A 72089-nucleotide genomic window follows, 5' to 3' on the forward strand; every position below is an offset into this window, starting at 1 on the left:
TGTAGTATTATCATAATGAAACCACTCCCACGTCTTCTGAATTTGATGTGCATAGCGTTGGAGAGTATGTTTGCAGAGATAGCAAAAATTTACCCGTGAGCTTAAATCACACAGTAATGCCATTGGGGAATGTCATTTGTTGATATTTTAAAGAGGCCTCAAATGGAATATCACAGAGTTCTACTGCAGTTTTTAACAGCCATTGACTACCTTTGTGTGTTCTGATAAAGATGGATTTGGTTCTTGTTTGGCTGCTGATAATCATAAGTGTGAACAGGATTCATTTGGCTAAAATATGTTTTGTATTGATGAAAAAAGGTTTCTCAGTTATCAGTGGTGACAGTTAAGTCTTTTCTACTACGTTTCAAATCAGCATTGATTGGCCTACGGTTATATAAAAGAGTTTATCCTCTTTTAACATCAAGAGGAGGTCTGGCCTCAAATATGGACAGGAAAACTCCCAAGACTACCAGAAACACTACAACATCATGTATGGCCTATTATATTTTAAATTAATTTAACAAAAGAGCTGCCAAAATCAAATGAAATCAGTGTATGGGGGTTTCGAACTGGAAGTCTGTCGGTATGGTAAAACGTAAAACAAAACCTATGCTGTTCATAAACCAGTTTTGAATAACCAAGGTACTTCAGAATGCCATCTTTGCTCACTCATTTATTATGCTGGTACACACTTCCAAACGGCAGAGAACGATGACACTGCAAAAATTTACAACGGAAGAATCCATTTCAAATGACAACATGGCACAATTGGTAGGGCTCTTTATTTTCTCTCCTCCTCCTGGAAGCAAATGCAGCGGGGAAATGATTAACGTTGTTTAAGGCTTTTCTTCCTGGCCAGCCATCATTTTCCCCTGCGTGGAGGGTAGATTCTGATACGCCTTTAAAAAGAACCTTACAGACTCATTCTAGAACGTGTCATAGTCGGCCATCATAAAATTGATAATATTGTTAGAAACCGATGATCACAAACAGCAGCAAATTTATACCTTTACTACAAGACAAAGCATGCCTCTCTGTTGTGTATGTTATCATGGACTTCAATATAAATATTATTACGTTTGTATCTTAACGTTTTGAACTGGACTATTGAATAACTGTTAGGTACATCTCGGCTGGCTTTCTTCTACATGATAGATCTGTCTGTCTGTCTGTCCGTCCGTCCATCAAAATTGCAGTAAGGTATACAAAGTTCCAGAGAAACAGGATGTTTCCAACATTTGTTTGGAATAGGGAAAATCCTGTTGCTTATCTTTTTTTTCCTTTTTCTTTTTTAAAGAATGCACCTGTGAGGGGAAATAGGACTGTATTGAAATTGAATCAATTCCGTGGAGTAGCAGCTGATTTCTCTGAGACCATTGTTTTTAAGAAAAATTGCATGAATAAACAGCCATTTATTTGCACATGCAGACTCTAGCGCTCGTAGGCCTTAGCATTTGGCAAAATGGGAATAAACATCTGATTAATATTCCACATTCTTTGATGCCCCCCTGACTCATTTGCTTTCAAATGAAATGAAAGCACCAGTGACACCTCATATGTCCCAAATATTGAGGTGTGGCATGCAGCATCCTTAGCAGCGAGCAGCCTGCTGATTTCCTGGTATTGATAATACTTTTGAACTCTCTCTGTGTGCAGCGGGGGGCTGACTGCACTTGGCTTTCTGTGTAGATGTTCACACATCAGCACCAGTGGTCCGAGAGAGGCAGCATTGGAACCAAATGAAAGTGGCAAAATGGTTTCTGTGAAGGAAATTGCTGTTTGACTACAGATGGTGCCAAGGGTTTCTGCCCGTCACCTTCATTCTGAAAGCTTTTGAAGGGCACACACTCTAGATATTGTCAGCGACCAGGTGGTTCATGCTGGTGACCAAACAAGACACTGCCAATTTAACCTTTACTGATGTGTGTAATTAGAGACAGGTGTATGTGCAATACAGCTTGTCTGACTGGGCATGTATACAGTTTCTAATGTATACGGATTACAAGTTACTTTCATTGCAACAGAATTTATACATCTAAAGTACGGTTATCAGTTCAGTATAAGTGCAAGCTTTTCTGATCTGATATTGAAGATAGGCTTTTAGCATTTACGTACAATTATGCTTATTGGTAATTTCAGCTGATTTAACACAATCTCAGATTGTTAAATGGTGCACAACTAAAACTCATGAGAGTCTCTGGTCTCACACATGCTACAAGCCTGAACTCGTATTCAGACTCTATGATTGCCTAATTATTCTTACCACTGCCCCTGCCTTAAGCACACCATAAGGTGTGAATACTTAAAGAAAATTTGCAATAATGAAACTATGTTCGAAGTGTACTTACTGATGTCAACATGTTATGATAATCATAATTTACATTATGTCCAAACAGAGACCATTTTTTCCAGCTTCCACAGTGTACAAGTTTGTACCCTAACACTGATTAGTATCTCTCTTCCCATATCTCCTGGAAATTATGTAAATGGAGTAATTAATCCTGGGAGGCAGGTCCCATTAACCCATTGCTGTATGTGAGACACTGCAGACTTGGAAACATGCTCCACAAGCCCCTGCCCCCAGAGTATTTGAAGTCCACTACTGAACTGATAAGTGAGCTTTAGCAATTGACTGTAGCACAACAAACAGGTCACAGCCTTTCAAGCCTTTAATAAGTTTGCTTCTGCTGTGTAGCAGCAGAGCTGCACTGTTATTTGTTAACCTGCTCAGATGGTTTTTGCTTAAGCAACTGAACTAGCACAAAAAAGAAAAAAGAAAAAAAAAGAATTACGCAGTCAAGTATTTTTAGGTATTGTATATGTTATCATGTAGTTAAAAATTACAATGCAAATTAGCTATTGGTCATCATCAGTAATGTTGTCTAATTTTCCACATTCCACATCATGTTCAAACATGCACCGCTTGGCATGGAAAAAGTGAAATGATTTATTATGGGTGGACAGGATTCAGGGCTCAGTTTCGCTATGCCTTTCCCAACAGGTGTGTTTTGTCCCCAACAGGTGGTTGCAGCTACATTGAAAGCTCAGCTCTCAGTGCTGGTGCAAGAAATCTATTCATGAGGGGGTGCATGAATAATTTATTTCACTGAAGCTGAGGCTGCTTTTGTCAGTAACTTTAAAAGTTTAAAGAAGGAAACATTGACCATGACTCACCTATAGCCAGCGGCCATGCTTTACAGTGCATCTTCCCAATTCATTTCTTAAGCTTTGTTGGCTCTCTGTAATGAGACAATATCACTGGTGCACATTTCCTGGGCTTGAAGATGTTTTTGTCACATGGCAAAGACAATTTTTTTTACAAGTGTGAGTTTTTAGTGGCTGTTTGGCAGTTTTTGAAGGCTCACATACCATAAGAGATGGGTCAGAAGCAGATGTTAAATGAAAAAAAGTGCTGCTTCTGTGTCCAGTAGAATACCTTGACATTTTCAATAAAACATGTCAACAGCCATAAAAGCCTTATTATATGACACAGCATTTGCACCGGAGTGGATGCAAGGATGTCACAGATAAAGTATTCCTATAAGCTTAGAGATATCAGTGATTCATCATGACACTCAACATATATCTAAATGCCAGGAGCAGGTGGCAGTGTCTTGCTGCCACAGAAAATACGTGCGTTGTTGTTTGTACGGAGATTAATGACATGTAGTGTGTGATTTCCTGCTCAGTCTGTGCGCTCGTATGCTGCGGAGACACGCGCAAGTGACAAATGCCGCCACTGCAGACCTCCATTACTCATGGCCCATATCACATATCCATTTCTCCCATCATGGACTCTCACCCAGAGAAATGCCAGCGTGACGACGGCCCCATTGTATTGGTGTCCGACCCTTCCCTTTGAACCAAGCCGGAGTGCTGAGGCGGATCGGTCCAGCATGCCTCGGGTTCAAATTGGATTTCTCCCCCACCTTTTGTCCCATTTCAGGCTGTCAGGTGTTAGGACTGCCATTGTTAAAATTGCCGTAATAATGTCGCTGCCAATGTGGGTCTTTCTCCTTGCCATCTGTGTGGTGAATTTATTGTGAAATGGACACTGTTTTGGTGCATGTTACTGGAGCCGACCTCTTGCATATCATGATGCTCAGGACTTCAAAGGCTGTATGATAAATCACAGAGTAGAGGCATATTTGATGTGGCACATTATTTTAGCCCCTTAATTGCAAGGCTCTCACACAAAATGCATTTTTAAGTAATGAATACATAAATGAGTGACAATAAATGAAAACAAATTACCATGGCAAACTATTACAATTCTCACTCAGTTTTTTGTAGGAACTGATTAAAATTCAAAGGAAGATTATTACCTTGTTGTGGCAATTATTGAGCTTTGAAAATGTTAACGGTGTGTATTGTTCAAAAGATGACTTCATAATTACCTGCTAGTGTTCTCTACACACTAAAAGTACAATAATCCAATCATGATTAAATCAGTCTAATATACATTTTTTTTTTAAAGTAATGTCCATTGGATTTAATTAAAGGTGCTGGATATATAACTATGGTACACATCCATTCTGAAATCAGGATAGGGTATTTAACAGATTCTGACATGAATAGTTTCTCGTATTTTAGCCAGTCTAACTTTAGTTATAATACGTATAGGGTAAATAAATGTATAAAACATTTATAGTATATATCTTAATATAACAAAATCTAGGTTGGATGCTACATTTAAAAACCACATCTATAGTCTATAGAAAATACCTGTTAAATACTTATAAGCTTTCATTTATATAAAAAGCAATATGTATATATGTAACCATTTAAAAATGCCTTGATTGAAAGGAATTTGATAGTGATAACTAATACTTAACACTGTCAGACATCAACATTTGCTTTTAATTACAGTTGTGGAATAAGAAACAGAATATAAATTTTTCTACCTTTTATATTTCATACTTATACAATATAGGAATTTATTTCTATGTTTCATAATGTGACTTGTGAGGGAACGCTTAACTGAGCTATGAATGTACAAGTGGCCTTGGGCACGAGGTGTGTGCTGAGCTGTGCCCTTTGCTATCAGGGAGAAGTAAGGTAAACATATTCCAGGATGCAAGACAGACCCAATGAAAAGTACTAGTAGATCCCGCTCATACCAAACTCACAATACATATCTAAGAGCAATATGTGTTAATGCTGACAAGGGAGGAAAGCTTAAGCATTGCTCAGGTCAGTCTGACCCAGTACACGAGTCCTGTCTGCCATAGCCATGTCAGCCAGCTGACCTGCTGGCAGCCAACTGTGAGCAAGAGAGTTCTAATAAGCCAATCAGACATAGTAAGAAGGTTCCCCCTCTGCAGAACATTTTGGGTATTTAAGATTAACAAAAATAATTAAATGTTAGGTTTTCCTCTCGAGATTAAACTGCTCCTTGTTGCAGAGAATGGATTTTTTAAAATAAAGTTTATTGTTGATTTTTAGAAAATACTTCATACGCTGTGTTCTTCCCTTGTCCTGAACCTGAATAATCTCTTCACAACAAATTGGCCAGGCAGCCAGGAGGAGGCATGACCTGAGTATGGGTTGATGGGTGCTTACAGTAGTAGAATGAGAGAAATCCACAGGCCAACATAGAAATGGGTGAGCAGAGTCTTTTTAATAAAATTCTGCATTAGTTGAGTTCCCTGTCACTGCAGTCTGCTGGTACACTCTACATATTGAAGCTTTAAAACATGGTGATGCCCTCCTGACCTGAGGACAGGTGAAGTACATGATGCAGTCAAGGTGAGAACCTTTATCGGTTTGGTGACCAGTCTCTGAATAGTGTGCTGGCATCAGGGGTCTATGGTCGCTAATCTGGAGTTAACTGCAGTAAAGACATGTGGATTTGTTCAGTGGGTTAAATTTTGTTTCATCCCAAACCTAAACTGAAGGAGAGAAAAATCTCTTTATGGCACAACACAATGCTTTTTTTCCTGCTTCTTGAGTGTGAATACTGTCATAGAAGGCAATTTCAATGTTCACACTTTAAACACTTATTTTAACCTCCTGTACTATAATTTAAATTTTAGTAAATAGCTTACTCATTGTGTTATTGGAACAGAAAATTGTACATGCAGCACAACCCACTATTAAATGCAGGTGGGTACAACTCCGATAAGGTTTCACCATAATTTCCCTAACAAAGAAGACAAGGCAATCAAGAAGGAAAATGCGAACTTAAATTATGCTGTATTTATACCTGACATTTATAAATGGGTATAATGCAAAAGTTCCTCTATAATGCAAAGAGCACAGCAGGTGTTTCCACCTTCACAGATAGCAACCATCAAACTGTTTCTCTTTTCTAGCCAAAAAAAAGAAGGAATTTGGAGAATAACAATTTAGGTGACAGCGCATCATCAAGGGCCCAAAATGATTTCTAAATGTGCGCCATCAGCTCTGAGGAGCATCCTTGCATCACTCTGGCTTGTCCTGCAGCCACAGACTGCTCATTTCAGCTAGCAATCCTGGAGAGCCAAAATGATGGTGAAGCAAAATTATATGCATCAATCCTACCCAGCTGCCACATATATCCCATCCATCCACAGAAAGATTTACATGTGCAAACCAAACCGAGGCTTTATGCTGATGTTTGCCATCTGTGACAGAGAAAAAGTAATTAAAATGTGATTAGAGTAGCAGAATGATGACAAACAAGGACACAAAGTTCCATGCAGAACGCACAGCTGGAAAATGGCAAAACGGCCTGAGGAAACATTGGCAGAGAGAGAGAGAGAGAGAGAGAGAGAGAGAGAGAGAGAGAGAGAGAGAGAGAGAGAGAGACACGACAGTCATGAGGTATCTTAGAGCACATACTGAAGCCCTCTGTCAGCTTCTGGGAAAGCAGCTATGGCTGTATGCAGCACCAGGATGCTTAGTTCAAATTGAGTGATCCTGTTTGCTAGGAGATGAGATTCAAAGGGAGGGAGCTTTGTGAGCATGGCTAAGTGAGAATCGCACAGTGGATCTGCATGAACACATCTAATAAAAACAACCAAGCTCTAGCCAAGCATGGGGAGCTTGGCTGTCTGTTGTTGTCTTGTGACAGTAGACAACCACTGGCAGCTGTTTTTAAACTCAAAACTTATCACAGGAAACAGGAATGTGGATGTTTCACAGTATTTTGTAAAAATAAACAGAATATGTTAGCTGTTGGATGATTTGAATGGCTTTGAGATTGCTTGAATGTCCCCATATTTTTAGTCCTGATTTTTCCATATGCATCCCTCAGGATTCCGGTGAAGTAGCATAACATAGCAAGGTCGACCCCGGGAGGTTATTCAGCTATGAAGGTCTGAATGATATTATATAAATAGGTCTAGCCCTATCAGTGCTAATGCTGCACCATTCCAGGTCCTGACACAGTAGGTCCCCAAATAGACAAGTAGCTAAATATATGTTATACATGCTGAGAGAAGGGAGGTCTAGGGTGACTTTCCCAAAAGCCTGACAACCTCAAGATAATCTCAACATTTAGAGATAGTGTCCAAGTGATGCAGTCTCTACTACCTTAAGGTTATGTTAGGGCTATGTTGCTCTTCTGCTAAGCATACATAATACATAATACATCTGCTAAGCATACATAATACTTGATATCACTCTTCATTCATATGAAAATAGGATTTATAAGCAGTTTGGTTTGCATTGAAACTACTGAACTTGAAAGGAAAAATCTTTAAATAAATATTTGGTAGATGATTTTTAGTAAGCATTCTTGAAAATGTTACAGCATCAAAACTGAACTAAATGCTCCCATTTTACTTTTCAGATGTCGGTGTGAAGAATGCTAATTGCTTTGAACACCCCCTTGGAGTAATGGGACTTGTAATTACAGTTTAGCAGCAGACAGACTCCTCATGCTAGCTGTTAATTACTCTTTGCCGAAGATGAAGAGACTTAAGATATGCATTACAATCACGGCTGCTGTTTGAAGAAGGATGTTATGACTGCAGAGTGCAAGAAACATCAGTTAGCCAAGATGGCTGCCCCCTGGGTTGAAGAGCAATCTCTGTGGGTGTTTCAGGGTGACCCCTGCCTTCAAACCACAAACACCCAACAAGACACGCTCAGCAAGGGACCCGCACAAATGATCCATATCAAATTGCTGCTGCAATTTGCCAGTCCCATACTTAAAGGCATGCTAAACAGGGCTTTGATTTAGCTGAACTGCATCACTGAAAGCTGTTTTTGTCTTGTAGTTGAAATCTATTTTTATTTCTTGCTAAATAACAAAATATGTAGCTAACATGAACAATGTAAACATTTAAAACTGCACTAAAGTGAAATAGCAGGCCAGATTGTGTAGAAATAAAGTAGTTCTATATTAATAGTTTGGATTATTTTAAAAGATAATTACAGCATATGGATAGACTCACAGATATATGCAAATTATTAGAGAATAAGTAGAGAGAATATATAAATATTTAGCCCAACTTTGTGATACCCAGTTATTTTCCATTGGTAATCAACAGTATGGCTGCAGTTGGCAAGCTCCTCCTCCCTGATTGGCTCCACCTCTGACAGTCTAGAAGGAGGAAGAATAAAAGATTGGTGTGACACCTAAATGCTTCAGCTGAGAGTGGAAAATGTGGATTTTCTGGCAGAGGTAATTTCCTCTCTTCCTTATTCACAATTATAACTGGACGTTAATTGCAAAATAACTACATATAACTGACACATCCATTTCAAGCATTTTTACTGGGATTAATCATCTTTCAAATAATACGCTTTTCTAACTGATCCCTTTCATATTCAGTCATTTATGTGACAGGAGATAGCGCTACCTGTGCAGGTGACTAATGTTCGTGACAACTTATGCGAATCACTGAGCAGGAGCAGGTTCAATATTACTAGTGTGTGTGAGTACAGAGATAGGCAAGCAGTCTGATGGCGTAAGTGTACAGGGCTCTTTCTCTCTCTCTCTCTCTCTCTCTCTCTCTCTCTCTCTCTCTCTCTCTCTCTCTCTCTCTGTCTGTCTGTCTCTCTCTCTCTCTCTGCATGGTGTGGCTAATGGCATTGTCCAGGCAAAATTAATTAACTGATGTACTTCCGTCTGTCAGGGCCCCAACACAATTAATCACACAGGGAATGAGACAATGCAGGGTGCCTATAAATTCTATTCACAAGTGTCTGGTTCCGCAGAAACTTCAGCTTACACCCCATGGATTAGTTGTCAAGCAGCTCATAACTCAACAGAAGGTGCTGTAAAATCAAGTCTATCTTTAACTGAGATGTGCCTGCTCATATGTGGAGGTCGGTTGGCTCTCAGGTGACATCAGTCAAGTTGGGTGTCCAAACGTTGGGTGTCCAAAATGAACAATAGGACTGTACGTATGCCAAGAGCATTTTCCTCCCATACACATGAAATAAAGATAAGAAGATAACTTCTTTTGTTATTTTGAGAGAAACAAACTCATGGGGCTGACAATGAAGTTGAAGCCCCAAACATGCACATCCACACCAAATCTTTATTACATACATGAAGCTGTTCTGCCCTATATTTTCAGTGGTATATTTGCATCGATTCTTTACCAAGCAGATGTGTTAGCTGTATATAATAATAGCTGTGCACATATACTGGATTTATAAGGAGCTGATGCACTGTGATGCCCTTCCTAAGCCCATTTTAGACTTGTCAAGGTCTCCTGGGGGTTTTATTCTCTCTAGCTGCCATTCTTCGAGACAAGCAGCCTAAAACAAGCTAATGCAAACACTCAGGGAACAGATGCTGAATGGCTCACACCCTTGGGGTTAATTGCTTCCCAGAATTACATTTGAATCACATAAAGAATCATGATTCATGTTCCTACTCAGTTCATAAAGCAGATTATAATGTGTGTCTCTTCTTAAACTGTCTCATACTCTAATTACATGTTAACTGGTTCAATTGAATCATAGTCATGAATCAGAAATTAGGTATCATACCTGACATTAACCAATTAATTTTCCCCCCGATTTTTTTTTCTAAGAGTAATTTTATGTAAGGTACTAGACTCTTAACAGGTCAGATCTGAAATGCAATATGTCTGAAATATATAATATACACAATGAATCTGCCATACTTCCTACTCCTCAGTAATCGACCACTGAGCGTGAGAATGAAATGTACACATTTTACATAAAATATTGCATTAGTTTTACATAAAATATTGCATGGAGAAGCTCATTAATGGAAGTAAAATATTGTTTAAGATGGTGTCAGGTTAGTAGCCAGCAATCCTGAGATGTAAAAATATTGCACAGTTATTGCTACAGCTATAGTCCAATGTTACTTCAAAGCTGCACTGTGTGTGGGTGCAAGTGTGTACAGTATATGAAAGCGAGACAAACTTTATTTTAAATGGTATAAAATGTCAGACATAATTTAATGAACATTTTCTCTGGACATTGACACAAATACTTAAGATTTCATCAGAATCCTAAGATTATTAATCAACGACCCAACCATTTAGAAAAAAACAACATTTTATTTACATTTATAGCATGTATTGTATGAACTACAACCTCTGGTATTAATAAATCTTTTTTTTTTCTTTTTTTTGTAAATGGTCAATCTTCAAATAAGCACATCTCAGTATTTTTATCAATTGAACAGCATCTGAGATACTGCACTTAGAGATGTTATTGTTAATGCTTAAACAGTTTTTAGAAATCTTTCTAGAGAAGCATATGTTCTCTGTCTTTCTCTCTCTGTCAAAAAAGGGAAAATACCAGAATTCATCACTTCAGTTCATTACAGAAATCTAAAATGAGTTACCAATAACAAACAAATCACAACAATAAAAGAAAACAAAATGCTTCTGATTGATGGTGTAGATACATGGTGGAGTTTTGTGTGCATTGGTGGTCTAGCCGCAATAACTGTAGAAAATACTGTAGGATGTGGGAACACTCATAGCAGATTGAGAAATGACCAGTTCATCACTCTTTCATTACTGTTTATCTATAGTTCTAATTTACCTCACTCATTCTGTACAATACCAAGTAGAAGATCGGCCTGAATGACTTCACATTCATGTTTATCAGACAAAAAACAAAAACAAGCAAACTAAATAACAAACAAAAAATGCCACATAGGTTTACCTTACTTTTAGGGAAGCAATGGTTTACCTTTAGTGCAACAAATGAATCATTATGAAGCCTCCAAAACCATTTAGTCTCCAATGGAATTGTGAGTGAAAAGTCAGAAAAAATGCCACCATAAACATAGCACTGAATATGCAGCAGTCTTTCATCTGCATCTGAAATTCATCTGCACATTTGTACAATGTGCAAGGTTTTTCACAATTCAACACTCAATACAGCAGTGACAATAAATGGTAAATTAATCAAGCGCAAATATCAGATGTATTTAAAATCATGAAATGAAGATCAAAGCAAAGGGGATATAACATATACCTCATCTTTTTTGGACTGTTTAGATAACTCATGATGGACTCCCGGTAGACTATAAATGGTTGGTGCGAAATAATTGTCAGCATGTTTATTGCTCATCCTGGGGTTCCTCTCTGTTTTCTCTATGGAATTTTTGCTTTATTGATGCATTTAGGACATTGACAGTGATCAGTTTATCTATAGTTTTCTAGGCAGGGATATTATTTCAAAATGTTTGCTGACCAAGATAAGGTCTTCTAATCACTACACCACACTGAACTTACCAAACATCACTGTTCAGAGTCTAATAGGTTAGAGCAGCAGCACTTTTGTAAATCAGCAATCACAGTCTCATTCTTTATGGGTTAGTTATTGTAGTTACTTAATTGTTTTACTATTGAGACATATATCTCATTTTGAGACCAATACAGTATTACATCTCATTTTCACAATTGAATAATAATAAAAAACAACAAACAAACAACCCCCCCCCCCCAACCCTACACCTTAATAATCAACAATGATATGTTGAGGAAGAATATCTCAAAATGGTGTTAAATCTAGTGAGATTCAAAAGAGTACTGTTAATTTAATGATAATTAACTTATATTTTTCAAATGCTAAAAAATTACATTGCACTCCCCCCTCTCACAAACACATCTAACAAGCAACATTTGACATTTGTGTGTGTGTGTGCACGTATATGTCCTTTGCAGTCTTTGTTAACAGCCCAATAGTATATATGCAAGGATTTTCCATACAAATGTTAAGGAGCTACCGGTAAGATTAAACAAGTAGTTGTGCTTTTGATTGAAAAGTATGCCAATGCTGTTTTTACAGCAGCTAAACTCTCTAAAAAGTCAGTGTTTAAACAAGGTTGATCATCCTTTTATCTGATCAGTGCCCTCAGTATAAACACAACCAAAAGCAAATCTGCAAAACAGTCAGATCTGATGTGTTGCTTCATGACTTTTGTTTGATCCAATTTCTGAAATTCTTAAGTCTTATGAATGATAGTATGTGAAGATCTAACCTGTAGCTCATCTGTAGAGCTTTGTAATTATTACACATATGTTCCTATTGCATCAGATCAAAAAACAACTAAAAACTAATAAAAATTCTTATTCACAGTATTGTGTGTCCTCAGATAACTAAACAAAAAAGAAAACATTGAATTAATGTTTGAATAGACATCTCTTCCATATGAATAATGTTGAAGGATAATTTTTAGATTTTAGTGTGCAACACCTCCCAGTTTTGACTTGATAATTAAAACATAGCCATCTTTGTGTTGCTGTCTTCAAAAATGAACATTTGCACCATTCGCTGCCACAGCAAGAAAATCTAGAATATGGCACTAGAGCATATAGGGAATTCCCTTTTATAGGGAATTGTAACTATTGATTCTCATCTCTGCACCTTCTGCATCGAACCGATTGGTTTATCACGTCCACTTGCACTGTGCTATTTACAGTCTTAAATCCTCTGTGGCCAGATTTTTCTTGCATTCCACCAGATTGTGAAAACATGTAGAAGTGAAATTTTGCAGCATGCCCACAGATGCAACAATTATGTCTGTATCATGAATGTAACACTTTATTCACATGAGGCTGTCAAAAGCATGTGGTTTCACCTTAAATTCACAAATAAGCGCATTGTTTTGTAAACCATTCATTCCCCAAATTCAAAGAAAAATAGGTACAAGTGGAAAAAGGATATTAACTTCTTTTTTTTTTTTTTAAATTCAGCCACTACATGTATCTTTAAATAAATAATCACTCGTAAAGACACTTGTTCAAATAATACATACATCCCAGTTCTCAGTAACACATCTTCCACACTGTCTTGGTCGCCACTACACGTGTGCCACCAAAACCTACAACATTGTTAGTACAGATCAACTTGTGTTGTTCAAAGCAAAGGATTCAGATTTGTGTCTCTTGCACATTGTCTTTTGAGCTGGCTTGGATTAGTAAAGGTTCGTGCGCAGAACCGTGGAGTGAGCTGAAGGTGGAGGCATGGTTGTATGCACTCTTGTATGAGTTGTAATGGTTGTAATGGTCATGCTCCAGCGGGGGAAGAGTCAGGTGGCTCTCCATTGCTGGGACGCCTGTCAGCTCCTCGTCTACATTGATGATCTCGATTGTGCGCGTTGGCCCATCATGGTCCTGCTGGTGATGCTGCTTACGCATCTTGTAGAAGATAATGAGCATGACGGCGGCCATAAGCGTGATGGCCACGAAGCAGCCAATAATGATCTTGGTGGTCTTCATCACTTCCTCCAGACCATTTAGAGGCCCCTCCACATCTATGTCTGTCACAGGGATGGTGTAGGCTTTCTCTGTGGAAATGGGGGTTCCCCTTGTAGTTGAGGATGACACCCAGGCAAAGGAAGGCTGAACTGGGGTCCTGCTCTCCCCATCAACTGGGGATTCTATAGTCTCAACAGTGACTGTGGTGAAGTAGGTGACACCACTGTTGTCTATGGAGGTCACATTGAGGACAGCGGATGCTGAAATGTTCCCCAGCATGTTGCTGGCCACGCAGGTGTAGGTACCAGTGTCATGCATTGAGACACTGGTGAAGTTTAATGTTCCATCATTTTGCACTGAGATGTGTGCCTTGGATGCCCCATGAGTCATAATAGAACCATTTGGTGTTAACCAGCTAACTGAGGTTAGTGAATTTGTCCGACATTTGAGCTCTGCTGATGTTCCCTCAGTCACATTGAGGTCAGTGGGGGGCTCAACTATGACAGGTGCATAACACTGAAAATAGCTCTGGTCCAGCTCACCAATGTAGCGCCCCTTGAGGCTTGGAGGAGAGTTACAACGGGCACAGCAGCTGGTGTTAGTGGGCACAGTCTCCCTGAGCCACCAGCTTAACCACAGGATGTCACAGTTGCAATTCCATGGATTGTGGTGCAGATGAACTCTTTGCAGATGACGCAAAGGAGAGAAAAGGTCATGGGGCACATAGGTGAGGTTGTTGTGAGCCAGGTTGAGCTCACCTAATGAGTGCAGGTCATCAAAAGAGTTCCTCTCTATAGTTTGGATCTGGGCATGCATCATCCATAGCTTTTGGAGGTGACTGAGACCCTTAAAGGAACCAGGCTGGATCACGGTCAGTTGGTTCCCTGACATCTCCAGCTCATCCAGTCGAACCAAGGGCTTAATGTTTGGGACCTCCTTGAGGTTACACATTCCCAGGTTCAGATAGCGGAGGTTGCTCAAGCCCTCAAAGGCTCCATCTGAGATGTAGGTGAGGCGCTTAAGTTCACCCAAATCCAGCCTTCGCAAGGAAGGCAAGCGGTTGAAAGCATAGGCAGGTATGCTCTCAATCGGGTTGTTCCTAAGCCACAGCTCCTTGAGTTTAGAGAGATATTCAAAAGCTCCATTTGGGATGGTGGTGAGGCGATTGTCAAAGAGCTCCAGGGTGTTGAGGCTGGTTAACCCATTAAAGGCGCCTATCTCAATGTTGCGGATGTGGTTTTTGCTGAGCTGTAGGATTTCCAAATGGCGTAGGTGCTTGAAGCTGTCCACCTTGATGACCTGGATAAGATTGTCCTGAAGGTTCAGATAGCGTGTGTTGGTGGAGATTCCGTCAGGGACTTCTCGGAGTCCTCTGCGCGTGCAGATTACCTTGCTAAATTGGTTGCTACAGGAGCACACAGAGGGACAGGTTTGGGCCCGTACCAGTCCTGCCACTGCAAGCAGCTGCAGAGCCAATAGCAGGATGAATAAGGGGTCAAACCAAGCCCCTTTCCATCTAGGACCTCTCATCATCTGGCGCTGATGGTAAGAGGTCATCTTGTTCAACATTCATAATTTACTGTCTGCTGGTTCTCTCTCTGCAAAATGTTGTAATGAAGCAGCCTGCAGAAGAGGAAAGCATATGTTAACAAAGCAATATCATGTTGCAGAGTCTCTAAATGTGCTGGCTACTATCATTGAAAGACAGTCATTTAGATTACGTAGATTAAACATAAAATCAAAAGCTTAGATATTATTCCCTCTGTACTAAAATAATTTCCTAAGGTTTATCACACATAAGAAGGAATGACATTTTACAGTCTCACCATCTTAAATCTGTGCATGTGCAATTCTTCAATATGTACACAATCAAATGTCTATATGACAATCCCAAAATTGACTTTAATGTAGTAATTATGCCTTTACTAAACATGCCATGTAAACAGATAGATATTTAAAGGCATGAAATGAGTAAATGAGTTCTTCAAACTTAAAAAAATAAGCAAATATCCTTTAGCAAAGACAATATGTAATAAGGTGTCAAATGCAAAAATAGCTGCAAGTCAAGAGCTACCATCCTAAATCACTGAATCCTGACTCAACTGCACAAAAATGAGACATATGGAAATCTAGACACAACATGCTGCCAGAGACGTGGATGAGGTAGCAGACAGGTCCCTGAAGGGCTGTGCTGGATAAGCGACATCTTTTTCCATTGGATTTCAGTGTGTGTACTATACAGGATGCTATAGACATAAAGCAACATTCACTAGAAATGTGCCAATACCAAAGTATATGTTTAAGAACACTTCTTCAGCTAAGTCCCCATTCTCAGAGGGTTCTTATGAATGATCAGATTATTATCTTTCACGTAAGTATGTGCTAATATCAGTATTCCACTCTAAAAATATAGTGCACTAGTGTGTGTCTGAAAGAAAAAGAGAGAGATTGGGTGAGAAAGAGAAAGAAAGAAAGAAAGTGCAGAAAAGATAAGATAATGCTTCTGAAAATATTTGGATAACTGGCACACAGGTGACTGACCTAAACACACTCAGTGAAGCTAAACAAAACAAAACCTAATGTTAATTACTGGTTTGAACAAAATGCTGAAAACAATAGCATAATTTGCACTGCATTCCCAATGCACAGTTCACTTCGTTTATGCATATGAGATCAATTGAATGACTGCCCCATTATGGAGAAAACCTGAGGACCCCAGGACATATACAAAGAACAGAGACTATGCTAGTGATTTTTCCCCAACAATCTTCTCATCAGTGTAACATCAGTAACACTGGTGCCTAGAATAGTGCCAATGGCACTAGCTTCAGCATTCTGCCTGGACCCAAGTGCACTGCACATTTGATGTGTGTCACTGCGTTGGACCTATAGTGAAATAAAGGCTTTGGGTAAGTTTCCCCAATACACTTTGTTCTTATGATCATATTTAAAGAGTTCAAAGTGCTTACTATAATACTTTTAAGAAATATGTCTAAAGTCATGATTTTTTTCAAAAGCTTCTCAGTAAGCATTCTGACACTCGTATTTACAAAATGTTGGGTGTCGAGGTTTTGATGCAGCTGACCAGAAAGTTCATTTGAAGTTGAATCTTTGAGAAATTGCATCTGAAAAAGCACTGGCTTCAGATTTGCATATTATCTCCCAATCTAGGAAAATGCTAAAATGTGATTGAATTAGTCACAGGGAGACTTAGATGATTAATCTCTGCATTCAGCAGGAAATGCTACTTAGCAACAGCATAACTGACTCTGCTATGAGATGCTGAGGGGTTTTCCGTGGGACACACTTTTAATGAGGCGCACGACATAATCAGGCCATGTCCTAGTAGAAGCCTGTTTATTTAAACCAAAAATAACCAGTGAATTTATGAAGAAGATAAAGAAATTTTTAGGGGCAATGATTGGTTGCTAAACTAGAGGCTATATCAAAATGAACAATAAGTGCAGTAAATGTTAATTTACTGTAAGGTTTATTTTCCTTGCATACATTCTTGTAAACAGTAAATATATACACACATCTGAGGGGTATTGTGGCATTGAAACCAAAACCAAAACATAAGTACAGAGTGGTGCTTTTCAAAGCATTCAAGTACACCCACGGCACCTTAATATAGAGTGTGAGACATCTCTTGCTGCTTACCCTTGTAGGTATCTGAAGGAGCTACGGCAAATCAGCATCCACAAAGCACCATGCGCATACTATAGTATTGTTTAGGCCATGTAATAGATGAACTAGTTTTATAGAATCTAAATAATTCTTTTTGATGCCATTTCAATACCAATACAAGACAAAAGGATTTGTGTAGAACTGTAATTTTATATTGTCTTCCAATCTAAAGCAGAAAAACTATTCACATAAGTTGACCAACAGTGTTTATTGAATTATGTAGTGATGCAAACATTAAATAGCTCAGAAAGTAATTTGAGTTATACCATAAGTGAGCTCATTTGTATTCCTTAGTTGGCTCATGTTACAGGTAATAAATATCAGTGTATCCAATCTGCCTGATCAGCATTTACACATTTAATTAAAGGTGGAGAGATGAATGTCACTTTGAGCTTGTAGAATTTTTGAAAATTTTTATTCAAAATTCTGAAATGAAATAAGGCTTGGAGTGTTTTTAATAAAGCAAGCTTCTATAAAAAACACACACACATCACCCGTATGATTAGAAATAACCACTTATTGTATTTATAGGTGCATTTAAGCCCATCGGGTGCCATGCAGTGTAGTCAGTCCAACACCTATACCCCATTCATTGTTAGTAATTCTTTGGGTGGCAGATCATTCTCGACACAGCCCTAGCGAGGACATGGTAGTGGGCGTTGCATGTGTAAGCATATGAGAATATAAGCATGTCAGGGACAGCCACGCACACACACACACACACACACACACACACACACACACACACACACACACACACACACACACACACACACACACACACACGCTGTTGCTGCCTACTACCAAAGCCAAAGTCTGACTGGTTCATTCATCCAATTACCTAAGAATATCTGACAGTAAAAAGCCCTATTGATCGGCCATAGGAGTGGATGTGGAAGACAGAATCTCTGATAGAATGGCCGTACCTCCATATCAATCATCCACCACATTTAACTTCTCAATCGATGGCCAACAGGTTTTTTCCAATGAGCTCCCAGACATCAGAAAATGTGTCATTTTTTTATGGGAAGGCAATGCACAATGTTCTCTTAACATCCACTTTCCCCATTATAGCACAAAAAAGAACAGTGGAGAGGTAGTAGCCCTTCCTGGACAAACTGCGTTATGCAGGCTGACCTTCTTCTCTTTACCCAATAAAAGGTGAGAAAGTTTTTTTCTAGGTTTGATGCTGGGATTGCTAATATAATTTGGAAGGAGTTGCATTTAGGCATTGTATAATTAGTTCATAAAACTATTCAAGCAAAAACAAGTTCAAAAAATGATTCTCATGATTAACTGAGACTCCTTCCCTCTGGGAAGATAAAATATTCAATGGTAAATCCTGCATTTAATATCCACAATAGCAGATCATTTATCTCTGAAAGTAATTTTATGCTACACTGTGTGCCCCCCAGTTAAGTTTGTAATCTGACAGGTGATTTTATTCTTTGGTTTCTGTGGAGGACATGAAGACAACTTTGCAAGGACAACAGACTATCTAACTACAACTGGATAGGTCATGACTATTTTACTAAATCTTAGGCTTTGTGACACATTAAATATCTACTGAATCTCTGGCTACCCAAATTTAGATCAAAGTTAATTTGACTGAAAACATCTGAAAACTTAGAAAAAAATGAATTAGATAAGAAATCAGACATTCTGTGCACAGGTACAATTTATTAGAATGAATACATCACAGACTCCAGCATGAATTAAACTCCTGAAAGCTTGTATCACATGTATGCAATAAAAGGCAACATGTTAAAAACCTGCACTAAACTGGCTTTAGCAGGTCAACATTAACTTTTTTATATGAAGTCTATAACTGCCAATATATAGAAATTTGTTGATAATCTATGTGTTTCCTGCTTGCATAGCAAAAGTCTATGCAATGCTAAGAAGTTTAGAGGAACAACATTTCATAAGTACCTTGACTAAATTGCTCACAACATACAAAGCTATGGAGTGTACTCGCCTTTTTTTTTTAAATGCCCTAGATCTACAAAAGGACAAACAACATACAACAGTGAGTTCTCAGGAGACATTCCTTTGGCTCCTCAGGGCCTGGAAACAATGGCTTAGAGAGGTTTGGCTCATAGGCTGTGTGCCAAGGTCTTTACTTAAATGGGGAGAGTGTGCAGCAGCCAAAGACGAGGCTTTACAAATGCAAGAGCTCATTAGAATTTACAAAGGCTGAAATGCTGTAAAGGTCCATGGTATGTTCACCTTGAGTAGACAATAATATTAAACAAAGGGCTTAAATGACCATTTCACAGTGGAAATGTCTTTTCACAGTGGAAATGTTTGTAGGCAGTAGTATATCAGTGTCAAACACAATGATTGGTTGCACAAAGTGACAATTCTAAGTGAATGTATTCTATTCTGATTCCAGAAAATCTGAATATAACCAAAAATGAGGATTTTTTTAATCCAAAGAAAGCTAGTGATCCTTGATTATTAACAAATGTGCCATTAAATTCATTCTAAATCCAGTTTATGAAGAGGGCAAAGGTGAAATGATTGACTTGCAGTTTTCTTTAAAACAAATGAGGTAGCCCATATTTCCCTTAGTCAGCATCGGGACTACAAAGAATGACTGTGTCATTTTTTTATTTTGAAACATTGAACAGAAACAATTCTCAACACGAATAGGCTACCACTCAATATCATGTAAAAGTCAATAATTCGCTTGTCTTTTAGAAATACTCTTCAGGCTGTTTAGTTACGGGAAATGGGTACATATCACTGGGGGATTCCAAATTCCCAAAACTGCAGAGAACTGTTCCATAAACTAGTTGAGTGTGAAGCTCAAACTAATCAGCATAGTCATCAGATTGTGCTAAACTAACTTATGCTGCCTACATTATCATAATGACACTGATAAATAACTTAATTAAGTTGGCACAGTCATGCTGCTCCACTCCCTCTTGATTTGGCTGTGTCTGGTGGCGTGGGTGGATTAGATTTCAGGGAGAGCCAGTTGCACTGTCCTAATGTTTCTGCTGAAGACCAAGTAATGCCTGTGCTTATCAATATGCAGTAATTGTGTGGAGTTCGGCAGAGCCTCAGGTGAAAGTAACATCCAAACACAAAGCATGTTGATTATGGCAGGTGCCGTCTAAAATGTGTATTTGTGTGTAAATGATCGGGATCCCCAACTTCACCAGAAACACAAATCGATCATCCCGGTCAATCTGATTCATTGCACTGTGGTATTCTCAATTTCCAGCATTCTTCTGGTTACAGAATCATTTTGATAATTATATAAGGAGCATCACAAACAAAACCCATAATATAATGTGCCATTGTGTACTGCAAGTAATACCCTTCAAACAGACAAAACAAGGTAGCTAATTATAAATTGTGCAAATTATGTCATGTGACTTGGTGAGTATTGGACAGAGATATGAAAGTGACATTAATGAAAAAAGTCTCAGAGTAGTGGCAAAATAAATTGGTTCTTTTTAGACTTAATTTTTAGTGTGGATATGATAATGTACTTCATCAAATTTTGAAACAGCCATTAATCTCCAGTTACCTAGGCAGTAATACTTTACATTAATGCACTTTTATGTAGTTTAGCTCTAAAACAAAAACTGGCTGCAGGTTTATTGGGTCTCTCTAATTTTCATTAGTACAGCTTTAGTGGCTAATCCATTGCAGAGCAGCTTTCAGGATCCATGGAAATAAATACAGAGCTTTTACATTTTGCTAATTCATTGTTAGTTTCTTTAGATGATTAAATGAAAAGTTAGCAGCACTGGCTGAATCAACTTAATTAATTTAGCCACCTCTTTCTAATGAGCAAGAGAGGGCAAATGAGTGATACGATAACATTCTTGATACAATAACATTCATTTATTGTAATTGTGCAATACCCAGTGGTTGCTACTGTTAACATGACATAAACATGATCAAATCTAACCAGATTAGACCATGTCACATTAAATATTTTATGCACAATCATTAAATAATTAGATCCTGCTGAGGGGCAGTACCGACTACGATTGGTCTTAGATTCAGACACCAGTCACTGAGCCATCACACCCAGCACACAGCAGCCTCGGACAGGAGGAAGAGAGGGAGAACGGTGCGGCATCTCCATGTTAACCCCACACTCATCTCAGAGTCAGACACAATATGGGGAAGGATGCGAGTGCTATGTGCCAGGGTAATTTATAGGCTGCGTGTTGGTGCACCCCCATGTTTTGGGACTGTGTGAAACCCTTGTTAGCAAAAATATTGGTGCACTTTTAAACTGTCAGGATCTCTGCCAAAACCGCAGCCCACAGCACTGCGGCAGGTGAGGATAAAATGTGGATTAGCAAGCATTCAATCTCCTGCTCTGTCCTGCGTGTCCCGTAGAGAGGGGCTATAACGGAATGAAATTAAACACATGCACGTACAGCAGTATGGAAGTGGTAGACATGGCGGCTGAAAGCTCCTGTCTCCAAATTAATGCCGGCGCAGTTGCCATGCATTGAAATTCCCATCAAGTTATTCTGAGCAGAGCACATTGGGAAAGGTAAGGACTTCATCACATTTGCAACTCATATAACGCTATTAGTCATCTTCATAACAATGGACCTTAACACCATTGTATCAGATAATCTGTCCATGGGGAAGTGTTTGTCAGAACTATGTGCTGCTCCCCTAACACAACCCAGGGAGAAAATCTATATTGTAATACGGAAAGAAGTTGAGGAGGAATACAATTACTAGACAAAAGTGCTGCAGTGGCTGCACTAGCAACAGCCCACCTTTCTGCTACCACACATCCAGGGGGGAAGGGATTCTTGCATGTTCTCCTTGTACCCTGGTTGAGTTTTTAGCAAGGCATTCACACCCTCCATTACTTGCAGGGCTAGCCAATACAAAGGACCTGGAAAACATTATTCCCAGACACAACAAATAAACACTGAAGCAGAATGGTGAGACACCAGGTGCATGTGGTTAAATCACTTATTGTTTCCCTCTTCATTCCCTGTGGAAATGGTCACCAAGCCAAGGCACATCTAATCTTCAGGAGTGGCAGAGCACGATAGGCTCTTCATCTGGACTACCTGAGTAAAGAGTGATCACTCCCTGGCCCAAGCCCTTCAGCTCACTTCACTCTTCAGATAGAGAATCAAAGAGACAGAGCGCTGACCAGGCTAAAAGCCCCCCAAAAGGCACAGCCATCTTAAAGCTTGGTGCAGGCTTAATACTGCTTGGCATGGGACCAGAACCACCATATTTCTATGCACAGCTAATCTGTAATTCAAAATAAAGTGTTGCATCTGTAAAATGCATAGGAATAATGCACAGCATTTTCATTCACAGAATCTTAGCAGAAAATTACAGATTCAACACATGGTTTCTACAACTCACAGAGACAAAGCAGTCATAAACATTTAGCAGATGTGAATCAAAGGTATCTACAGCATATTGCTATGCTGAATTCTCAGTTGGATTCTGTTTGCAGTTTACAAAGATTAGAACATTGATCACTGTAAATAAAGCTCCTCCACAGCTCCTCCTCCTTTATTGCATGCTTGGTTGCTTTGGAACCACAGCAAGGAGGCTTGAATAAAATCCCCTAAAGGTGTTGCCTATAAACAGCTGAGACATATGGACAGCTCTGTCGATAGATTCAGCATCTGCTTGGCACCTGCATGATGGGTTGGGGAGGGACATTACAAAGTGAGTCGTGCTTAAGTGATATCGTAAAAACCCATGCCACTGGTTGCTGCTGTGAAAACGAAGGCCTTGCCCTTTCAAGTTGCTGTATTTCTAATTCTGCAAATGGACCCCATATTGTGTCCAGACTGTTGCACAGCAGTGGTGACTCAGTGCTCTATATACATGTACTAAACCCCTACCCACCCCAATCCTCCCCAACTATCTCTCTCTCTCCCTCTCTCTCTCTCTCTCTCACACACACACACACACACACACACACACACACACACACACACACACACACACACTCTCACTCACACACTCGCTCAGACAGCTTGCTTAGGAATAATTCATGCGTTTGCACTTGAGCCACTGCAGTCACTTTTAAATGCTTGCAATAGCAAATTGATATAGACTTTCTTGACATTTATGGTGCCTGTCTTAAAAATAACTATCTTTTAATAATGGCCGTGTACAACTAAACTTGTCTTTAAATTAAAAGCCAATGTTTCTTTAAATCACGGAGCCAGGCAATCATAGGTTGCTCTGGCAACCACACTATGGTGTTATAGTGAACCTGCAAAAACAGTTCCTTTCCCAATATATATAAAAGGAGAATGTTTAGTACTGCAAAGCGCACGACGCTCCACTTTCTCATGGCCACACTCCCGAAGTCCCTTGAGTCCATGTGAGAAGCATGCGCCTGCACACACAGTAACACAGCGCACATCTGACCAACTGACTTCCCATTCCTTTGCAGATCTCCATTTCTCCATGTCAAACTCAGCGACGAATCAGTTCACAAAGCTGCCCCCCCCCCCCCCCACTACGTTTTTTTTACCAGCTGGTCTTTTTCCGACAACGTGTGAAAACAAACACATAAGAATATTTACTTGGTTCTACTTAGCTGGTAGATTTCAGTCAAGGTAATGTTGGCTCTAGAAAGAGGGGAGGAGGAGTGAAAGCACTGCATTAAAAGTCAGAGCACATAGAGTGTGGAGCCACATTCATTATTCATTAGGTAAGTCACTATGCATAGTAATTAAATGCAAAATCTAAAACAGAAATTACTTTTGTAGATGACTCTTTATTGAACTCCCGTAGTATATTCCCTCATTTGATTCACAAAGAAGACATATGGAGTTGAACAGGGGCGGCTATAATTTAGGCACAGACAGAAATATCTGACACGAATCTTTAAAAAAAAAAAGTCCCAATGTCCACACCATTACAAGCGGCGCTGACAAGCAAAGGGTTGCCATGAGAACGTCGTGTGGCTGTGTATGGGGTTCGTCTGCGATAATGAAGAGCACGGCGCTAGCGGGCAGGAGGAGAATGGAAAGGACAAAGCAAGAAAGAGGGATGGCCTGACCCTTCTGCATAGGCGCAAATGAGGGAACCACTGCTTGCACGGCGCTGCTTTTCTAGAGTTTATCCCCGCATACATATTCTCAATCCTCTGAAATATCTTCTGCTGTTCGAGCATACTGACATGCTTCAGTGGCGTGGAGGCAGCCAGTCTCAAGCCCAGCCAAGTGGCCCCTTAAGGGCAATTAATGCACGACAGGCTACTTTACTCATCAGGCACCACGCTCGGTTTCATCGGAGACCACGTTAGTGAGTCGCTATCCGTTATCATTATCGTGCTTGCTAACTTGTCACTATATCGAGCGATCCTGCGGAGAGGGCCCGGTATGGAGTGCATGCTGGTCATCCGAAGGGTCCACCCAGGCTTGCGTTTAAGCTTTGTTATGAGGTAGCATAGTGGTGACATTCCGTCTGATTCATGGAAGGACGTATGGGACGACCTTGTTTGCGCGAACCCCCCCGGCCACTGGTAGATTTTCCAACCGGACGTTCATCTGTAGTACTAAAATGTGGCTCCAATGTTTCATGCTAACTACACGACATGCGAAACAAAACAAAACACAAATTAAAAACGCAAACCTGTTTTACCAAAGCTAAGCGACGTGGTGAAAGAGTGGTGAAAGAGCATGATATTGTCTCGGTTCGTCGATGTTGCTCCGCTGGCAAAATGGCATAAACGCATTCTGTTCCGCTTTTTTCCCGCCTCCGATACGATATTCTCCACGCCCACATGTTGCTGAGGGATGTCGGTATTTTTCACAGTTCAAAACAAATATGTCTGGGTAGTCATTAGCCTTAATGACTGTATAGCACAGACAATTCTACGAAGAGACGAAAAGAGTCAGACCGTGGTAACCATCACTTTCTATGCTTGCGATGACAATAGGCGCAGTTGCGGCCTCAGAGCTATAATCTCACTGTGGCCGTATAGTCTCCTCAGTCATTAGTATTGACTCTGCATGAAGCCAGGCCAATTGAAGCACTCTGCAGCTGGCAGAGCAGCACACATAAATCCAGTCTGTATGGGGCCTCAGACTGACTCTCTGTGCAGGGCAGTGCATCACATTTATTCCTCCTGCTTGCACAGACTCTACATATTATAAATTACTGCCTTTTTGGTCTGTCACTGAAAAAAATCGCACATTTTCTGACTATATGTATTTCAGGGAATACATATACAAGTGCACATAGCAGTAACTGCTCCAGTGCAACACTGGCTGTGTTACTCCATGGATGTCAATGCTTACAGCTCTATAACTCTGGAATACTGGGGCCAGAGATCATTGTTTACATCCTGCACATCTCAGATGCTGGAAAATGTCGATGGCTCCCTTTGGTATTGTGGAACAAGTTCATCCCTCATCATTGTCTTCAGCAGTGTGTACTCTAGACACCCTCTAATATAAGAGCCTCTAAAACACGCTTTGCTTTGACATCCTTCTGTTTTGAGAATTCATGCCAACTGATCTTAGAAGCTTGAAAAAGCCACCTGCCCTCCAGTTTCCCTCCAATATCAGAAATATGCTAAGAGAGAAGCGAATGATGTCCACGGGAGGGGTTAGAGAGGGGTTCCAAAATAATGAGCAACCCAAATTTATACTGCATGCACCATGCCTGCAATGACAAATATATAGTGCAATCAGGGCAAATCAATATTCACGATCCAGGCTGACACATGAACAGCTCCCTCTCCGTCTCTGATGACTAATCTTGACAAATATTACAATTTTATACTGTTTGGGTCATTAGTGGGATATGGTGATGTTTGAAACTTCCTAAATTAACAATCAAGAGACAAAGTATTACTTCAGAATTTCAAGATGAAACAGACTGTAGCTTTGATTAAACTTTGAGGGCAGCGTATTCTGAAACCACAGATACATTTATTATGGTCAGCAAGGCCCACTAGAGCAACACAGCCAATATCCATTTGTTGTCAAAATGAGATGTTTGCCTAATAAGACGCTGTGAGAAGGCACACGTGTCTAACTTTGGGAGCCTTCTAAACAGATGAACTTTTGCCAGTTTTTGCCTGTATGCTTGCGCGTGTGTGAAATACTTTGGATCTCCTCCAGTGTGCCATATGCCCCTCAGACAGGGTTTTCCAGAGCATCCACGCATGGCGTCGGACATCTGCTGTGGGACTTCAACTACTGCAGCCTGTTCAGACTTTCGCTCATCTGCCATCATTTGGTCGCTGTCCCATCCCCCAATGCTCAAAGTTGCCGCTCGATCTCTGCCGGTCGCCATTTACTAATATACTGCACATTAGGTGATCTGTTCAGTGAAATTACACAAGAAAAGGCATTTGGAGATTAATATAATTGATTCTGATGCAGGAAAAGATGTACTGAAGCACAGACTAGCCTTACAGGGATATAAAAGTGAAAAAAACAAAAACAAAAGAAAAACCCAGGCAGAACATAGAGTTATGGACAGCCCCATTGATCAGATGGGTATCTGCTTGGTACAGGAGCCATACATAAACTTGGTCATTGTTGTTATTGGGAAAAAGCACTTATTGTTACATTGACAATGACTGAAAGAAAACCATGAACACATGGAAAGTATCTAGACTTGCAACAGTATTAACAAACCTAGACATAGAATGGAGGCCCTGTAGTACCTGAGATTAAATCATCCTGGGCAGCAGATCAGATGTAAAAATGGCTAATCACCAAAGGCAAGCCAAAAGCAGTAACACTCTCATGTGGCATTCTACTGCACTCCCTTGATAAAAACCTCCTGACAAATACCAGCAATTTGCGTCACCCATTTTGGCTAAAACCAGACCCTTCTATCTGCTGACTGCAAGCGTTAGTTCCATTTTTTTTAGTTCTGTTTTTTCTTAGTCAATGTTTATATATATATATATATATATATATATATATATATATATATATATATATTAAGATCTTTTAGATTCTATAAAAGCTAATTTCAAAAATGTATAAAAGATTTCTTTTTAATTGTGAATAATGCTATTTGTTTGTTTAAAAAAGGTTGTACTTTATTAAGCCATATTGTATAGCTAAGTGTCTTACTATTACACATAATACTGTTCATATGTTGCTCAGGACAACCAAAAACTGTACATCACCATCAATGCTGTAAAAAAGATGGCTGTAGTGGTCACATCATCTCAAACACAATGAAAGAATCCCAAAATGGTCAACAAGCACAAGAGAACAGAATTCAATGTTTTATTATGCTTCACAACAACTGACATAAGCATGGCAGCATCCAACAAGTGTTAGGTGTTGCGGATTTGGCACTCATGGTTCACAAGTCAAGCATTTTTACCTGGAGAGGAACACTCTCCCACTTAAAATTCCATTGGCATGCTGCTGTTGCTTTATATTCCAGTGGGGATTGAGGGATATGGAAAATACAAGATTAATAAAGGACCATGACTTTTTTTTAAATGCAATGAACAGAGAGTAAGGCCGGGCGATCAGCAGACTCTTGAATCACTGCTGGTGGGACTTTTTCTCTGTCTATGTCATCACCTTTGCTATACTGAGGAATAAGCTACCTGTAAGTTGTACATATTTGCCCAAATGCATCTGCACTGCAGGAAACCGCTGCAATGAATTTGTAAAATAAAACAACAGCCTGATTCTGACTCCCTTTTTTGCATTTCAAAATAAGTCTTTGTATGCTATATTACATTGTCTGTAACTGTACATTTTTAATGTCTCCATGCAGTGTGAGTACTCCATACCTGACCCACGTTAGAAATGGACTTCATGTAGCATCAGGTCAAGCTGGAGCATTTCACTGCTCTACTTTCATTTAAATGGCAGGCATTACTTAGGTTAATGGGTGCAATATTGGCTAAATGTTCAAAGACACACCCTCCTTGCTTTGGGGGAACTTAATTTACCACATTAGAGCCCATCCTCACCACAGACCTCTGCTAAACCTTGTTCTTCGGAGTGGCTTTGGAGGAAATGCCATCAATCAAAAATGTACTGTAGTACTGGCTAGTATTTCACTGCCAAGAGTGGAGGGCTAAATTCAATTGATTACCCAATTGAAAAAATTGAGTGTGTTTCTCATGGAAAGTTTTTGACACTGAATATTAACCAAAGCTTCACAAGTTGCACTTTGTTATCATTTTAGTAACAATTTCTCAAACAGATTAGAGCTGCAGCCCTGAAAGGGACTGTCCATGAAGAATCAGGACAGGGAGATTCTGTCCAGGTCTAGGTAGGACATAACTGTTTTCATTGGTGATGTGTTTAAACAGTGGTGAAGATGATAATCATATCACCTACAATGCTACAAGGACAATTAATATGCACTTAAATGTGTAGCACCCGACCTTTGGTTAGTGTTTCTGGGAAACCACACCAGGCATGACCCAAAGGCTGAAATTAACATTCCACACCCCAATCTGTCATTTACCATGTCATACTGGAGTGTAATTTAAAACACCACACCCCATGGCTATGCAGCAAGCACATAGATGAGTGAGTAAATGTATTGTCTAAATGCGATTATGCTTTTAATTTTTTAGTGGATTTATTTTTTCTTATACAAATTCTGATATTTGTCCCATTCATTAAAGCTGGATAAGATGATTATGGGCCAGAATGCAAAAAACTAAACAGAGCATCTGTCAAGCAATTTCTATGAAAAGCATTATGGCTCTGGCAGTAATAAGATAATAAGAGTTAGTCTTTCTGTCTGCGATCCAGAAAACTAAGATTTTAGCCCTTTATCATTCCCTCATATTAAGGGGCTTGTAGAATCATGCTTAGTTAATCACATTTTATACAGACTAAGCTATGGGCTTTGGATCCCTCCATAAACGCACTTGCTTGCTTGGTCTCTAGAATCATAAGGACAACTGTAAAATCATAATAAAAACAATCATGTTAGCCTTATTTTATGCTTCCAAGATGCCAATACATAATATGTTTTAAATTCTGAAATCATACAACTTGAATTAAGGTGGAGCCATCTACATCACTGTGTTGATGTGTAGGTGAATGCACTGTAGCATTTCATATTGTGATAGTAACAGATCTTTCTACATTATGATAGTAACAGATCTTTCCTTGGAGAGATGATGTTTATATTTAGCACATCATTTCCGGAACTGGAATAGACAGAAGAGTACCAATTAAACGCAATTATCTCAGTTGACTCTATTTGTTTGATATCTCTACAAACAGGCAATGAAATAAGCAGTGTTTTCTAGACACATATTAAGCCCTGATCATGACTCACATGGATTTTAAAAGAAGAATCCCCATTAAATTTAGTCAAGCACTAGACCTATTGTGTACATAAACAACTGTCTTGTGATGTCCATCTACTTTAATGGTCTAACATGGAGAAGCCAGAGTGCTTTCAGTACCTTTCCAGGAAAGACAGCTCCTGTCAAACTGTTCATGCCCAAACAGTATTAGGGAAGCAACATCCCACCACTATGAATCATCCACTGAAATTACATAATCTTCCTCAAGTGCCAATGTACAGCCTAGGCTCTCACCTTGTGCGTTAGGAATGCAAATAGTACATATAGCTCACACTGTCACCTGGCCATTCTCCAACCAGGTTGAAGGGCCTTATAGGGCTAAATGCTGAAGAAACACTACACAGTACTGTGTGAGCTGTCACCCTTTGCTAGGGTTTTTTAGAATCACCATCAGAAATGTGTTGGAGATAGGATAACGTGTTCAGGGATGTGATCCATGTTGTGGCTGTATGAGTAACAAACTCAGCACAAGCTGCCCTTAGGATGCCTTTTATATCGTTTGCTTATTGGAAGCAGTAAGGATAAGATGTCAAGAGTATATCACACACGGTACCTCTTTTCCTCTTGCGTCTTTGCAAAAGCCTACACATGTGAGCAGAATATGAATGACCCAACGCCATATTCTAGCAAAAGTAACGCTAACTGGAGCAACAGAAGAGGAGGGTGGAGGTGGTGGGGTCCCAATTCTACAAGCACACTGTCGCACTACGAATGTCAATCACCCTTCATGTCTTCGTGCTTACACTGACTTATAAAGAGGGAAGATAGATAGATAGATAGATAGATAGATAGATAGATAGATAGATAGATAGATAGATAGATAGATAGATAGATAGATAGATAGATAGATAGATGAAGCACTGATGCATTTGAATTAAACTCAGAATAAACTAAGAAAATATAAATACAATAGGTGGGAAAACGGCTAATATACGACGTTTTGAAAACACATTTTCTACTTACACATTTTTAATGAGAGAAGCAAACGATGTCACTATACATAGATGATCCACTGCAGCCTCATCAACCTCAAGTTAATGTAAAATCCATGCACGATTTACCGAGATGTCGGGCCAGCCGCTTTTTACAATAGCCGAACAGCCTTTGATAAGCAAAGTAGGTGTAAAAAATCCCAATAATAAATGGGGAATAAATCTGTCAACGTTTTGCCGCAAACGTAACGCTGCCTGGTATCCACATCCAGAGACACCACTGGTATTCTCAGAAGCCTTGCTGGTGCTTTATTCCGATGGAAAAAATCCAGCAGTTATTTGAAAGGTCCCATTGTATAAGAGATCGCGAAAATAGACCTCCTTTTAAACCGATACATCGTTTCTCAGCCATGACGGCAATCCATAAATTAAATATAACGCGCTGACTTCGCCGATGTTCAATGTCTTACAGCGTCGCCTCGCAGGTACACTACAGACTTTTCATCATGCTGTAACTCGCACCTTGGAAACTGTAGGCTATGAGCGATTTTCGTTCACAAAATGTTGACTGCAGAGCTCTCCTCAGCGGTGAAACAGATTATTTAATAAATAGAAAACCTAAAATTCCGATAATTACGCACGTTTCCTTGCGGAGCTGAAGAAACAGCGTAGGCGAAATAATGCGATGCTTACGACTTTAACTTCCTCACCGGTGCTCCTCGAGAATCGCACGAACTCATTTTCAAACGTCAGTGGCTGCATTCAAACTGAGATAATTTGGCGCTGGAGATTTCTCCCACCCACACCAAAGCCTACCTACTGGTACTAGACTGCGCAGAATACGTCGGCTAGCTATACCTTTAAAAAATAGCACTAAAGATAAATGAAGATGACGGTGAAATCGCAATGCAGCCGCCTACAGAATCGAAAAAAACACCCCAGTCAGTCGGAGACAGGGTATGCTTTCAGCCTTAACATCTACGGCACTTCCTGAAGCAAACGAGGTCTGTTCCAGGTTTGAGTATGCTACATCAGACCAGAAACCTACTGCGCATTTGTTTTGAACGGCTTTTGCGAAATCAGGCGAAATTACTTCTGTCTCTAAACCTTTCCTGCTGGTTTTTCCCTGCAAGACCAAAAGTCATGCAGATTTGAATAGTATAAATTTAAGTTAACTTTATTAATTGCTATGTGTGTGTGTGCGCGTGCGAGAGAGGGAGAGCGCTAATGGGCATCTTTTCTTTTTTATTTGATAAGATGGACACGATGTAGGATTGCCACCTACCGGCATTGCCTCAGTTATTCTGCAATCAGCATTAAACTGAATCACAATCACGTGAGATTTTTTTGGGCACAGAGCAGACGCATCGCATTACATTTCATGTAGTCCTTTACATATGCAAAGTTTAAAAAAAAAAAAATTCCATTAGAATTGTAAAGTTATATGTTCAAGACTTTGCCAGTGGTTGTTTAGAAAGTATAGCGTATAGAGTGTGATAGTACCAATGCAACAACATACACACAGAAGCACTGATCTTTCTGAAAATCTCAAGAAATTACTGCAGGCAGATGGCAATGAAAATTAAACAGCTCACGTCAGCTTGTTTACACCAGTGAACCAAAATATTTTATGACGACCCTATTAGACTGAACGTGCACCGGTTCATTCAGCAAAAGTAGGGCACTTTGTTCACCAGCTGTAGTGAGCACTTTTTTCCACTGGAAAATTAAACGCTGACCGTGCTTTCTCCATTATTTAATAAGGGAACATTCTCCACATGCTTGAAGGGAATATGAGGTAGGAATGAAACACTGAAAAGTTTTATAACCAGACAGAGAACATTCCTTGGATCATACTTTGACTGATTAAGCAGAACACACACAGCCTCTACATCGATAAGGACGCAGAGGAAAATCTACTCCAACATTTCTTTGCTTCTGAGTTTAGACTTGTTGCAAAAGAAGTTCCTCCTCACACTTCGAGTCTTGTTGAAAGGCATTGTGTTCTCTATGGGATAGGTCTCGTTGAGTTCAGAGGATGCAGCTCAGCCTTTGCTCTCTGCATGGGCCTTATCATATAGATTTTTTTCTTTGGAGGGAGCCATTTAATATTTAAGCATACAGGAGAAAAAACAAGAGCAGTGGGACAGCTGTGTTAATAATTGAAAGACAGTCCTAGAAGCTTTAGAAACTGTCAGCTCCTGCTTTCCTTTTCAACTCTTAAAGTTTGCCCCTAAAAGTTGACAGGTTTTTCTAGGCAAGCCAGAGGTTTCAGACCAGCAGAGTGGGTGAAACGTGCTGTGAATGGTTGAAGCAGTGTTCATAAGGACACTGTAGCACCAGACCTGCACTGTCTGTAAGCAGCTGGCCTCCCTGAGAGGCTGGGACCGTCAAGGATCATCACACAGACAGCCACATCACATCCAGCTCAGTCAGGATCCCTGGAGAGTCCAGGCATGGGTGACTGGCTTAAGTATCATTCATCCTCCTACTCATCAAGAAAGTCATCTAGCCAGCCAGCCAGTATGTCTGCTTTTTATGTGCCATCCAATTTTTCTCTGCAGTTAGTTTAAGTAAATAAAATAAATTTTACCTTAATTCTCTGATTTTGTCCAGCCATGCATAAACCATTTAATATAGAAACCTTTCCAGTATATATGAAGATGAAAGAGGAATCATTTCGGAGTTACATAGCCAATTCCCCCATTCACTGATCATTTTCCTATGTATGACAACCCTTTTTAAAATTCAGAATCATCTCCCCTTTACATTGATCCTGAATGTCTAGTCTTGATTCAAGGTATCTTATATTAGATAGAGATACCTGGATTAACAGCAGGTTGACTGTGATTCTGAATAAAATGAGCTGTTTATTCATCAGTAATCCTCAAGTGATGAATCCCACAGAATATGCGTAAGGAGTTCAGATAGTACTTAAACAATGCATTTACTCCAGAAGGGGTGGGTCAATGCCAACATGGTGGCACACTGGGTGCAGACAATACTGTGTTCTGAAAATCAGAGATATTGACTGGGCAACACTTACACAGGCCTTAAAAAATCATTTATGTAATAAATTCAGCACTGGGGAGAAAATAGCACTGAGGTAAACCACAGGGCTTATTGTCACAAACTTTCTGGGCATATTACACAGAGAAGAATCAACAAGCATTTTTCATATGGCGTTAACAGATGACTCTGTCAAAGAGGAAACTATAATGAAATGTATTATGAGTGACAGTGTATGGATATTCAAATGTATAAGCTATCTAACAATGTAGTAGAACAGCAGGAACAGAGAGAGAGATTTTTTAGAGGTGAGTCTAAGGCACTGTTTTTATATTTAAAAATTTTAGGGAGAAATTATTTGTTGTAACATAACAGGGTAACTGTTGTTTCTGTAAATACTTCTCGTACCATTAAGTAGGAGTACTACCAACAGAGAGTCAAAGGACACACATACTGTATATAACAGATGTGCTTCCTTGCTAGAACAAGACATTAATTATCAACAAACAGGCTAAGGAAACCAGTCTGTTATGATCTGAATATGTGTAAGTTCACTGCTGGCCAACTGAAGCCAGAAGGCTGGTCGCTTTTTGTTCAATGAGAAGTGCTAACATAATTGAACAGGGTGAATGGCAGCCTCTGTAGGGCCAAATGAAGAGGGGACTTATAGAGGAAGCACCTAATGTATGTTTCATGTATCTTGCCATTTCTAGGGTAGTGCACTGTAGAGTAGGTCATTTTCATATGTGTTTTATTTTAAGTTACACAGTATAAATTATGTCAGGATAAGTGAAAAATGCTCAAATGTAGGTTATAATTTATATGCCCAGGCTAGTGATTCATGTTATAACCATTTTTCATAGTAGGATAATTAGTGTGTTCCAATTAGATTTTTTTAAATGCCATTTTTTAAAAGAAAGAAGTTTTACAGTTGTTGCAATTGTCAAAGAATATAATCAGGTCTTCATAGTAGCTGGTTAGGAATGATCATTTTCTTGATAATTTACATTTAGAGTAAAGCTTGTTTTGTCTTCCTCTAGCTAACAATCTTAAACTGTGGAAATGTTTAACAGGAAATGCATGCCCTCTGAAGAGTTAGCAGGTTTTTCAGTGAAGTGGAAGCCTCTTCTCTGCTACTTCATGCCCTTCTTGCTTAAGACCATTTTCTCATAGTGTGGGCTTTCACTCCAGCATTAAAATTAGTCACAGATTTACTCATTTGCTTTGGCAATTTCCTTTATATGCACTGTGTAAATATTAAGAACAGGGCTTGTATTAACTAAGAAATATCCCTCTATCTAGATTTTCTTGTACTTTTGTTTGGAAAACTGATGGCATTACCAAAAGGTTTTGAAGCATAGGTGCTATTTTAGAGTAGTAGTTTATCAAGACAGTTGTGTGCATGTGTAGAAAATGTGTTTACAGATCATTTCATTACATTTTTGTTATAAGTGCCACTTCATTAGTACTCAGATTACAGATTTACAGAGAAAGAAAGATAATGGAAACTATCCATTTTCTCTGTAAATATGATGCCCTGTCCAGGCTTTAAAGAACAGGAAACACCAAATCGAAACACGATAAAACACTGCCCACATCAAGCAGATTAACACTGAGGGGCACAGTAAAGTGGAAGAGCCAAACAACTCATCTATAATGCATTTGAAGGCAGAACAGATCATCCTCAAGACGTTCAGGATAAACTTCAGTGCTAGAGGGAAAGAAAAAAAGGGTGTATTGAGGCTCTCTCATATCATTGCAAATATTTAGCAGCCTGATTAAAACCAAAAGAACTTTCAAAGTGAAGCCAGTTTGGAATATTAAGTACAGAGCAGCTTCCTCCAAACAAGTCCTTGTGGTATAGTGGATGAAACAGAGAGTAGACCCCGGAGGGCCTCGCTGTGTAAGAAGTTCAATTTGCTGAACGGATGTCTTTAAAGTTGTGCATGTTTGGTGCATGCCTCCCATAATCAAGGCCATAGTCTTAGTGAGATGTTTTGAAGTTAGATATAATTCCCCTCACAATTTGTAAGAGTTTTTTGAAATCTTATTAAAATGCAGATTTCATTATAATAAATATGAAAGAAAATCTATTTTGTTAGACCTAAAATAAGAAAATAAGGACATAAGTAAGGTTTTGTGTCCTGTAACACGAACCACTGGCTCTTCATTTACTGTGCTTGATTTGAAAGATTGAATGATTTCTAATTGATTTAATGTGTCAGGAAAATATCACTTCACTGGCACTGGATAAGTAAAATTGCAGTTTATAGACTGAGAGTGTGTGCACTGGGTGTGTGCACATTATAGACTGGATGTGTGCACATCTTACAGCAAGATACAGGGTGGTGATAAAGAAAGAAAGACCAGATACCTGCATGTGTGCTTAACTCTCCCATAGTGGTTTAATGTGACATATCAACCTGAAGGTCTAGCCTTGAGAATGTATCATTCATGTATGTATAAATTCAAGGCCAGAGTTAATTCATTCTTCTGTCTACAGAAAATCAAACAGATTATTTTGCAGTAACAATCCATATTGGCAGCACTAGCTTCTATTGCATAAGCAATCTCTCCCTCATCCCACAAACAGATTATTATTTTTTTTTTTTACTTTTATCACACCAACTATCAAATAACAATGGGTAACACAGTACATAGACAATAGTCATAAATAGTGATGAATCCTGCTTCCCCATATTTGCCTTGAATCTTCAGAAGTTTATGGTTCACGGTCAGTTGGCTTCCTTAGCTTTGTAACTCTAAACCGGGACAAAGGCCTTGTAGTTCAGAGTGTGTACAATGCATTATAGATTCTGATATGTCTTTGAGAGGTTCACTGAACAAAGCAGAGGCATGTGATTGTTAAGAGACAACCGAAGGGCAAACCATGGCCCCGCTGTTGGGTTTGTGCCTCGGCAGGTCTCAATCATGCCTTACACTTCCAGAGACGCCTTCCCTCAGCTGGGCTTTGAGACCTCTCTCAGACTTGTCTGATCTGTCAGCCTTCATTACAGCAGTCCGACCCCCTGCCCTTTCCCATGTAGTGTGGGGACGAGGGGCGAGAGAAGCCAAATGAAATCAAAAAGGAACCTGGAGAAGATGGAATGTACTTTGTGCTTGTTCACTTCATACACTATGACTTTTTTTTTTTTCTTATGCTGCACATTTCTTGTTTACCTTCATGGGCAAGAGTGAGAAAAATGAGAAGTCTTGGTCTGTCGGTTTGGGCGTATGTGGTACAACATGGACATTGTCTTATGAATTCAAGCAGTAGACCATCACATATGCATTATATCTAAACAAAGGCCTTTATGAAGGCCTCTCTAAAGCTGGGATGCTGCTTGTAGGAAAGGAATAAATGGAACAATACAGTCATATCCTGTTTTGGTCTTAGAATCACCTAAATGTCGTTTCCCACACAATACTATATCTATCTATCTATCTATCTATCTATCTATCTATCTATCTATCTATCTATCTATCTATCTATCTATCTATCTATCTATCTATCTATCTATCTATCTCTCTCTCTCTCTCTCTCTCTCTCTCTCTCTATATATATATATATATATATATATATATATATATATATATATATATAAACTCTGAAACAAAAATCTCTTAGACCTCAGCACTCCATGATTTTTGATCCCCTTGATGTTAGATCTCCAAGTACTAGTCCTGTTAGTGGCCTACTTGAAATTACGAACCATCTCAGAATTGTGGAGTAGATGAGTTGATTAGCTTGATTATGGCATTCATTCCCTATTGAGTCATTCTGATGAAGGTGAATGCCCCTGAAAATTGGATTTTCAGGGCCTTAGACAGATTTCATTATGTCAACTAGAAGAGCCATTTCATTAATTTGCAATTAGCAGTTTTTTCAAGCACCTAAATAATGATCTGTATTTTCTGATAATATCTCTTTATATTGGTCAGTCTACAATTAAAAGTATCAAATGGGAACAGGAGCAGACATCATCCACTTTGGAGCCTCATGCACTATTTACTATTTATATCTAAATTAATTTGCATAAATTTGTCTAAAACATTTATGTATATAGTTCCTTCACTTGTAACAATAAGCCATTTCATATTTCAACATTGGGGAATAGCCACGATATAACAACAACAACAACAACTACAAAAATCCTAAGAAATTCACCAGGCCTCCACAATCAACTAAAACAGTGTGCAATAAATCATTGAAATCCTTACTTCAGGGCATGGATCATTCTCCAGACACTTCTCTCTTTTTCCTTCTTTTTCACAACAATCCTGGTACAGCAGCCCATGAAGCTTTCATCCACAACGGCCTGTCTTTTATCAGTCATATCCCCAGGCAATGAAGGCATACCAGATGGCAGCCAGAATCAAACAATGCTTCACCCCCATAAGCAGTCCTCTGGTGACTCAGCTTTGCAACTGGAGCTAACAAGAACTCCTGTCACTGAGACACACACTTGTCCTCAGATATTCCCAGTATGGGCTTAAGGAGAAAAAAAGGTGAGGAAAAAGAAAAAGCATGCTGTATTCCCTGTATTTGACTTGCTGTTTGAAGTGTGGCATGCTCCTCTCTTTTGGTTGATGCATTCGAGGAATGCACCACTAGGAAACATCATAGCTGTCTGTGCGTGGTGCTCTCCTCCCCGATAAATGACACTGCGCTGCATTAGATTCTGTTCTCTCCTGCATCCTTTCCCCTCTCTCCTCTCATCCACCCACCCCCATTCTCTCTCTCACTCTCCCACTTTCTCTCTCCCTCTTGCTTTGGCACACGTGAGGAGACCAGTCTAGACTACAAATCGGCTCCACAGTCCATATCTCTCAAAGACAACTAATGCTTTCAGCTTCTAAGACAAGACCCTGCAGTGAATACTAAGAATTATTCGATCGAACCAGGAGCAAGGATATCATTCTTAAACTGGAACATTTGACGGGTTCCAGGTGTTATATTCTGATGCTTGTGTTTATTATCCACAATATTATTCACACTGCAACAGTCTGCCTAATATTGCATTCAACAATGTTGTGCATTTACAATTAAATTTTAAATTTCAAATTAATCTGACTTATTCCCTCAATTCCCTCGAATGAAGTGTTTGCAATATTTCTACAAAATGTTTTGCCGTTAGAATGATGGTGGTGAGTGCATGCTTTAAATTCCTAGCAATGCTCCAATGCTGAGAGAGCTATCGCTCTTGTGTGTGGCTGGTTCCATCTCCAGAGAACACCTATCGAAGCAAAATACCCAATGACGTTCAACCACCGCAGCGCTGCCGCTATCTAGCCACTCTTTAAAATGGATTAGGTTCTGATAGAAGAACATGGGCTCTACTAGCAAGAGTGACTGTCCAGTGTTTGAACTCGCTCACCACTTTCCTTTGGCCTCTTTTGAAATAATAAGAAACCCGTGTGATATGGTCATCCATCACAAGAAGGAGAGACTGGGGGAGCGGCTCCCTGGCCAAGCTCCGAGTCACATGATGGATGGCCTCTTCCATGGCCTCCTCAAGAGCTCCGAGCCAGAGTCAGGTCCTCCCACCGTCATGCCTAAATCAAGACGCAGGCGTCCTCTTCCACTTCCTCTAGGTCTGGACAGGAAAGGACGGCCCACGGAGAGAGGACACCTTCATCAATTAGATCAATTTCTATTGCGTCAGCATTGTAAATTCAATAGGAATGACATAAATTGTCCAAGTGCAATTTGTAGATTAAATCAAACCAGATTCTGTGGAATAGGTATGCAATTGCAGAGAAATAATCTAAAATAATTGTATAAAATGATGGAGATTGTGAAGAAAAAAACAACAACTAAAATATGCTTTTGTAATCACTATACAATACTGGATGATAAAACAAAGCATAAATTCTATTAAGGATAGATTCTGTCTTTACATACTGGCTGTGTTGCACCACTTCTTTACACCTGTACAGACCTGTGACCCATAAAATGTAATTTGACACTGCACCAGAAAAGCAAGGAAGTGTTTCCCATGAGTTGATTAAGTGCAGCTCAGGGAACATTATGGTTGCAAGTACTGAGAAAATGAGGCAGTAATTCAAAAATACACAAAGGAGCTATATTATTTTATTACACTAAGTGGGCACCTCAAGATACAGGCTAAAGGAAAAAGGCTTGCAGAATGAGCTATAGGAAAATCATGGTCCCATTTAGTTGAGCCAGTCTCTGGCTTCTCATTATACACCATCCACAAGCACTATTCCAGTGCCTCTTGCACTTTATCCAATCCCAGCATGATGCTACTGTCCTTGGCTTTCTCTTTGATATTTAATATTTGGTAGGTTGCATCCCCAACAGTCACATTCTTCTTGTGGTTTGTGACTGTGAATTTGCTTCCAGTGTTATCAAGTAACATGGAGTGGACTAACTAGAATCTCAAAAACATTGCAGTGTTGAGATCATCCTAAATGAGAGAATGTCCAGTTGGATACTCACTCTACCATTTAATGATGATCTTTGGATGATTCGTTTTTGCTGAATAGGTCAGCATTTAACAATTCTATTATACACAACCTAATTATTTAGTTACACAGAGTCAAAAGTGTGATCCAACAGTATACAAGTAAGTTATAAAGGGTATCCATGCAGTAACAAACATATACAGTACACAAATGCATGTGCACACCCACCCGCCCCCCCCCCCCCCCCCCCCCCCCCCCACACACACACACACACACACACCACATTATCTTATAGTATCCCCTGTGGTTTTTCATTTGGCTTTTTGTGGCAGACTCTGTGAGCTCTGTGTAGTTCTGAGGCAGCGCTGGCGTCCTCAGAGTAGAAACACCTCGCTCTGCTAATTCACAAACACAGCAGAAAGCCCAGCAGGAGGTGAGAACTCCAGGCTGAAACAGTGACTATAAGGGATGAACGTTCCTCAGCACACTCTCCTGTGCATTCTCCACAACGAGAAAGGTGTCACAAAGCATCACGGTCACCTTCCCACACATCGCAAGTGGCTGCCATTATGGAAATTGGATTTCATATTTAGCACTAGGTGGCCATAGAGTTGGAAAACAGAAGAATCACAGGACTGCTCATAAGTGATGAGGTGAATTGATATTCTGGCTTTTCTAGACAGCGAGGAACAGAGCCAAGATGCTGAGAGTGATTCAGATGCATTTGGAGGGCACTGCATTTCTGTTTTTGTTGTTGCTTGTTCTTTAAGTGTGCAGTTTTACCCTTGAACATGTACCTAACTATGCCACTGCTATGACAGACAATGCAAAACAAACTCAATGTAGTCTGATGGGTACAAACTTAGACAAATTATCTTACGTTAAAGCCAGCTCTCAAGACAGTTTAATGGAAACAACAACAGCCTGTATTGGCCATTAAATCATTGTGTCAGCAATTATATTACCAACAAAAATGGCACAATCATAACATTCAGCGATCTACCCCAACCTGACATCTGTGGACTTCTATAAATCCATTTAGTGTCTTGTCTGCTGTGAGCCATAACTATCTGTCACTGCATCGCTTCCACCCGTCTACTGAGAGAGAGGGAGAAGCGCCTGGAGCTTATTCATTTTTCACAATGGAGACTCACTGGAAGACTGCAATACATCTGACAATGTCATACATTCAAAAAAGAGCAAATATAGACAGGCAAATAACAGACCCTGAACTTCTCAGTAGACAGATTTGCCTGTCATAAGCAAAAGCACAATCCCTCAGAAAAGACACTGATCTCTGCAGGATGGGCTGACGCTGTACTGAAACAAGTTGTTTCATACTGTTCAAGTTTTTCTTCTTTATTACTCAAGAAGAATTTTCATGATACGTCATCATAAACATCAGATCCCGAATGGTGGATTGTTCATGCAGACACACAAGCTGCTGCACCTACCGATGTGTCATTTTAAGATACACAAGCGTCATGTACAGATGGATCCCACTTTATTTCCCAACCAAGTGTCGTGTCATGTGATGAGCAGCACCAAATGTTCTAAGGCATGAATAAGACATGCAACAGTGAATCAAAATGATCCTGATGGATTCTGGTGAAAAAATATTAACTCCTGAAATGATCAAATTCCTTATTACATTAAAGAGTGAAAATTAGGCCAGGGAAAAGAGTAAATATGCTCTTCTCTGCCCTGGAATGTGATGGATCCTCTAGGGTTGTTGGAATCACAGCTGAAAGCATGTGGCATATGGCTATCATATGGTGGAGGCAGTGAGATGACAGGACTGCTCAGACCCAACACAAGTAAACCAGGTCAAATTACAGGCATCTCAGCTCGTTCTAAAAGCTGGCCCACTGCTCAGTTCTCAGCCCTCCTTGTACACGTACTCAAACAGTGCATTTGTTTCTAATCAAACTCAGTAGGAAATTATTGTTGTGATCTAAACAAATCTTTTTTTAAGGCTAGATTTATAAAAACTTTTCCATTACTGTGAAATGCTGGAACATTTTCAACAAAGCTTTTACTCATGCTTCTTTGTAAATATGCAGACACAGGGCCAAAACTAATTTGTCATGATCTTAACCCCCAACCCTTGAATCTCAGTGAATTATGTTGGATGAGTTTGTTATGGAAAGTCAAAGGTAGGTCAGTCAAAAATGCCCCCTACTGCTGCCCATTCTGAATAATTTCACACATTTGTGTTTTGTCACTTGGGCAAAACAGCAGTTTAATGGTATTAACAAATATCTATGCAGTATGATTTGATCTATTCCCAAATCACAAGATTTTCTTGGAGAAAGCTGAAGGATCTAATGCAGTCAGAATAAAAAAAAAGCACCAGTTAAGAGTGCTTAAGATTCTATTCAAGTCCTCCATTATACAACTTCTGGTCCCAGTGTCTGAACTGCATACCATTAAACATAGAACGCATTTTTCAGGTGCTTTGTTTTTAATAAGGGCATCAGAGAGAGAGAAAGTGAGAGAGAGTGAGAGAGAGAGAAAGAGAGAGAGAGAGAGAGAATATGTGTTGGGGGGGGGTTAACATGCCCTTCTCCAGCCCCATGAGACAGCATGGCAGGTGAATGACAGGCAGCCTTTAGGAATGGCAAAGTCATGCTGCGGTGGGGCCCTCCCTTCTCGCCTGCCTGCCTGTTCAGACAGCCTGCCTCCAAGCTGCTCACAGATGTTAGCCAAGGCGCGAGAAGCCAAGTTGATAAGTGCATCAAAATATGAATGTGGTTACGCCTTTTGTGAAGGCTTGCCATTAACAGCAGGGTGGGACACAAGTGCACATGGTGCTGGCGGAAGTATGGGAGACCACAGGCTTCAGCTCTAACAGCAGTGAAAGCACTTTGCTTCCTCCTGTAAGCACAATGCTTCCTATATGGTTAAAAGCTAAAAGCAGTAGTAATTTTTCCTTTGACTAAAACCTTAATATTATCCCTGTGGAATATTTGTAAAATAAAATTTCACCCCCTTTACCCAAAAATGCCTCTTCTCTCATCATATGAATGCAACACAAGCATGAAAATAGATGGGAGTCCCTTTTAAGGGCAGGCTCTGGAGCTTCTGTTTAGCACTGGAATCACTACTTAGCCTCTTTTAACTTATCAAAATAACAGTTTCTGGCAGGCATGTCGTAGCCTCCCTCAGGGTGACAGGGAGTAATGCAATGGGCGACTGACTGAGCTTGGCATCATGGCTGTTGGGGGCAGGCAACCTCTCCCTTTAGCCCTGACCTCCATGCTCAGCTTTTCATGAACACATGTGTGACTGTGACCTTGGTGCCACCTTGGACAGGGAGAAGCATGTTTCATGGTGGGCAGCATGTCAGAGCAGGGAGCTCAGGAGAACCCCACTCGGACTAAGACCAGCTGAATGTGGACAAGCTGTCTCACTATCTCCCCCCGTGGCTGCTGTGAACTGGGGACACACACCGAGGATGACTTTCCCTCTCTATAAAACCATCTTTGTAAAAGGGACAAAAAATAAATCGTACGTTTTCCGTGAATTACCCCCGCAGAAACCATATTCTGCACAATGCGTGGCTCATGAGCAATATGTAATATATTTGTTCCATCTCAACTCATTTCCCATTACCAGTTCTGTGTAGGAAATGGGTTCAGTCAGAAACTCAGGAATCCTGTGCGTGGCATTATGAACATAGACATTTTATTTCCTCTATCAACACTCAATTTAGCTTATGCACTTAATATACATGTGGTGGAATCCAGCTATGCAGGGCATGCTTATATATAAGATAAGATATGAAAAAGGTTTCACTCATGAGGCAGCGTACTTAAAAGATTCAGTTAAACCAGAATAATAACCATCAAGCCTCAGGGAAGCTATTCATCCTGAAACACAGTCAGGGTTTCATGGTTCATTTGCCACATGGATCAAGTACAACCTCCAAATACAATGGTATTAAAAAGGTATTCCTATTTGATTATTTGCAGGAAAAAAATCAATTCATACAATATGCAGGCACATTACAATCATTCATACACTCCATAACTGTTCCAGCTATCAAGGTGGTCTGTAGAAGGGGTAGATTAGAAATGTAACTAACCTCTGCACTATCTGCATGTAGATTTGCCTTAAACATAGATATACTATAAATTATATTCCTATATGTGAGTCTACATTATAATGCACAATGTATATGACAAGCAATGTATGCAATATGCATAATATATGCTATGCTAAGGCAATATTCACCATATGCATGGATAATATAAAGAACAACTTAACAAGAATATGCATGAGGCTGTAGTGTAGCTGTGTAAACATGCTGGTCAGCTAACATGTTCTGATATAGTTGTATACAGCCTGAATTTAGCTGTATACAGCTAGTTGTATACAGCCTGAATTTAGCCTGTTATTAAAGTGCACAGCTTGTGGGTAAAAACGTGTCACAGTGTCTGGCAGTTATCTAACCACTTGTCAAGAGAAACCTCACAGCCATATTAATGTGTGTGTCTTTAAAACACCTCTGGCTCATATTTTGGCAAACAAATGGCTCAAAGAAAAGATCATATAAGATATTTGCGACCTGCAGATTGTCAAGCAAAGCGGTAAAGAGTATGCCCCAAATGACTGATTAATGGATAAATACCAGCTTTTTTTGCAGGCGTGATTTGGTTGCAGACCATTATGACATCTGAATAATTCAACATGACAAATTTATGCTCATTGTATTAACTGCATGTGAACATATGTGTGCTTTTCTTCCCAGAGACATTGATATGATTTTTAAAATTATTTTCCAAATTTGTCTACTTATAGATTTAATTGCATAATGATAAAAATTATGATAAAAACAATTTTTCATATTAATTATTCATGCCCACACATGAAACATGCTTTTAAACTTCAACACATATAACATTCAATTTAATTGCAATTAAGATGGCACAAAATAGGCTGTGCTTTGATTTAAGGATCTTTTGCCATAGCATGCCATTTAGAATCTGCCAGCGTAAGCCCTAGCCCTTCCATACTATTTGAAGAGCTATTCCAGTTCCCGGGTTCTGGTCAAATTCGCCTTACAGCCTTACATATGTCCTAATAACAGCGAGACAGAGGCTCTGTGCTCCCATAACGGAAACGATCAGCACACACTAAATCAGGGACTGAAGTAGACCTCGCTAGGAAGCCGAGTCGAGATACAAATGGAGAAAATGAAATTTCTGTCAGTGTCACACAGGCCCAGTTCATCGGTAACAGATGAGTCGCCGATGATGAGTGCTGTTGGCGTATTGTACATCACAGAAAAAAGGAGAAAGTGCATCCCAAATAGCTCCTAAAGGGTCTCTGGTGAAGAATGAATTCATGGATACACAGAATTGCTAAAAGCCTTTAAGAGACCTTTTCCACTATTTCCAGGGTGTTTGCTTAATTAATTTTTACATATTAATATAGCAATCCACATGAAAAAGGCAAGGCAGAGCAGTGTTTTGTCACATCACATGACCTACTTTGGCTTAATGCCTGCAATTCAATTTTTGCCTGGCCTACTTCGTTAAAGATGCTTTCGCTTTGTGATATTACATCTTGATTCTTTCCTTTGTCCCAGTTTATATAATGGAAAAAGGTAAAAGGGTAGATATCACCTGTAAATCAGATTAGCAAATTCAGCTATTACAGTGCCAAATGAGAACTTGAAGGAAAAGGAACACTGACTCCACAGAGAATGAAGAAGAAGAGGGAAAAATGGGAAAGAAAAGGATGTGAGTGAGAGGAAGAAGAGAAAGAAAGGGGGAAGGAGACAGAGGGAAGGGAGGCAGAGAGCTAGGAGATGTGCTCTCTTCAAGGGCACCAGTGGGAAGAGAAAGGCAGAGCCAGTTCAGGTTTGACTGGGGAGCCTGTTGTTCCTCTGTGACTGAATTACAGTGCGACTACATCTCAGGGCCGTGACAAGCGCCTTTTGTCTTTTCGACGACAATTGTGTTAAGAGCCAGCCTGAAGTCGCAGTGTGGGCTGCAGCAGTCTGGGGGTGAATCTTGGTATCAGGCCCTACAGCTGCTCTGCAGGATTTCTAGCAAATCACACAGTCTCAAAAGAGTTAGGTTTGCCCCTGTCCCTTTGGCCCCTTCTCTGTAGTCCAGGCATTGATAGAGCTCAGAGATAGACAGATTAAAGAAGGGCTTCCTGCAAGGATAAAGGCCCAGTGAAATGAACAGTAATGGGTTGTGGCTGCTGCCAAGGAATCAACATCACAGTGATGCCCCTGGTCTCCAGGCTGGCTATGCAGATTAAGCTGTCTGCCTGTTTGGGAGAGTTCAGATACAGTGGGAGTGCTGCTGTTTGTCTGACTATAGCATTTTTCAGGGCAACAGCTATGGTAAGTAATTGTATACAGGGTTATAATTAAAGGGGCATGTTTAATATTAAAATACTAATTCAGCTGGATAATGGATTCATTTATCATCCATCCATCCATCCATCCATCCATCCATCCATCCATCCATCCCACCTCTTTTTCATTCCTTCATCCACCCTAATTATATTATCAACAAAACTCCCTTGGGTGACATTTGCTCATTTAAGCATTGCTGTCTTTGCTGTCTTTTGCTTCTTGATCCTTCAGTGTTTCAATGACAGTAATGAATTCATTCCAGGCTGATAGAGTGATGCAGAGGGCTAATTCTGCGTTCTTGTCTGCTGGCTAATTCACTCAGGGAGCCAGGCAGGAGGGCAGAAAGGAGCACAGCCTGCCTACATTAGGCTAAGCAGGTATCATTCAGTCTGGGATGGTCACCCATGCACTGTGACCCTTACCATAATTTGATCCTGAGTAGATCTGACAATGCATTTCTCTCATTAATTGGTAATTAAAAGAGAGGGCCAGTGGAAAGCATAATAAGGTCTCACTAATGCTTTGACGTATGTCTGTGAGTGACATGCTTTTACCATGATGAACAATGAGAGTGACATTCCCCTACTGGGAGCATTTTGATGACATCATCCCCATTGATTAAGATTTCTTAATTGCATTGCTGCCATGTGCTGCTTCAGTAACAAGTAGCTGATCCGTCCCTTCAAAACATCTTCACAAGATCTTCACATTTGGAATACCTTGATGGTCTTCTTCTCCACACTTTCAGGGACCTGATATTACAGAATGATAATCAAGTTCCACAACCTCTAAAACTAAATTCATGAGAATTCTGTTTTCTTTCTGTCAGGGGGGCCAACAACTTCCCAGCAGAAAAACCAAGCCGTCCTTTACACGGTCATTCCTGAGACCAAGATGAATCCTGGGAATGCATGTGTTGTGCCTTGTCCTCTCTTTTGCACTCTCACTGTTGTAGTGATGAGACTGGTTCACCAGTCATTCAGTCACTTGATAAAAACGTGGGTGGGATGCTTGGTGGGGAATAGACTGAACTGAAAAAAATAAAACACTTTTACAGTTGTTTACTTGGGGTGAATCCTCATCTTCCATGGCATGTGTGTGAGATACCCTTATTTGATTTCCCCTGTCTTGAAAGTCTATTAATACAGAATACACAGTACTACAAACCTAACTTTTGATGGCAACAGGAGTTAGTAGGGGGTCTGGGAGTGGAGACAGGCATATAAATGGCCTTTTTTGCTTGATATTTGTTCACTGACATTAAGGCACTTATCTTTTGTGTTGGCTTTCAATTGCTTGACTCAATGCAGCAGTAAAGTTATTTTATGTCACATCATTTGTCTCAACAAATGCTTCCATTAAGATTTGGCTGAAAATAGTGTATGTTGTTTGGGGTTAACATGTATATTCATTATGCCACCATTTGGCCTGTCAGGATGCTTTTACTTAGCTGAACAACATTAACAGACTGAATAGTTTATCAATAGAGTTAAATGTAAAACCATACATAATTTTCCATTTGGGCGTGGTGGTCAAAATACTTCCACAAGATTTCTTCCTATGTCAATATGGAGAAGGAATAGCACACCATTTGGGATAACAAGAATACTCTGTAAATTAATAAGTGCAGCCAATGTGTAATTCAGTTTAAAACCAATAGCTTTGGTCAGCAACTTATTACTAATGGTTTATAATATAAGGGAGACCAAATGAAAAGCACAAATAGACATTCTATTTATTTGTAATTTAACATATTTAACTTGAGTACTTGACCACATAATTCAGTTAGACACTTGTAATGTTGATTTCATGGAAAAGGCCCTTGACCAGACTCTAAAATGTGTTTGTGAAAGGTAAGCATTCTGAATATATCTTCAAAGCCATGCTATTAGGAACACCTGTACACTTGCTCATTAATGCAGTTCATCAGCCAGTTATATAATTGTTGCACATTGCTGACATGGATCAAATGCTGAACATCAGAATGGGGGAAAAATGGGATCTGAGCAACTGTGGCAAACTTGGCTGGAACTTCAGAAACTGCTGTTCATCTTGGGTTTTCATGCATTCCAGTCTCAAGAGCTTACACAGAATGGTAAAAAAAAAAGTAGTTAGTGGCAGTTCTGTGGGCGGATACACCTTGTTGATTGAGAGGTCAGAGGAGAGTGTCCAGACAAATTTGAGCTGACAGAAATGCTACACTAGCTCCAATATCTGCTCTTTACAACCATGCTGAGCAGGAAAGCATCACAGACCATACAATGTGTTGAACCTTGAGGGAGATGGGATACATGGCCAAAACCACACTGGGTACCACACCTGCCAGCCAAGAATTTGAGGCTACAGTGGGCACAGGCTCACTGAAACTGGACAGTTGAAGAATTTGGTCTAAAAAAGCCATCTCAAACTGGTTCTATGACCAACAAGTTCAGTGAACTTCAATGGTCACCCCAGTCACAAGATCTGAATGCAATAAAGAACCTTTGGGATGTGGTAGAATTTGTAGTATGAATGTGTAACTGACAAATCTGTAGCAATTATGTGATACAGTCATCTCAACATAATTCAAAATATCAAAGGAATGTTTCCAAAACTTGGGGCCTTACATGGTATTAGTAAGTTTGAGTGGCAACAGGATACATGTAACAGTGTTACATAATCAGGACAAAAAAGGGTAACTGTGTTCCAATAAAATTACAGAAAAAAGGTAGCAATTATGTAGAAAGGATATCTCACCTAGAAGCATGTCTCAGCCTCAGTTGGGGGCTGTAGTGTAAAGAACAACAACAAAAAATACACTTTAATAAACTTCAGGTACTACTAGAAATGTTTTTTTTTCTTTCTTTTTTCACTCTTCAAGTTTTATGTCCTTAGTTGTTCATGAGTCTGCTCAGAGAAAATAGGGGCATGTGAGACCTTGTTGGTGGTCATACTAGCTGGCACTGAAGGGGATCAGTGTAATGAAACTCTTTGGCAGCTAATGGGCTATAATGTAATCCAAAAGTCCAAAGGTATACATTTTAATTAGGTAATCAGTAATTTATAACACAGTACATTTTAAAGTAACCCTCCCAACCCTGAATAGAAGTGTAGTGTTCGTAATAAAATGTCTAGTGAGTATTAAATGTACCTCAGTGTTCAGAGGAAACATAGAGAGGGGAAGCAGTAAAAAATCGTTCAAGTCTAATGAAGCTGTCCAAATTCTGTCAGAGCATATGTTTCTACTAATTCTCACATATGCTTTTCTGTACACAAGACTGATGGAATACTGTTATTTCTTAGTCTTGCCTTTCCCTATGTCAGCTTCTGTAGCTGTAGATCATGTTGGCCTTACCAGATGCTGTGCTGATAACGTTGCTCTGCCTGCTTGGGAATAAAAAAAAAACATTTGAAGAACCATCTCTTTAATCATTTATGAGGTATTAAAGGCTGTGAAAATATTTTACGTGTAAAGTCTGTATTAGATTTATGCTACAGCAATATCATGCACAATGACTGATAACTTCAAGTATATTCAATAATATTCAAAATACATTCATGAACATTTACAAAACATACATCACTGGATGATACACAATTACTCTTACTCTAGGCTAGAGATTTTGAATTTTCATGTAGACTTTTACTTCATCCTGTGTCAGTGAGTCATACATGATAGGATAATAACACTAACTTGAATATTCTTGGAAGACATGCAAAATGGTATGCTGTATATGACTTGATCCAATATTAGAAGATCTGACTGAAATTCACTTCATGCAGAGAGGCAGAGACATCAAAAGTATTGTGCACATTGTTGAATCTCGAGGCGAGACTTGTCTGCTAGTTGTCAAAGCCAATTTAGTGCTCCTTCTTCTAACGCATAACTTTGATTCATTCCTGTAAGTGAAACTAAAAAACAAACACAGACAGTTTCATCCCCTCCTCACCATTCTCTTCCTTTTAATTTCAATCAGTGCAGATCATGCATCAGTGATTTCAACAAAGACCCAAAAGGTGGCAGTCTGTCGGGATTATTGTCTGCCCTGCAGTCACTTCCGTTGCTCGACCAAAATCCTAACAGAGCAGGGCTAGAGGTTTTGTGATACGGATATGGTTTTGGATGTCAGTGCTGTGCTTCTTTGGAGCCATCCTCTCCCAGTGCCTGAGGCAACAGTGTATTGCGAGTGGAAGGTTAACCCCACATGGTGAGACCCACACTCTGATGTAGCATGGCATCATCACTCTGTTACTCCATGTGGTGTGCCCTCTCAAAGATAGGGGCTTGGATTTCATGCAGCTGTGGCTGGAAGAGTCACTATACATTTATTCATCCAGAAGGAGTTTCCTTATATCCTATCTGCTCTTAGTGTTTCAGAGGTCTCCTCTATAAAAAGGAAAGCTATGTAAGAAAAAAAAAAAAAAAAAAAAAAAAAAAAAAAAAAAAAAATATATATATATATATATATATATATATATATATATATATATATATATATATATATATGCAAACTACTATAAAGGCTTCTTTCCCCAGTTGGTGACAGCACATTGCTTAGCTTTGTGGAGGTTATCACAGAAGCCTGTGTCATTGTGTCAAATACATCCTGCTTGCCTTCTTAATTATCTCCTTACTTATGTATTCTTTCAAGTGCCACAGTACCTTTTGATCCTCTCCCTCTAAGCTGGTACAAATTGCATTAAATGTGTTATCTGAAACCGAGAAAATGCCACATGCCCAAGGGATGGAAGCAAGGCTAAATCTGAAAGCAGTTTGCATTCAGCAAACCTCAGCAGTCCAGGGTATGGAGAACTCTAAGAGAGTGGGTGAATGACCCTGCAGCATGTGACTCAGAGAGGGCCACTAGTGTCTGATTAATTAGAGTGATTTGTCAACCCCTGTGTTTTAATATTTCCTTTGTTCCCACCCTCCCTCTTATTATAATTTGATGCTTGCTAAATGTGCAGAGGTGATTTAAATTCCTTCCATGCATGCACAGAGAATGACAAAGTGTCCTTATCACATCTTCCTGCAGTGAAAGGTACGCAGCCAGCACAAATATACCAGTCATGATACGGCAGATCATATTACATGGAAAAAGGTCACAAGGGTCCTAAATACTATTAGAAATCCAAGTCAGTATCATAATAATAACATATCAATATGTCACTAATGTCAATAATAACATTTCAATTATTAGTCAAAACCATTGGCTGTTTTTACAGATAATCAGAATCAGCTATGGTTCATAATCATTTAGGATACAGTTAAATATGGATACTGTTCATTTCATAGTTCTATGTGCTACATATCTTTAAATGTAAGAGTAAGCAATATTTTTTTTGCAGAAAGTTAACTTTTGTGCAGATAAATCTGGCTATTTACCAGGAAAGATATCTGAGTATACTACAACTAAAATAATTCAATTTTCACAAACTCCAAATTCAAACAATCAAATTAATAACAGAATAACACAGAATAAGAATAACAGGCACTATGAGTAGAATGTCATTTTTACATCATACTTAAAAATCTTAAGGCAAGATGTTGTATTTGGGCAGTGGGAAAAGTTGTATGTTTAATTTTTTTATTCACCCTAACTAAATGGTGTTGGAACATTTTTTACTTTTTACCTTAGGAACCTAAAGCTTTATGGGTACATGGTTAATCACCACAGGTACTGAAGTAGGGAACTGTTAGAAAACTGCTATGCTTTTTTGCTTCACAATTCTGTAAGTAAATGTGATTCCCATGGTGATAAAAAAGCAAAAAAACAAACAAACAAAAAAAAAACTACGCATGAAATAGACGTAATGATAAAAATAAGCACCAAAAACTCTCCTTTATTCTGTCAGCAACAACTGTCTCAGGAGGCTTTCTGGGAGAACGAGACCTGGGTCTGTAATTCATCTTAGGGAGACATGTTTATTTTTGTTTGTGGTCTCTTTTTAGGCTTAAGAAACACATGTAACTGATGATCCCTACCAGTCTGGAGTCAAAAGAAATCATTCTGCAGGTTGTTTGAGAATATCCCCAGCAACTTGAAGCCCATACAAGCAAGGAAGTGAGGAAGCAAGCAAGAAAGCAAACAAACAAACAAACAAAAAACCCCAAACAGCCATCATGTTATTTGCAATACCATGGTATATTGTTTACCAAGTGAAAAAGATCAACTGGTCTGGATTAAGGTAACTAGTATATCATCTATATCTTTATTTATATCTATATATAATATGTAAATCCAAAGAAAGTTACAGGGACGTGAAGGACCGCTGCAGTGTGTTCTGTAGTAAAATATTTAGAGATAGTCAAAATTGCAGTGAAATACACAAGGTATCCAGAGAAACAACATTTTGGACAGAGATACTTCATCAGATGTGCAAGTAAAGTGCGTCACAAAGCACTTGAGCAAAGTGTGCACTTTTCTTGCACAGTGTCCTGTTTCTCTGGAAACCTTGTGTACTTCACTGCAATTTTGACTATCTCTACATCTATATCTCTAATATATATATATCCGAAGAAGATTCTAGGTGAGTAACTATAGCAGTGTACTGTAGTAAGAGATGTATAGGTAGTCAAAATTGCAATGAAGTACACAAGGTTTCCAGAGAAACAGGAAGACATTTTGAACTTTGCTTGCACAGCTGATGAAGAACCTGTTTGAAACATTCTGTTTCTCTGGAAAATGTTGTGTCTGTCACTGTAATTTGGACTACCTCTAGTATACATCTATATATCTATATCTATATGTACTTTATACATATATCTAGTACATTATGTTTGTGGAACAATATCTCAAAGAGCCTTATAAAACAAAGTTTTTGTAGTGACTTTTAAGATAATATGTAGCAAAGTGATCAAAGGCTAACCCCAGACAGAGTATATCAATGCTTGTGCAGCAATTACTTTGTCGACTGGTAAATTTATATAGAGCAGGATGGACAAGCTCTCTCCAGGAGGTCTCATGTAGCCATTTCGTTATGTCTTTTCAAACAATAGAAGGGTAATGGCTTCACTGGGCCTTTTTTATTTAGTCTGATTGACACACACGACAAACTTGGCAAAGGGTAACATCTAGGACAAGCCATTGTCCTGCTTTCTCTGGAGATTTTCCAAGAGAAAAGTCATGGAGCACAAGAGGCAGGTGCAATGATTCCTTCTTGGCATGAGGAATCAAATTCTGTTCTCCTGACAGTTTTGCTATACGCTAACCATTCCATAGAAAGGAACTAAAATAACCCATCATGAGATTATTACAATAGGGCGGCACAAATCTCAATTACAGGTTCTAGTGAAGTCCACAACAAAGCTCACGCATGCAGGTCTCCCAGTATTACTACTGACTACTTATCTACCTGCCTTCCTCTGTCTCATCTATCCATTCATCTTTTTGTCCTTTTGTCCATCTGTCTATCTGTCCATCCGTCAATCTGTATTTCTTTTTCTCACTATCCGAAAAGTCATTAAAATAGAGCCAGAGAGAAAAGCTCCCATTGGGATCACACATTGACGTCATGCTCCTGAACGCCACATCCTGCTGCTAGAGTGTGCCTCAGGCAGCTACTATACTTGGCAAACTCTGTCACTACCTGGAATGTCACAAGCCTTTCATCTCATTCATTACACTAATTTTTAGACTTTTCCTCTAGGTTTCACAGTTAGTTGCCGAAGAGGTCCTGAAGTAAATGGAATTCAAAGCAGAATAAGTCACTCTCAAGATCAATGAGCCATTACCAGCCCTTTATAGTCTTTGGCATCAAAACAGAATAAATATGAACATATTTTGCCAAATGGGGTCAAAATTTATATGATATTTAGCATGTTGAACTCACCCTGATTTTTCTGTACTCTCACCCGCTGTTTGCGTGAATGCATCTTTGGTCTCTACCCATGCCTTGTGAACCATACAAGCACCTTCAGCAAAGGGATGTTAAAGGCCAAAATCTCTTCTCTTTAATTTGTGACCAAGTCAGGTGTAGAACAGAGCAGAGTCTCTGTCCTGAATACAATAACTATACTGACATTTATTAATGGATTATACTACATTACTTCAATAAAAATATCCCTAAGGACAGTAATATTCTATTTAATCCTTGTGTCTGCTTGTTGTGGAGGGATTCTTTTCATCAGTGACATAAAATTGAATCTCAGTATGGGCACCTGCGTCCTGGTTAAGGAAATGAATAGCTAAACTAACAGAACATCATAAACAACAAATGGGGAGTGTGAGGCAGGAGGGAAGCGGAGGGAGATAGAAACCACAAGAGTTATTTGTCTGATGTTATGCAACACAGGGTTTATTTCAATTCTGGTTTATTTTTGCAACTGGGAGAAAAAAGTCTATACAAAAAGGGAATGGTTGCATCTAAAAAGCCCAGGTGCCTTTTGGTACATACCAGAAAATGTTCACAAGTTATAATTCCCTGTGGCTTTGCCTGACAGCTTTTTGGCTCCTTCGGCTAAATTGACTGTTTCTTATTTTCTTCTTTGTTGATTTGACATTTGGAAAATGTCTGCTGTATCAACTAAATCATATATTTTTATAAAGTCCATAAATTGTCCCAAGTCAGAGAGGCTGCTACAAAATGACTGATTGATCATATGGAATATTTAAGATAAAACTAAAAGGAATTTAGGAAAAATGGTTCTCATATGTCTCACATACATCCGATAAAACCTTTGTAAGCAAAATCATAATGTTCCATACCACAAAATAGGGGAATTTAAACATCAGAGCTTCTTGAATTCTATTCATTTCTCCTTCCCTGATGGAGTAACCTTTCTAGATGGCCTTTATTAATAGAAGAACCATTAAAAGAACAATAACTGTGCTGACGCTCTGAAGAAAGCATGGCACGACAATTCCTGGGGACTCTTTCAATAAGTTAATATTAGAGCTGAAGCCATGGCCTCATTGTCATTCTACACACATTCTGTGTGCCCACTCAGTTCAAAACCTGTTCTGATAGAAATCTCCCAGCAATAGACAGCAATTTCTGAGAAATACAAAGAAAGGGAAGAAAATAGGAGAGATCAAGCGAAACAGGAGAGAGAGAAGAAGAAAGAAAGCAAAAGAGAAAGACAGCGAGAGAGAGAAAGACATTGAGTTGATAGTAATATGATGCATGAAACAGATTTACTAAGAGTGCTTTCTTAATTTCATGGTCCAATTTTAGTGTGTTTCACAGCACCAGAAATTAGCTATATTGCTTGAGAGATCTAAAAGCTCTACCTAAATGGACAAAAATGGATCCTGAGTGGATAATTATTGTTAAGGTGATATAAAAAATAACCCTCAGTCATATGCTACTTGTCACACTTGGTGCTATGGCTCAAAGTGACAAAGCTTGTACATAGATAGATAGATAGATAGATAGACAGACAAACACATGCACGCACGCACACACGTGCACACACGCACACACACACACATACACACACACAAAGGGCTTTCCTCTCAGAATAAATGCAATTTAAGCTACAGAGCCCTGTTTCCATTTGCAAAGCTTGGAATAATATTGAGATGATTCAGATGTCAATATTTGTTGTTGCTCGCCCTGTCAGCTTGTGAAAGCGTTATTTTCCCCCTATAGTAAACACTCCATTAGATTGCTTCCCAACCACAAGAGTCTGATCTGAGTAAAATAAAACTATTTTTGTGTGTCTTCAGAGGGCAGTCAATTCATAGTTTGATTTTACAGGGTAATGTTGTACAACATCAGTCCCTTAATTGTGTTCAATGTCTTTACCATTTCCTCTGGCCTTGTCATAGGTTAGTCAGGATGACATTATATTCTATCATCAGGAAAGGTAAAGGATTATTTTATTTAGAAAATTATTTCTATTTACTACACATAATGTTAACTGTAAAAGGTAATAGTTTTGTTTTCCATAGTTTAATATAGTGAACTACAGTATACTGATATTGAAGACGTTAAGGTATGTTTTCAATCTGGTCAACAGCCTATACAGCTTCTAGAAAGTAACAATACTCTTTCCCCTACAATTTGAAAGCTAAAGCTCTGACTTCTTTGGGTGTCCACTGAGTGTTAATTTTACCTCTCACTGAACCTTAAATGGAGATAATAGATTTTCCTTCATGAAAGACAGGTACAGCTCTCACCAATCACCACAAGCATTTTATGGTCCTCTTTGGACTTATTCTTCAGACACAGATAAAGTAGAGTTACACAGAGGAGAAATTTTAATTAAACCCTTACTGGCAGTGTAATTTAGCCCAAGCACAAGCACAAGCACAGTCTGTCAAGAAAATAGGCAGCTATGTAGGAAATGGCCCATTTAAAAGATATTCTCTGACAGACAAACAGAACAGATTTTGCATATTAAACTCTTAATCCAGGCCAAGCCACGATGGCTCTTAACAGTGTTTGAGCGTGTTTTACCATAGCTATGATCAGGGATAAAAGATGTCACCCTTGTAATTGTGCAGACATGGCTGGTTGATTCGAGGCTTTGAATCGATGGAGCTCAAATCAATCTGCAAATGAGCATGTGTGCAAAACAAGCAAAGCCTATGGAGAAGCAGGGAGATGATCGATGTCTCGAGAGACACAGCCCAGCCTGCAGACTCAGAACGCTCCGATTTTCCACTGCATGGCATTGATGGAGCGTAGTCAGAAGAGCGCTGTGATTACCCCCCATGTGTATAGCATTGTTTTGCCTCATTCCACGACATCCAAATAGTCCAACAAGAGATGACCTTCATTACCTTTTGGAAAAAGAGACAATTTTATTGCTGCTGCTGTAGAACTTCCATCATGGCCTTGTAAATATTCCTTTTTCATACAGTTCACTATGTAGTGCATATTAATTTTGTACAATGATACAATACATATTTATACATTAGTCAAAATCCAGTTATAAATCAGCTTTTAGTCAAGTTATTATTCAATTACACTGGCTATGCTCTAGAAATGCAATGTTTCAGTTTTTAGGTCACAAGTCTGCTGTCAAAGCCATTATTATCCCTTTCTGCAAGAAACCGACAGGAATATATCTTAACATGTGGCTAAGGCAAGACATCTGCTACGTCAGTGTAATGTTTTATGCGCAACCCTGGAGCAACCCACTCCAAAGCCTTTCCAGTTGTCAGGGCCAGTAATGTCCCTGGGATCGACGTGGGTGACGAATCGCACCTGCACACGCTTCCCGATACGAGGCGATGGCTGTAGCAAGCATCGGGAAACCCGAAGAAATCCGGATGGCCTCAGGTCATCTCCTCCCACCCTGTCCCCAGAGATCTCTCTGCTGAATTCCGGCATGTCAGGGAGCGCGTGGACGATAATGCATACATCTCCAGCATTTTGATGAACAGGTACGGCAGTCTCTACTTTCCCTGCGAGCGTATTCGGGCCATTAGCCGCATTCCTCTTCCTGAGATCCATTCAGCACTGCAATTTCCCCCAGCAGGCGGAGTAAGAAAGGGAGGAGGGAGGCAGAGGGAGGGAGACGGACAGACATGAATTACTCCTCTATTCAGATAGACGGTGTATGGACAAAGACAGCTATGTACTCTTTACCGCACGTTACCTATTTCACAAACCTACTGATTTCTTCAAGCAACAACGTTTTCTGTCATGTTTCAGCTTAAATGCTTAGCTGTGCAAACAGTGCAGCTCTCTTTTCTACATGGTTTTCTATTCACGCTACACAATGCTTGTGTATTCTGATGCATGTGTATAAGGCTATAATAAAGACTTAAAGTGGTACAGCATCAGGACTACATCAGTGCAGGATAGAAATGCTGTCAGCAAAGCACCTAACATACACACGTTGGACACAACAATCACAAGTTAGCAAATTGTCTCACGGAATGAAAGACAGCGAAATGTCAGCGATTGTGTCCGGTGTCTATAGGCGCTGACGTAAAGACGGGACCTCGATTTCAACTATGGCATGTGCCAAGTAACGGGAAATTGCCCCTAGCAGGATCACAGCATTGTGCTGTAAGTCGCACATTAACATAGCACCTTCCTTTGGTGAGAAAAGCATGCATGACTCAGCTGCGTTAATTTGGATAATTAGCGTGACTGCCTGCTGAAGGTCTTTAATAAATACCATGTTCGCACATCTAGTTTACTGATCTTAAATTAATATCCACTAGATGTCTTGTGAATGGTGTGGTCCATAAGTTTGACAGTTTCTGTCATTTTGGCTGTGCCCTGTAGCACAGTAGATTTTGAAACAATGATTCTGATGTTAGTTTGAAGAATGTTAGTTTTATTTTGAAAATACTACATTTATATTGGGCGGAAGAATATGAATCTCAGCCCATTTTGTACACTCTCATTTCAGGGGTCTGGCATTGCCAAAAACACTGATTCGTGCACAAGGGAGCCAAAAAAAGATCTAGAATTCATTCTAAATGTGACTTTTACATCTAGAGCCTGATGTCCCCTAATGTGAGGACTAAAGATGTGTCAATCCCTGTAAAGCAGGTCATCATAATATAGACATTGTTATGAAGCAAGAATAATCCAATTACTTATGGAAAATCAGATGTATGAACACATATAGGAAATGTATAGATCTAATGGACTAGCATTTAGCTGATTTGAGTGACCATGTACTCTATAAAAAAGTTTGATGCATTCACAAATGTTTAGATGACAGTGATAACATTGTTACGGTTCAGGTCTCCCTCAATTACTGACCTAGTGAGATTCTTTTGAACAATCCTGGCTTATAGTTAAAACACCAATGTGCCAGCTCCAACAGATTAGGCACCAAGCAAAAATTTCAACTTCTCTTAAATTAACTCAACTAGAACAAGTAAGTCCAATGAGAATTGGGCTATGATTTGTCTCGCTGGGATCAGCAGGTATGACTGCAGCTGAGGTGTACTTACGAAGGGACTGAGAGAGCTTTCACAGAGGGGTTGAATCAGCCTAGCCCAGCCCAACAGCCTCCAGCAGACGTGGGCAGCCTGTGAGTTACAGCCCCTCTGGGAATAATATTCATTCAAACAGACTGGGAGGAGGGAACGATAGGAGAACACTGCTGGTGAAAATGGCAATAGAAGGTAGGGTGGTACCCTCCTCACTAAATCCATCTCAAAAAAGCCTTTGTCTTAATCACTCCACACCTCATCTTTCCAAAAAAATTTAACAGAATCCTCAGTAGTTTGATGGACGCTTATTAATCCTGAATAATATGAATGTTAGATTCAAGCCTACATTTTACATTTTCATGGGTGACACCAGATGAGTTTTAGGACAAGACTGACACCTTGTGGCTTAAGAGATCTGTACTGGGTTACATATGACATAGAATAGCCATAACATTATTCACTAGACAATCAATTTTATAAAATGGTAACAGCTAAAGTATTAACAGCATCCTGCATCACCAGAACATGTTATACATGGCAGTGCATGAGCAATGCCCAGTCAAAGTAAAAACAAAAAAGACAAAACATACCAAAAAGAGCAACAAGCTGTACCGGTCTGAATTTTGGTAGCCAAGCACCCAGGAGGAAAACACACTTTTCAATAATCTTCATCTGCAGTAATAAGTGCAGAAGTGAGTCAGCACTAATACTTGCCTAAAAATGTGCTTATTTCAAGAACCTATCCACTGAGAGAATTAAAGGCTCCAATAGGGTGAAAGGTTTTCTGGGAAAAAGATATGCAATTTCATGCTTGAAAAAACCACTTGCCACCATTCATTTAATTATATTAAATGAATTTCCAAACTGCATAACATTTGTGACATGATGTTAGGGCCAATTAGTTGATTAAACATGCCATTATTGTACATTGCCATCTATTATTGTAATCCACACACAATATCAAAGGTTTAAAATGTACTTAGTTTTGTCAACCACAAAAAGGCTTAGGGCCCGTTTGTTTTGATTTTTTTGTGTATAGCAATACAAGAGGCTGATGTGAACACACCATAAACAAGGTAGTTTTAACTTTTATTTATGAAATGGTGATATTTATATTTTTATGTTATATCCAACCAAGTATCACAATAGCCTGCATCTGACTGAAGGACAGCAATTCTTGCTGGGTGACAGTAGAAATTTATGGCTCATTAACCACCTCTGCAAAAAGGCTGAAGATGTCAGCAAAGGCTCGAACATCAAACAATTCCTTTGGCTTCAGTGGGTAGTGCGGATGGGTCCAAGCCACACTGCTTCATCTGAACAGCAACATCAAACAGGTAGTCATAGCATTCACACCTGGAAAAAGGCAGAAATTATTGTACAATGAGTGAGTCTATCAAATATGCAATGACTTACCAGACTGTTTGGTAATATATTCACATACATTGCTATGGAAACTGACTGCTCTTGTTGATGTTTTGTCTGTTTTGTCACACTGAATATTATCAGATCCAGGATCAATACATGGCACTGTAACAACAGGAACCAATTACAAAAGATTCATGCTTATCATCTGTATTTCATTTAATATTTTCAGTGTAGCAGAAAACCATGCCTATCTGGTTTTGTGCAAAACAAAACAAACAAAAACAAACAAAAAAAACCCACCCAAAACAAAACAGGTAATTCTCTCCTTTGCCAATATCTTCGTAAATCACCACTGGCCATACTGTAGCCAAACGCTCTCAATTTGGTGGATGGGAAATAGTATACCTTTTACTTAAGCGCACATGCGCTCTTGCATCGAATTAATGAATCACATCCACTTCAATCGTTAATCATCTTAACTGCAATACTCTTAAAATATTAAATGCAAACACAGAATGTCTCATTAATTAACAGAAAATTACTATAGAATGCTGCCATGATAGTCTGTCTAAAAGTCTTGAATCTCTGTTAAACTTTGCCAGCAATCATTAGTCAGGTTGTTCTGAATTTCCTAAAATCAGTATTCAGCTTAATCATAGCTAATGGATATTGCTGTCTTTCTACTCTGTAATCAGTTCCGTTATATTCTTGTACCCTTTGGATAGTGCAGCCATAGCCCTTCAAATTCCTACTGAAGATATAATTACAGAAAAATACAGATCACGACACAAGTATCTCACATGGTCTTGGCTTTCTCCCAGGTCTCTCCCCACACGTAGACTCCGTGTCGTCTGACAAGGACAGCGCAGGAATCTGGGTACTCCTCCATGGCCCGGGCCATGCGTTCTGTCAGGTCCTTTTCCTCTGGGGTGTTCTCAATGATGGGCACCACCAGGGTCTCATCATATCTTAAAACGTGCATTCATGTGCACACACAAAACATTCAGAAGACAGCAGTGTCTTTGTTCCAACTTGACAATATAAATTTCACAGTGATGTCAATAAATGTTTTCTACTTTTTTCAAACCAGTTACTCTTTGAGTCACCCTTTTTTAACTGATTGACAAGATCAATAAAAAGATAACAACAGTAATATTACCATTTCTGTTAATATTTGAAAAAAACTATAAAAATGTTTCTTAAAGTATTTTTCATAGGATTAACTGAAACATGACAATAAAACTGAAACAAAAAATAAAACATAAGTCATAAAAGTAACAAAAATGAAGATAAATATGTAATTATATATATATATATATATATATATATATATATATATATATATATATATATATATATATAAATAAAAATAAAAGCATTATAAAGTAAAACTGAATCAAATGACAAACATTTGAGGGATGTAGATATTTGGGACATAAGATTTTCAGACTAGAAGATAGTCATGCTACAAAAATAGGAGACAGCTTGACTACTTATTTTACACATTACTCATGGGATATATAAAAGGTGCTACACAAGGTGACTAAATCACAAGCCATGATTTAGTACACATTCAGACAGCCATTCAGAAATGTACTCAGATGCCTTAAAAGCAATTCAAAGATTAATTGTTGGGACCATAAATCTGCATGCATAAATGTAGGAACCCAAAATGCACTATATACACTCATCTCGCTCATTACCTCATTATCATCATTTGTTTAATTAACTGTTTTCACCCTTTTATGTGGCTAATAAATGACACTTTATTAACACTATGATGTTTTAGTGCTTAAGATATTGAATGACAAATCACACTATTACTGCTAGTACTCCTAACTTCAGAATGTGACTGAATCATTAATACTGCCATTGTGAACTAATAAGCTAAAATATTTTTTTTTTTTTAGATTTTATGAGACTCAAGTTACAAAAAATAGTGAAGGAACAGTTTCTACAATGGAGTTTATCCCAACCTGTAGTTTGAGCCAGAGTTTCCTCTGCGAATACCCTTGATCATCTCTTGGTGGGTGATGCGGAATTCCTTGCCAGGGAACAGCAAAGTTGCCATGACAGCAGCCTTTGAGTGGGTATGAATAACTGCTTGGGCTCCTGCATACAGACATGGTTACAAAGGTTTCTAGCATGGTTAGCAATACAAAACCAGGTGTATTGTATATATGAAATCTCACCTCTCATAGAGTAGGCGTTCATGAACAAGGGTGTGCACTGGCTCTTTTTCAGCTGCTTCCATGAGGGTGGACTGCTGATATCCCTCTCCTCCACATCACAGACAAACATGTCTTCTGGCTGCAGAGAATTGCCTTTTAACAGTGACCTAATGCAGATATTCCCTAATTCAACAATTTTATATATGTATGTATATATAAAATTTATTTTAAATCACTTGCCTGTATCCTTTCTTTTTGAACTCCAGATGGGGCAATATAAATGTGGTCTCTGTTAAAAAACAGACTACTACTGTTACAAACTTTAAAAGTAAACATAAAAATTAAATAAATAAAAATTACTAACTGTTTGTTCCCCTACCCATGTCTTATACTTATTCCACCTCCTGTTCCAGTCACCCATCCTAACTGGTAGAAGAGTCTGCAGAGCTCAGGTATAAGCACGCGCGGATGTTCTTTATCCTGAAATGACAGGCCTATTAAGAGCTTAACATCTAACTTTTTATATCAACCTAATTTTATTTTAACTCTTGGAATAATTATTCATGAGTCCCAATAACCGTCGCCATGTTTATTTGTTGAATGACTGGAAAATTATTTTAAATATTTTTGTTAGCGATACTCTATTGGCTAGGTAGGCGTTTAGCTTAGCTGTACTAGGTTAGCTAGCTAGCGCCTAGGAAAACTAACTACATTACTTACCCACGCTGAAGCTGTGGGTCTGTCGTCGCATTCTCCGTGGTTTATGCTGTGGACAGATATTGTGGACATATTTTAATTCTCTCCCTTGTCATAACGAAAAAGAAACAAACGGTCTTGTCTAGTCTTGAGCCATTGTTTGTATGCAGACGTTTCAACTTCATTACGACTTTCTTGCGCGCCTCAATGTGAGAAAGGCCCAAGGGCCTTAGTTCAGCTGCCGGAATGAAAACCGTTGGTATATAAATTATGTTAAGTGAGGTGTGATTGGTGGCACGATAAAAAGAAATCGAATCGCCTTACTAGTATAATAAGATTAGGAAACTGACAAGATTATATGAACAAGTCAGTACATCAGGTAATACCTATATGTGCTTTAAGGACAGATAGAATTTAATTTGCTTCGTCAGCAATCAGACGTTAGATGGTGCTATTATACCTCTGCGTTCGCGCAAATTGCTGCAACCTACCATTCTTTGCATAGGGTTACAGATAAGGTTAGCATGTTAGACGCAAGATGATATGGCGAATAGTTTTTTTTCCTTGTAAATTGCTTTTCATTTAATTTTATTGATTTTACTTCAGTTATTAAGTATTAAGTACTTTTAAAAAATATGAGAGTAAGATGCAGTTGTACCGTAGGCTATTGGTTTCAAGTTCATTAAAAAGTTAGGGTTAGTATTTTCTTTTTATTGTATGTAAAACTATGGAATTCTTACTTCCCCGATAAACGTCTGTTTTAATGACTCAAATACAACACTATGCTAAGGGACGGTCGTTTATCTCACTAAACTTGTCTGCCTTCACCCACGCTCCTTTTGCAATCCTACAGAAGACTAACGGATAAAATCCTCCCATGCACTTCGGTTACTAGCCTAAACGCTATCCTCTTTATTTCCCCATTCATCAGAAGGATAAAAAAAAAAAAAATCAGACAGGAAATAGGTTAAACGTGAACGTGTATTAACACAAATGTAAGCCTGCAGATGTGGGCGAGAAATAGTTTCACTCACCTGAGTCAGCCTGTCAGCTCTGTCATTGTGATTCACCGAGCCTTAGGCCGCCTTCTACATGGAGATTTTCTCAAAGCTCTATACCGCCCGCAGATTAACATGTATTAACATGACTTTGACCCCAGACCTTTGTCTTACTTGTGTGTCATTACCTCTTTGATAAATAACTCATTGGTAATTAACTCACTGCTATTAGTATATTAGTATATGTTTCTGGGTTGAAAATGACTGCATCGCATACATCAGATTTTCCTGTGAATCTACATCTACCTTAGCTCTGTACTAACATGCCTTTCACCCACAGGCATTATTCTGATTTGCATATAATCACTCTTAAATCTATAAGGTAGATATCTAGCACAGAGTAGCCTTTTATATGAATTCTTGAAAATACAGATAATGTAATGTTTCTGAAATATGAGAGAGGCTTTAGCCCTTATGCTGAAATGTCTCACATCTTCATGAAGTTGCAGAAGAACATGAACAGTCATGACATTAATTAAGTGTAAATAAGTATAATAATCTGCTTCACACCACACTGACCCACCTGGGCAAAGGGAGGATGTTAAAATGCTGTTTGTTGACTACAGTTCAGCATTTAACACTATCATCCCCTCCAGACTCACTACTAAGTTGGAGGATCTAGGACTGCATCCATCCCTGTGTGACTGGATCTCCAACTTCCTAACAGACCACAATCAGTACAGGTGGACTGTGTCTCATCCACCCTCATCCTGAGCACTGGAGCTCCTCAGGGTTGTGTCCTAAGCTCCCTGCTCTACTCACTGTACAACTACGACTGCGTGGCCACTTCCAGCTCTACCACCATTATCAAGTTCACTGACAATGCCGTCGTCATGGGCCTGATCTCGGACAATGACGAGAGGGCCTACCTGCTGGAGATTAAACACCTGGAGAACTGGTGCCAGGAAAATAATCTTCTGAAAGTCAGCAAGACAAAGGATCTGATTGTGGACTGCAGCAAGAAGCAGGAACAGCACTACCAACCTGTGCGGATCAACAAAACCACGGTGGAGAGAGTAGACAAATTCAGGTACATTGGAGTTCACATTTCGCAGGACCTGTCCTGGTCCCGCCACACCAACTCCCTGGCAAAGAAGGCTCATCAGCGTCTTTACCACCTCAGATGCCTAAGAGGCTTCAGACTGCCCTCCAAGGTGCTGCGGAACTTCTATACCTGCACTATTGAGAGCATCCTCACTGGGAACATCACAACCTGGTTTGGGAATAGCACCAAGCAGGACAGACAAGCACCCCAGAGGGTGGTGCGCTCAGCAGAGCACATCATTCATAGGGAACTTCCTGACCTGCAGACCATCTATCACAAGCAGTGCCAGACCAAAGCCAGGGGGTTTGTGAAGGACCCCACCTATCCCAACAATAGGCTCTTCTCTCTGTTGAGGTCAGGGAAGTGCTTTCGCTCCCTAAAGACCAACACAGAGCGACTGAAGAGGAGCTTCTTCCCGCAGGCCATTTGGGCCCTGAATCAGAGCAACTGATGAACTGTAGGGACCACTCTGTGCACTGCATATGATGTCAATAACATCATAAAAAGAATGCAATAACTGTATATTGTAAACTATAAATTGTAAATTGCAACTGGTAATTGTACATTTTGTATATACACATATATACATATACATATACATTGTACGTTATGTATATATAAATATTATATTATACATATATTGTATCCCTGTATCTCCTCAGCTTGGACAGAGCAGTCCCAAAGGCATTTCACTGCGAGTTATACCATGTATGACTATGTACGTGACAAATATAATTTTGAAACTTGAAACTTGAAACTTGACATAGTATACTTAATCAACAGGCCACATGCATCCCCACATGTAAGATCACACAGGGTCTTTAACAACAAGAAAGCAAAGTGGTTGGTAACACATGAACTCAGAGTGAGAGCTAAAGATCAAGGATAGTAAGGCTGCATAACCTTCCACTAAATTTCTATCACTGTAATTAAGCATGTGTTTATAAGATTTGGTTTAGGCAGTATAATATTTCTTAAGAAGAGCTCTGACGTCTGAGGAGAAGTTGATCCACATGATGCAAGTAAACCATCTGGCTCTGTCTGAAGTATGTTAATGACTGCTAAACCGGCCGAGAGAGGAGGAAAGTGACACAATAGGAAAGGTGTGTTTGTGGTAGCACCACCCATCTTGCCTCTAAGTGTGTCATCAAGGTGATGACTCAAATTTATAAAAGGTGATTCCTGCTTCCTGTTCTCTCATGCTGAAAATCACAGCTGCAGCACTGATCAAGGTGATCGACTCCTGCTCACCTTGCTGGTTACACAACACACCACGAACTATGCAGACTTTTCTGATTATGCTGGTCACATCTGGCTTAGTGGTACTTCACACAGCCCATGGTCAAGGTGAGTAATGCTTTTCAATGTATTACTTTCTTGCTGCTTATTTTACTTCTGTGTACTTCTGTATTTTGTGAGTTATCTTACTGTTGGTTAAGTATTCAGTGTTGCGGAAAAGAAAAATCCTGCGTGAAACGGTGATAAATGTACCTTTTACGATAGTAGATCATGTGTCAAGCTGAAGATCAGCAGCACCACAACAGATAACTGAAACTGTCCAAAAACATGTTTATATGTGGATTGTGTTTTACACGTGAAAGACCCACCAATAATATAAGTGTCCAGTCTCAAAAGTACAAGATGTTTCTATTTGGAGTGATGTATTACTTTCTTATTCACACATGCACAAAACATACAAAGGACAAAAAGGGATCACTAAGTGGAAAGTGTCATGAGAGTACCTAGTAGAAGCCTAGTTTATTGTGTTTAGCTTTAAAGCCCATTATTATCAACTTTAAGTCAGATGGAATTCAGGTAATCTCATACACTCCAACTCTGAAGTCATGACTTGCAGTTTTCAGCACAGCACTTAAATGTATTCAGCCTCGTACCACCCTGCTCATATTTCAGCTCAATTCCAATGTATCTAATCTAGTCTTTATGCATCAATCCCAAACTGCTTACCCTTTGTGCACACAGTAGCCTTTTGTGTGAATTGTAGATCCTCCCGGGAATACGTATAATGCAGGTGTTCGTGAAACACAGGAAAGGGAGAGGCTTAAGCAGGCAGAAACTGCCCTTGCATTACACATCAGTGCTAAAGCGTCTCACACCTTCATGACATTGCTGTGAAAAATCCTGAACTTAGTTTTAATTTTCACAAGCTCAGCATACTAACCCTCTCTCAGCAGGTATAGCACCATCAATTTAGTTGCAAACTTTGCAAACTCACCATTACTAAATGTAAATAACAATAAATCATCATGGAATATATCAGATGGACAGTTCTAATCGTGAGGGAAAAGGATGTCCTTTAATATATTATCTCTCTATTTTATTTCTCTCCACATCATCCGGCACACAGGCAAATGCAGCTACGCTGGGGTTGTCCATCTAGAAGGGGGTGCCCGCTACTCTCTGACATTCCAGCAAGCCCAGCAGCTCTGCCAGAGGTCACACTACCTTTTAGCTACAGAGGAGCAGCTGAAAAAAGCCTATGAACAAGGCCTGAAAACATGCAGGTTAGACTTAAACATATTTTTACTGGTCAATCCAATACTGGTACGAAATATCGTTTTCTTTAATAAATAACCACATTCTTTTTATTGGACATTCTGTGCTGTATACTGACTTATGGGGGTGGGGGAAGGGGGTGGGGGAACACTGGGTCTTTAGAATCATCAGCAATGATCCTCTACCTTTGTTTAGACAAGGTTGGATTGATGGCCAAAAGGTTTCCTTCCTTCCCAACACCGCTGACCCAAATTGCTCCTTGGGTAATGCTGGAATGTTTTCCAATCCTACAACTCCTGATTCTCTCTACGATGTCTACTGTTTCAACCCACCAGGTTGGTAAGGAATACAAAAACACACCCAAAAATAAAAAGTGCAGGAGATTACAAAAATGTAAAGCAACTACTGTTGACAGAGTATTAACGTTTTTTGCTTTCTACTTGCACAGGTTCTTCAGAATTAGACTGTGAGGATACTAGTACTTCAACTCTCTCTTCTAGCAACTGGCCCACACAGGAAAGTATTATCAAAAGTAAGTGAACTCTATCCAAGTATGTAGGCTGTATTTTGTCCTAGACAAGGTTCAGGCTCATTGCAATGTGAAAAGCTGTCCTATGTGGCAAAGCATAATACTTAATACTACATGCGACTTTAATTTCAAAGATACAACCAGACCTGCTATACATGCTTAGTCACAACTTTGAATAACTTTTTTTTGTTGACAGTGAGAACTTAACACACCTTACAAATCAATGCAGGTTTGAACATGAATCATTTGATGATATCTCTAGATTCTCTAGAATGTCTTTTTCAGTTGCAAAACAATTGGACTGCAAGAACAGCTTAACAGACTGTGTCAGTCTGATGATTTTGTGGATTAGTCCAATGTGACATCTAAACCTCACTTACTATCCATTTAATTCCCTAACTATAACTGTCATGCAATATTCTTTTCATGCAGCTACAAAACCTAATCAAGATGAAGATGTTTTTGAGGAAGCAATGGCTGACGGTTTTATAGTCAACATTAAAGGGACAACTACCCATAACACTGTAAACCTACAGCAAAGTACTTCTCTGACCCCACAGGAGGACAGTGTGCCTACAGTATTTAAATTCCCTGAAGGGATAAATGTAAACCCAGAGGTTGGTACAAAACTTATCACTGAAAACCCTAAAGAGGCCACCAGTAAGAGCACCACAATGCAGACTACCTTCTCTGACTTTGGGGTTAATGAGAAAAACACTCCAACAGAACTCATAACCAAAGAAACCAGTGACAAGACACAGAATACAAACATGGAAGAAGCCACCAGTAAAGGCACCACTATGCGGACTATCTTCCCTGAATTTGGGCCTAATGAGATAGTCACCCAAGCAGAGCTCACAACCAAAGAAATCACAGAGAATTTGATCATGGAAAGTTCAGGCATGCTTTCAGAGACTCTCAGTGAAAAGGCCAATAGGCATCTCCCTTTCCCCACTGCAGTACATAGCCCTGGGAGAATCTTAAGCAACCCTACCCCCTTGTTATTGTCCCTTGAAGAGGAAGCTGGATCTGGGGTGGAGGCTGAGAGTCCCTCCCCCAGTGAGCTCACCACTCAAGAACCTGTGCGTAAAATCTTAAACCGGAACTTAGAAAATGAATTTCCAGAGTCGGAACCATCAACTCAGGGTATTTCATCATCCAGTCACCACATCACACTACAAAGTGTTTATATCATTTAGAAACAACCTTTACCACATTAAAATCATAGAAACATTTTTATAATATTTGGGTATTAATTGTGACTGATTATTGTAATAATATAGACATATGTTTCATGCAAAACAAGTCCAGAACACTGGATTTCTGGCTCAAAGAATTTTGAACTCAAATTCGATCTTTGATTACATGCTCTCTCTGCAGAACCCTCCCCAGTCCGGATCTTGCCAAATCCCACTAGATCTTCATTTGCGGAAGAGGGCACACCTGGTAAGATTATGTAACAACACTTCAGGCGCCACTCGTAACCATTTCACTCTTTTTAAACATTATAAATACTGTTATTTAACTCTATCTACTGCTTCTCCTTGTCTAGGGTGGCTGATTATCTTTGCGTTCTGCCTGACTCTTGCAGCTATTCTCTGTGTCCTTATTGGAATTGCAACTAAAGACAAGTACTTGTTTTAAACTATAAAATAATATTAGACATACTGCATTTTCTGGACTGCATTTCATTTAAAACTATTCACCTAATTTACGAGGACAGTACATGCTTATCAACATGTCAGTTATAAATATGAATATAAATAAATATTTCATAGTTAGCTACAAGCTAACATGCATCTGTAGTAGTTTAATAAACACTGCTATATGCAAATGATTAAAACATAGCTTAGGATTTTCATAACAGAAAATATAGGAGTGTTGTCATGTTCTGAATTTGTTTTACTCATAATTATTTTGTTTAGGTGGTATAAGCAGAGGAGGCGGAGTCTGGACATCACACCCAGAGGGAACACAGAGGAGTACGGTAAAACAGTAACTCTTCCATTGATGGACAAAGAGCAGGAAATGGTAACACTCATGAGCTCAGAAAAAGGACAGAAGAATGATGAAGACTTCACTATCATCGCTCTAGAAGAGCCTCCAGAAAAGGAATATCTGATGTAACACTAATCAGACTGAAAATGAAGTGTTGAACATAGAGCATGGATTCATGAATTCTGAGCCTTGGCCACCGTGCACTAACTTCCTAAAACCAAAGAGTTTGAGCTGACCTTTCTCCTGGTATACTGTGCAGTGTCCAGGCCTTAATGCACTCAGCTGACAATGAACATTACTGATCACTTTAAAGACAAAATAAATAATAGTGATATTGTCTCTGTAACACTTTCATGTTTATCAGCTACAGCTTTTATTTGATTAATCACAGGCTTGAACATGCACTTTACCTGTTTATTTTTATTTGGTTGGTTCGTTTAATCTATAAAGTTCAGTTTAGTTAACTTAGTCAAAAGGTTACACTATTATACAAAGCATTTGTAAATACCCTTTTTGTAAGTACTATGTACTGTGTGAGGCAGGATGCTTTTCATAAGGAAAACTGATATGAAAAATAAACTTAGTGCCTCATGTTATAAATTATTACACATTTATTTATTACCAATTCAGATCATGTCTTCGAGAGGTTTTTGAGATGTCTTTCTAATTGTGAGTTGGCACATAGCTATAATTTGACTGCCCAGACAGCAGCACCTGTTCTGCTGGATACTTAGATTTGTCAATAATACATGTGTTTTATAACCCTTTTGTCTTGAACATAATTGGTAATTAAATGTATTAATTTATATCATGAGGCAATAAGTTTGCTTTTCACATCATTTTCTTTATGTTAGACACACACACACACACACACACACACACACACACTTAATTTCATGAACCAGATGCATGTTTCATTATATATGAAAATAAAAGAGAGGAAATAGGCATGTTGTGTTTATTTACAATTTATCAATTTATCTTAGGTATCCATAGAAATTATGTCTATAACTGACAGTTATGTGGACTGCATTCTTATATGCGTATATAAAATATTGACATTTTTACCTGATGTTATAGACTTTAACAAAAATATTTGACGATATACATATAAATAGAACATAACATCATGGCTCCAAAGAATAAATATTTTACTTTTCTTCCTGATCAAGTTCACTTGCGTTTTCCACTTATATATTGCAAACGTTGATCAATTAATCTGGAATGTGTATATAGAATATGTGTATATAGAATATATGTATATCACATACACAAGTTACACAAAAACTGTAATAATCCCAATAAAATGACAAAAACCTTTTGTAAATAGATCTGAATATTTGTTTTGCTTATATTAAAAATCACAAGCATTAGGCTGACTAGCAGAATACCAAAACAAAACCAACACACAAAAAACAATTCTAGTTCATAGCAAATCTCAGTAAATCATATGAGTGGCATATATTCAAAGTGCAAGGAGGCACTTTATTATGAAAAGTAACATTATGGTACAAA

General features: G+C 39.2%; 2 protein-coding genes across 5 annotated transcripts; both read right to left on the reverse strand.

Annotated features, from left to right (window-relative positions):
* Window positions 1-11890: 11890 nt before the first annotated feature.
* lrrc4cb (leucine rich repeat containing 4C, genome duplicate b) lies at window positions 11891-37935 on the reverse strand. Of its 4 annotated transcripts, none has more exons than XM_027013790.2 (2): window positions 37782-37935; window positions 11891-15254 (listed from the first exon to the last, which is right to left on the reverse strand). In XM_027013790.2, the coding sequence occupies exon 2, from the start codon at window positions 15198-15200 to the stop codon at window positions 13305-13307; it is 1896 nt and encodes a 631-aa protein (XP_026869591.1). In that variant the 5' UTR covers window positions 15201-15254; window positions 37782-37935; the 3' UTR covers window positions 11891-13304. The 4 variants fall into 4 exon arrangements, with proteins under 4 accessions (XP_026869591.1, XP_026869592.1, XP_026869590.1 ...); XM_027013791.2 differs by lacking the exon at window positions 37782-37935 and adding an exon at window positions 31245-31497; XM_027013789.2 differs by lacking the exon at window positions 37782-37935 and adding an exon at window positions 31193-31497.
* A 22330-nt stretch (window positions 37936-60265) lies between these two features.
* Window positions 60266-63638, reverse strand: apip (APAF1 interacting protein). Its single transcript, XM_027013845.2, has 7 exons — window positions 63455-63638; window positions 63114-63214; window positions 62975-63023; window positions 62756-62873; window positions 62540-62675; window positions 61364-61531; window positions 60266-60551 (listed from the first exon to the last, which is right to left on the reverse strand). The coding sequence occupies exons 1-7, from the start codon at window positions 63521-63523 to the stop codon at window positions 60452-60454; spliced, it is 741 nt and encodes a 246-aa protein (XP_026869646.2). The 5' UTR covers window positions 63524-63638; the 3' UTR covers window positions 60266-60451.
* Between the last annotated feature and the right edge of the window lie 8451 nt (window positions 63639-72089).

Source organism: Electrophorus electricus, chromosome 21 (assembly GCF_013358815.1).
Source record: "Electrophorus electricus isolate fEleEle1 chromosome 21, fEleEle1.pri, whole genome shotgun sequence".
Classification (NCBI taxonomy): Eukaryota; Metazoa; Chordata; class Actinopteri; order Gymnotiformes; family Gymnotidae; genus Electrophorus; species Electrophorus electricus.

Coding starts and splice junctions, on each gene's coding strand:
- lrrc4cb (XM_027013790.2), bottom strand. CDS start 15,200: ATGTTGAACAAGATGACCTCTTACCATCAGCGCCAGATGATGAGAGGT.
- apip (XM_027013845.2), bottom strand. CDS start 63,523: ATGTCCACAATATCTGTCCACAGCATAAACCACGGAGAATGCGACGAC. Junction 63,215..63,454: donor GACCCACAGCTTCAGCGTGG/GTAAGTAATGTA, acceptor CTGTCATTTCAG/GATAAAGAACATCCGCGCGT. Junction 60,552..61,363: donor TGGGAGAAAGCCAAGACCAT/GTGAGATACTTG, acceptor GCCTTTTTCCAG/GTGTGAATGCTATGACTACC.